Consider the following 53,095-nt stretch of genomic DNA (forward strand, 5'->3'; position numbering starts at 1 on the left):
TTCAATGTTGGAGTTTGAACTCCACCTCCATACCGAAATAAATAATATGTTGAAACAGCCTGGCTGTCTTATGCCCCGGACAGGGATTCCGTGCACCGACACTTTTCCTGCGGACAGACATTTTTCTCTCGGACAGACATTTCTTTCGCGGACAAAGACTTAGTGGCTTATAGTATGATGATGATGATGATATTTTGGGTTGAAATTGAACTCTCCAGTCTCATGCCTTCTCATTGTGATACCTCCAGACGCATCTGACTTCACCCACTTCAGCACCTAATATGCACAGCAACGAGACACGCCCCTTTTTCCCGACATAATGGAAGTGAACGGGGAATCTGACACTTCTCGCTCGTGTGACGACAGAACACAGATGTGTGACAGTTACACTTTTAAAGGTATAATACACCTTTTTGCATCTTTTGTTCAAACAAATGTTATTTGTTATATTTTTACCCTTTCTGCTAGAAAGATGGATACTAGTAATTTAACAACTGCTGATGAGATAGTTAAATTGTTGCCATTTTGTACACTTTAGACTTTAGTTTCTCTGGGCCAGATCTGAGTTTAGTAATGGATTGCAATTAACTGGTACCAAGATGACAACTCCTCTTCTTGGTGTTGTACGTCACAGTGTGTTTAAAACGTTCAAGTGCACTGTGGAAAAATAAAACGGTATGGCAACAGTCCTTCTAACCTGTCTCTTGCTTTAAGGGCACTTTTGAGTTCTGAGCCACAGAACAGATTAAAGTTACAATGGGAGACATCACAGAGTCATGGCCTGTAAATGTTAGCTTTAGCTTCTTTTACATCAACAGTTTACCCATCGCTAATTGGAACATGCCTCCCTTTTTGTGTCAAATGCAAGTGCACGTGCACACACACATACACCCTTGTGTATGTGCAAAAACACACTCAATAGTGCATGTACACACACACCACCCCCCCCCCCCCCCCACACACACACACACACACACACACACACACACACACACACACACACACACACACACACACACACACACACACACACACACACACACTTTCTCTACACTGAGAATGGCATTAACACTTCCAGGTTTTATGACTCTCATACAGTAGAACCTCCACCTGCATTTATGAAAGTACTGTACAATGTCAGCCAGTGCAGTCACTGTCACTGCGCTACACCTACAGTTGTAATGCTTTTACACGGTTTAGTACTTTTCAACTCTTCAGTGTAAACTAACCAATAATTTTTCTCTCTAAATATTTACCGGTAGGTGAAAATATAATTTAAATAAAAATCACACCCAGTGTGAAGTGGGCGGTGTGGTCATCACAGTGGTCATCATAGTGATGGAAGCTCACTTCAAAAAAGAAATACATTTATTGAAAATCATCTTTATTGGTCATCATAGTGATGGAAGCTCACTTCCAAAAAAAAAACGGATTTTTGGAAGTCCATAATCTTATTTATAGGTTATTAATGTCATCATGTGTCTCGCTAGCCAATCACAGTGCTGAATAGAGTCAGCCAATAGAGTCAGCCAATCACAGTACAGCTAGGGGTCTACTAATGAGCCAATCACATTACAGGAAACTAATACTAATGAGGTGTCCCAACCCCACTTATAGGGGTGGCTACACCGCCCAAAAACTGTTTCAGACTGAGCTTGGAATAAAATGTCATCAGAAAAATCACTGGTGTGTGTAATGTATTATTTACTTATTTTTATGACGTCATCACGCAATCATCACAACATCATCATCACAACCATGTAACTGTCCTTTAAAATTACTTGTTCTATGTACAAATGTGATTTACCAAGAAATCTGCTTACTTGCAACTTTCTATTGTAAAATAGTTATCAGCTCTGATTCGTGTTGGTGAAATGTTTCATTGGAAGGTACATCTGAATGGAAGAGAAAATAATTTCTTCCATCTTGCTGTGGTAGTTGGACATGAGGTCTACTGCTTTGAAGGAGAATGGAGGAATGATCGGACTGACGTGCATGTCTTCAACACAGTGTCTCTGTGCTGGATGACGTTACCCCCTGTGACAGCAGCTGGAAGAGACCTTGTTCCCGCCATAACCTGGAAAAAGCCGTCAGCTATGCTGATCGAACATTCCATCTACATTTTGGGGATCGATTTTCTTTATGCATTTGATGTCGACACCCACAGATGGTTCAAGCCCAGGGTTTGTGGGAATGTTCCAGAGAATGAGCACTTCAACTCTGCCTGTGTCCTGGGGAAGGCCATATATGCAATGATGGCTGGATACACTAATGTCTACAAGTTGGACACCACCACAATGGTCTGGTCTTTAATTAACACCAGAGGCACTCCACCAACTGCTTCCCAAGGTTACTCTGCCACCATCATCGGGACAAGGATGTTTGTATTTGGGGGCAGACAACTTAACCCCAACATTAGTGTGTTTGACACAGAGACCAACTGCTGGCTGAGCACTCCTGCACTCTTTCAGAGTTGTCGGCAAGAACGTCCACAAGGACGCAAGGATCATTCAGCCTTTGCCTACAATGGAGAGCTGTACATATTTGGTGGCCAATGCGATAACAAGGACTTGAAGGATCTGTGGAAATTCAATCCAGAGACCTTCTTCTGGAACAAGGTGGAGCCCAAAGGAAAAGGCCCGTTTTCAATGTATAGAATGTCATGTTGCATGGTGGGAGATCGTATCATCATCTTTGGAGGATACAAACGATGCTTCTTCAACTCATCCAGAGCCACCTCAGCGCCTGTTCGCACTGATAAACTGTTCATGTTAGATTTGAGGCCTTGTCTGAAGACATTATGCAAGCTAACAGTTATTCAGTACAATCTGGAGCAGTCAGAACTCCCACACAACATCAGGTGGGAACTGGCAAAACTGAAAAAACTGGAAACACCGAAACTGAAAGAAATGGTTCTTCGATTTGTGCGGCGAAATGAATTTCTTTTGAATGAATATTACGGCTCGAATATTACGACTCGCATTTGGAGGACTCATTCGAAGATGGCGGAGATGAGTAGATAATATAAATTGAAAAATAATGAAAAGAAACAAATAGGAGACACAGATGAAGCCATAGGACTGGCGAGTGGGAGCGGACGAGGCGATGATGGTGGAACATGTGGAGCAATTACAGGCAAAGAAACTGGACGCTGAGATGAGGGGAAGACGCAACAACATACGCGTGTTTGGACTCGTGGAGGGGACCGAAGGGGCTTCAGTAGTGAAATATATGGAGCAACTGTTTCAAACAGAGCTTGATTTGCCTGAAGGGCACTCAGAAACCGAACCACCCATCTGCTCCACCCCGGTCCATTGTGATGAACTTTCTTCAATTCGAGACGAAAGAGATGGTGCTTAAAAAGGAGAGGGGCTACATGGAGGGAGATCCGAGCGGGGAACGAGACGCCGACACACACACACACACACACACACACACACACACACACACACACACACACACACACACACATCCCAACAGAATTATGAGAACATCTGGAGGAGCTCATCCAATGCACAGACAAACGTTTCCTGGAGAGCACCAGAGGAACCATCAGAGAGGCTTCAAACAGCCCGCCACCACTAACACACACGCGCGCGCGCACACACACACACACACACACACACACACACACACACACACACACACACACACACACACACACACACACACACACACACACACACACACACACACACACACACACACACACACACACACACACACACACACACACACACACACACACACACACACACACCTCTCTTGGCTACCGAGGTAAAGGCCAGATCAGATGAGAGGAGGGAACAAAGACTGTCTCTTTGCACTCTGCGGTATTGCAGCACTTAAGGTTAACTCTCCTAACACAAAGACCTGGACCCCCCCCCCTTTCTACACATCCTTTAATATACAGCCCTGCCAGGGATCCTAGCCCACCAGGACACAGAGAGAGCCAAGGGGCACGGTGAGCTCCTTATGAATCAATTTCAGTATGTCAGGGTCAGGCTGTCTGGCCTTTGACAAGCCTCTACAACACTTTTAGAGCTGTGCAAAGGGGAAAGGGGAGACCAAGTCTAGAGCCTAATTTATGCTTCATTGTATATGACCATGTTGCTCGCCGAAAATAGCATATTTTCATTTACGGACAAACTGCATGTTGAGCAATTAGCCTTCCACAGAAGAAAGACAATTAGCCTTAAATCTACAGACTGAATGATTCCACGCATGACAGCGAATCATTCATGACATGAGCGCACAGACAAACAGAGAGAAAAGCCTGGAGACATATTGAGAGACAAGACAAGAGACATAAAGTCCAGTGGACAAGGCAACAGAGAGGATACATTTGTACCGTGAAACTCAGAGACAAGCTGTACGAATGAGGCATCAGTTCAATAAATGACTGTGTGGGAAATTGAATCGAGTTGAACAGAATTTCATCAACGCTGATGCAGAGTACAACTTTGTATAATACTGTAAATAATAAGAATACAAATATTCAGACATCAGAATCATATACCCGAGGAAAGCATCCCTGCTTCCTCCAAATGGCCTCGGTCATGTCACTGACATGACAGCAAATGTTACTGTACATAATACTAGCGGTAATATTGGAATAGGCAGGCAATATACAGCGTGGACATTCTGGCTGGGAAGAAAGCCCTACCACAGAAGAAAGACAAAGCCAAGATTCAGATCACATCTACCCTCTCTTTTTCTCCCTTTCTCCATCCCTGTCTCTCTTCTTTCTCCTTCTGCTGTCAGACATTGCAGAAAAACACAGTTTATCATTATCACCCCCTCTCACCTGAGACCTCACCTCTTGCCTCCCCTCTTGCTCCACTTCCTGACCCCCACCAACACCTCCCTCATGCTGCCCCCCCCCCTGCCATTACCCATCCCTTCACACATTCACTCCTCCCTTACCTCCCCCACTGCACCCCGCTACCACCTAGCGAGCACATTTCCTTGCTCCCTCCCTGCCAACAAAGAAAGAAAAAGCTTTTACTCATTAGTGGACGACCCTTGCCCCTAGGCCACATTTTAAGAGGCTCTACTTGACTCCATGACATGGCCGTCAGCAATCAAAACATGTGCGTTCAGCGCAGACAGACCTGTAAAGTGTGTGTGTGTGTGTGTGTGTGTGTGTGTGTGTGTGTGTGTGTGTGTGTGTGTGTGTGTGGGGGGGGTGGGGGGTAGTTTGATATTGATGCAGGGCTGGATGTGTGTGTGACAGCAGACTGACAGGAGACAGACAGGTTCACTAACTGCTGCTCAACCTCCACGGTCATTCTGGTCCCCAGGCTGGGCCCTGGCGATGGTTACCCAGGTTAGAGGTGCCGGGGGGTGGACAGGGTCTCACTCCTTGTGTGGGGCATTGCAGGAGCTCAGGAGTTCTCCATTAGCTGCCCCACCGCTGTGTGTGTTTACCTACTGGGAGAGGGGAAGGGCTTTTGGGTGTAGTGTGTCAGAGTTGGCGTAATGGTGCTGATGCTTTTCTAATTGTTCACAGAAGTTGGATATGGTAAGCTTGTTTTAGGTTAGATGTGTTTGTGTTGCTGATTTCACAGAGGCAAAACGCGACATACATGCACTGTTTTTATCCGCCCAACCACCACCGCGGGCGCGCACACACACACACACACACACACACACACACACACACACACACACACACACACACACACACACACACACACACACACACACACACACACACACACACACACACACACACACACACACACACACACACACACACGCTATCAAAGTTGTGTGAATGTTAGGAAGCCGGTGGTGGAGTCAACCTGTATGTTTGAACAAACCCCAGGCTCTCTCCTGCTCAGGTCAGTGTTTTTAATGAGGAAGCTGACAGAAGACTCCCTAAGGCAGGGCACTGCTACTGTAGTAATAGTCCTTCATTGCTGACAGATTCATACACACTCTTCGTTTGATGTGGCTCTCTCCCTCCACTTCAACTTTGACTTCTCCGGCTTTGGAACGTTGTCTTCCAAGGAAAGGAAACTTTTCAAAGGAGAGCAACCAGGCAATTAAGGTGCTCTCTAACTGTTTTTTACGGCTTGGCAATATCACACAGCTCCGGGTGCTTCTGTTGACACCATAACAGATATGAATGCCCCTAATGTAATACGCCATTGCTACTGTAGAAGTAAGCAGCAAACTTTCATCGAGGCAAAACACAATGTGAACAACTACCATGTTTCACAAAATCTCGCAAATTTTAGCCACAAGAGCAATTACATATGACATAGTAAAGCTGGAAGCGAGCTACTGTCACATAACCCAGATTGGCTGGAGCTGGAAGTTTGGAGCCAAGGCTGGGGTTCAGGGTCTAGGTTTGGCCCAAGAGCAACTGAGGCTGGAGGTTGTCATTGGGAGTCTGAGAGGGTCTGGTCTGGGGCCTGTCCTCACCACTCCACCACCCAGCCCCTGTGTTTGGACAGGGTTTATTTTCAGCCTCTCCGTGGATGTTTAGCATGAAACCCTACCCTGCAATAACCACGCACTGAGCAACAGAGGGGACATGTGGCCACCAGACTCCCTCAGCAGACCTATTTCTCCTGCCTCCTCCCTCTTGCTCTCCTCTGCTGCTTAGCTCTCTTTCCCCCTGCAAGGCTGCATTGCCCCTGCTGTTCCTCTGAAAACACTGTGTCCCATGGCATGAGCAAACATGTTGGGCCGTCTTTCCTGTGAACCTGTAGAATGGCAGGACCCCCCTCTTTGCAAAGCCCATAAGACACTGCAACCACCTTTCGATGTAATTCAGAACTGGTGAGACAACAAACTTTGCAGTTGTCTTTCTGTGACCTTTTAAAGGTATTTTAATGGCCCTATATCTCAGCTATTCAAATAGTTGGAGAAGCAGAATAATTCACTGTGGAGCAGCTAACACACCTGCTTGAATAGGCCGCCCTCTAGTGGGTGAATATAGACACATTAACTAGGTCTGATCACAGAGATGAATAGGTTAAAATCATTGAGGCCGTTTACAGTGGAAGCCATAACCTGACTCTGTCAAATGGAAGAAGCTTGCGACACACATTTTGTTTCACAGCCTGATTTCCGGAGGGAGGGGGGTTTACCAGGCTATGGAAGCCATGGTAGAGGTACACATTCTGTCAGATATCATATCATATCATATCATATCATATCATATGGAGGAGATTGTCGACTCTGCAGCCACGGTCTGCAGAGGGTCACGCTGGGTCACGCTAGAAGAGGGATGGCCTCTCGATGAGGAAGATCAACCAACTCTATCACCTTCCTCCTCCTCATCATCATCTTTTTCCCTGTCCCCAATACCCCTTCTGGAGTTCACCAGTAGCATGAACGACTTGATTAAAGAGGGGACTAGACTCACCCCCCAAATCAAACGCCAGGCCCCACAACCATCAACCGTGCCCTGCCCCCCACCCATCCCCCCTCGACAGTTGACGCCGGAGCGACGGTTGACGCTGTTGGCACTAGCGATACAGAGGCGCAAGATCAGGAACGAAGAACGTCAAGAACAGCGCAAGAACAAGAACGTCCTGTCGGCTTCCCTACGTCTAGAGAATACATTTGACTGCTGAGATAGGCAGGGTCCATTATGCATAGCCAAAATCATGTCTGGGCCCAAGGCTATTTCAGTTAGCCTTGTAGAAAACAAGGTTTACAATATTCCTCAAATTATCTCAAATAGAGCCTCCGGGACAAGGAGTGACTTTAAACACTCTGCAAATATAGCAAATTTAACACGCATTCCCTGTAGAGGCAACAGCCAGATAGTTGAATGCCTGAAGCTAAACCTGGCCCTATGTAACATCAGGTCACTTAATGACAAGTCTTCCTCTGTAAATGATATCATCTGTAAAGAGAAACTAGATATTATCTTTTTAACAGAAACTTGGCTTGGATCTGATGGAGCGGTGCCCCTAGCTGCAGCATGCCCACCAAAGTACAGTTTCATTCACTCAGGACGTGAGGGAAAAAGAGGAGGTGGTCTGGCGAATATCTTTTCTGACACTTTAAAATTCAAACCTCTGCCAAACCTCGGCAGTTTTAAATCATTTGAATACCAGGCCACCATATTGGAGAGTCAATCCTCTGTGCTTATGATTAGTATGTATCGACCTCCAAAGTGCAGCAAAGCCTTATTTCTAACAGAAATATCAGAACTTTTATCTATCTGTTCCACTAATTATGACAGAACTCTGATTACTGGAGATGCTAATCTACATGTTGACATTGTTTCGGATGTTGTGGCTATGGGTTTCCTACAGTTACTGCACAACTTTGACTTTATTCAACATGTTGTTGGGCCAACACATAAACATGGCCATACCCTGGACTTGGTGATCACTAAAGGTTTGAATATCACTGTTGACAGTATTATTGATAAGCCCGAACTAACAGACCACTATTTATTGTGTTTTAATATGACTGTCTCTGATCTAGGGAAAAACAATACAGAATATACTATAAAAAAACGTTTTTTTAGCTCATCTGCAGCAAACGAGTTTCCTCGTCATCTGGCGTGTGTGCAGGTGCCCCCCCTACTTGATGCTCCCTCAGTGAATGATATGGTTCAACATTTTAATCTCAAATTAGAGTCAGCTCTCGACATAGTGGCTCCTATGAAAACTAAAAAGAAACTTAACTCTAGAGTAACACCCTGGATCGACGCGCACATGCGCTCACTCAAGAAAGAATGTCGTAAAGCTGAGCGAATTTGGAGAAAAAACAAACTCACTGTCCACCTAGAGATCTTTAAGAAGTCAACAGTGGCCTATAACAAAGCACTGCGCTTGGCAAGGCAGGCATATTTTTCACGCATTATCAATGACAACAAGCAAAATGCCAGAGTCTTATTCTCTACCATTGAACATCTCTTAAACCCCCCCCAGGCTTACAAGGAGTCGCTCCCTGCTTCTAAAGCTAAGTGTGATGAGTTCGCATCCTTTTTTGAAAACAAAATTTTTAGCATTCGAGCTGGTATTATGAATGCTGCTGCTAGCACTGCAAATGCGGCAAATGGTGCATGGTGCAAAAATGTAGATCCCTCCAGAGGAAGCCTAATATCATTCTGCGCAATTAATGAAGAGGAACTCCGTAAAACTATATCACAGATGACATCATCATCTTGCTCACTGGATGTAGTACCCACCCCGTTTCTCAAAGAGGTTTTAGACAGTGTTATTGGAGATATCCTAAGAATTGTAAACAGCTCTCTACTTTCAGGCGTCTTTCCAGACTCACTGAAAACGGCTGTAGTCAGGCCGCTACTCAAGAAACACAACCTTGATCCATTGGTGCTGGGTAATTATAGACCAATCTCAAATCTGCCATTTTTGGGCAAGGTCTTAGAAAAAACTATCTTTCATCAACTGGATGTGTTCCTACAGAACAATAAGGTTCATAACAAATTCCAATCTGGCTTCAGGAAAGGTCATAGTACAGAAACAGCACTTGTAAAAGTAATTAATGATCTAAGGGTGTCCGCTGACGACAAAAATGTATCTGTTCTCCTACTTCTTGACTTAACCGCTGCTTTTGATACGATTGATCACACAATTCTACTACAACGTTTGGAGTACTGGATTGGTTTGTCAGGCACAGCCTTGTCTTGGTTTCACTCTTACCTAACAGGCAGAAGCTATTTTGTCAGTCTAGCTAACTTTGACTCAGACAAACACAACATCTGTTCTGGTATTCCACAGGGCTCAATTCTGGGTCCCTTATTGTTCTCCCTGTATATACTACCGCTGGGAGAACTCATCGCCGATCACGGAGTGAACTTCCATTTCTATGCTGATGATACCCAGCTGTATCTTTCAGTAGCTCCAGACGACCCCTGCGCTCTAGACCCATTGTTGACCTGTCTGTCCAGTATAAAATGCTGGATGAGTGAGAACTTTCTTAAGCTAAATGAGGATAAAACAGAAGTTCTCATAATTGGCTCCAGTGAGCAGAGAGAATCAATAACAAGTAGACTTGGTAACCTGGCTGTAGAAAGTAACACCACAGTAAATAACCTGGGGGTGATTATCGATTCTGAATTGAATTTCAATACACACATTAATCATGTCACCAAGATTGCTTTCTTTCATCTTAGAAATATTGCGCGAATTAGAGACTATCTGTCGTTAGACGATGCAAAGACGCTGATCCACGCTTTTGTTTTCTCTCGTCTTGATTACTGCAACGCACTCTACTCTGGCCTGCCAAAGAAAACAACTGACAGATTACAACTTGTTCAAAATGCGGCAGCCAGAATTTTAACTAAAACCAGGATGAGAGAACATATCACTCCAGTTCTTGCTTCACTACACTGGCTCCCGGTTGTTTTTAGGATTGATTTTAAAATTATTTTAATAGTTTATAAAGCTCTAAATGGTCTGGCACCTACCTACCTCTCTGACTGCCTAGAGAGATATGTTCCAAACCGGGCCCTCAGGTCTTCAAGTGCTGACCTGCTCGAGGTGCCTACAATGACATATAAAAAATACGGTGAAGCAGCATTCTGCTTTTACGGACCGACAGTGTGGAATAAACTCCCATTACACCTAAGACAGGCAGCCTCTGTCGATAGCTTTAAAGCACAGCTCAAGACCTATTACTTCACTCTTGCTTTTAGCTGATTCTTTGGTTGATTTTTAATTCCTCACTGTATTCCCTATTTTAATGTTGTTTTATGCCTTTGCTTTTGCCTTTGCTTTTATTTTATTTTATTTTATTTTTGTTTGCTTTATTGTTAAATTGGTTCTAACTGTAATTGTATTCTTGCTCTGTAAAGCACTTTGAGCTGCATTTCATGTCATGAAAGGTGCTATACAAATAAAGTTTATTATTATTATTATTATTATATCATATCATATCATACTATATCATATCATATCATGTCATATCATCATACCAAATCATAACCTATCCTATCCTATCATATTATATTATATCAAGTGGTTCATTCTAATATGGCAAAAAAGAAAATGTTTTTGCTTGCACCTTCTGTTGGTTGGAAACGGACAATTTGGCAAATAATGCATTCAAGGTTGCAAAAACATGCATGTTGCATGCCATGCAGGCAACACAAATCTATGATGTCTACATCTATCTGAGTTAACCATAAGCCGATAGCTGCTATATAATCTACAGTAAGGCTGCAGATTAGTGATCTCCAGGTGAAGCATAAGACGAGAGGAGGAGGCCCTCATAAGACCACTTACACACACCCACATCTTACTTTTATCATAGCTAGGGGACCTAACTACACAGCACCCCACTCACAGGTGCTCTTCATCTCCCTTTCATCTTTTGACTGTATACAACATTGTATGGAAGGTGACTGCTTTCCAAACACAGCTACTCACACAAATCCAAGATGTCTGGGTTTGGGGACTGAGCAGCCATTGTCAAAGCAGTGTGCTTCTATTGAGTGGGCCCCTTTTCCCTGTCCCCCGGAGCTAGTGTAGACCGAGGTATGTATGATGTAGTCATTAATTTGAAGGGGTAAAGGTCAAACAGAGCATCAACATCACATGCACCTTACATTCTGTAAGTTAAGAAACCTTTAGTCCTGTGGGCCTGACCTGAGCAACTGCGAAACAACCAGAGAGCAAGAGAAAATATATTAGTGAACGTGTATGTTCAATATGAAAGGAATCAGCAAAGTATTAGACAGTGCACGGTTTCAGACGGGTCACCTATTCCCTGCAAAGGTTTATCAAAGTTAACAGATATTTTCAAAACAGACTTGTGTGTTGACTTTCAAATCCTTATATTAAAATTGGCTAATGGGAGGAGTGCGTTGTCTAACCTCAAAGTGTCGTCATGGCATCAGGTGCAAACAATTCAGTCAGCTTCATATATGGGCACAAAAGGGGGCATGCCCATATATGGGCATACTGATTAAATCAGGGATCTCCATATATGGGCATAAAAGGGACAAGGACTGACGGATACAGAGATTTCCATGGTGTGAGGGCCACCTATGGTAAAATGTGTTCGTGTGTGAGTGTAATAGTGTGCACAAGTTCATTCTTTAGGTTCAAATGGACTGGCTGAGAATTGCATTTCTATCCTATTCAACACAAATTTCCAGTGAGTGTTAACATGATATGACACTACTCGATATGAGGTCATCAAGGCGGAGAAAGCTTCAGAGAGAGAAGATCCACGTGACTCTGGAGTAATGATGCTTCATGTTTGCTTTGGTCACTCTCCCATGAATGGTGGAAGGTTGTTTCACACCGTGCATAACAGGCCTCAACATTCAGACCAGGAGATGACAACATTACTGTAATTTATTCCCTAAAGGGTTGTAGCCTTGGTGCATTGCATAGTACACAGGCCCTACAACTAGGGTGTGATTATAAAATTGTCCGAGGTTTTTCACACTTGCATTTTTAAGCCCTTAGCTAAGATAAACCCTGGGCTACAGAAAACGTAGGGCTAGCTTAACCTCATTTCTCATATTCTTTAACCGACCGCTAATAGTAAACCCCGGGTTAAGGACTCAACACTTGAAAAAAGCCAAGGGTTCATGTTTTTAGAAGGCAGCACAACTTGTTCAACTTTAATTGGACAACAGACATGACCTTGCTTTTGTTCTAACCTTGTTTCACACCAGTGATACAGGTACATTTTTACACCCTCGGAGTTAAAGACTGTTACTGTGTAAGAACTCTAAAGAACCCATCTTTCATCTGACTATCAAACCAAGGTCTCTGGATTCTGGAATGAGCAGACTCCCATAAATGTGTGAGGTCTTTGTAAAGCTCTTCATTTGTCTCACATGCCATTGATAGTGGAATACAGTAAATATTTGAGAGTTATTGCCTGGATTGGATTAATTACATGCAGTCTTGAATTTCTGCATTGCATCCTTTGTTCCAAAGAAGTCACACAACATTAACAAGCTGTCAAGCTGTGAACTGACATGGTTTGTCTCTGTGACTTGTTGTTGGTTGCTCTAACACTTTGTGTATGTGTGCCGTGCCGTGCCGTGCCGTGTGTGTGTGTGTGTGTGTGTGTGTGTGTGTGTGTGTGTGTGTGTGTGTGTGTGTGTGTGTGTGTGTGTGTGTGTGTGTGTGTGTGTGTGTGTTGGAGCGCTGCAGTTGGAACACTGGAACTGCACACCATGAAGCCCTGTGAATTTTCATCTGTCGGAAGCTTAGTATGCATGTGTATGTGTGAGAGAGAGAGAGAGAGAGAGAGAGAGAGAGAGAGAGAGAGAGAGAGAGAGAGAGAGAGAGAGAGAGAGAGAGAGAGAGAGAGAGAGAGAGAGAGAGAGAGAGAGAGAGAGAAGGGGGCGGGGGCGTAATGGAGCTTGACTAAACCAAGCGCTTGTACATAAATTGACATGTGCAATTAGGGAGATGTACACAGTCCCCCTGGTCTGTTTAAGATCCGGAATAGTTTCCTAACAGCTTCAAGATGCCCTGTTCTGGCTTTGGTTCCAAATCTAAATCGGGTTTGACCTTGTTGAATAATGGTGCTGGTGAAGTTCCCTCTGCTCTCTTTGGCCAAATTCCAACAACACTCCATACGCAATGTGCAATGTCCTCTTACAACAAACACAGAACAAGAACTGTTTCTCACTGGGATGCTTTTTGAATGGTGAATGAAATACGGAAATGAACTTGGATTCCAATTCAACAGATTTTGCAATGGGGTCATAAACATGTTTGGTTTAAGTTTCCTGTTTATGTGGTGTGTATAGAGTCAGGGCATTAAAATTGGAAGAGTTAAGGACGCAGCTAGCACGCTCAGCCTGGAACCTCTCACACAGAAATGCTTTAGGCAGCTCTCCCAGATTTGTCTTTCCCATCATTCTGTCCCTCCTCTGCCTGTTCTTCCTCCATCTCTTGTCCTCTCTTTTCACTACAATCAGATGTCCCAGGTGTTTGCTACACAAATCAACAACTCTCAAATGTTCGCAACAAAGAAATGCTACAGTATGGGATCTAAATGGTTAAAGACAGCTGCCAACATCTGTAGCTGTGGCTGGCTCTTAATTGTGAGGCCCTGCAAGTGAGCGAGCAGCATGGTGGAAAGGGGGCTGGCAGGCCGCATATTTCAGCCAAGTGTTCACAGAGCAGCTTTCCGGCCAGCCATGTGGACTCAATGATGGCGTCCAGGGGCGTGCTGCGTTCCTATGAAATATTAAATCTGCTTGGCCCCCAAGTGCGGACAGACCACCTGCAAGCAAGCGTGGCGTGGCGTGCGGCGAGCAAAAGGATCAGATGTCCTTCAGCAGCACACATGCACAAACACACGTGTAGGCATGAAAAAAAAAAAGGACATTCACCAATGTCCCCACACAGGACAGCCCTGCAGTCCTGTACAGGCGTAACTTAATGGACATACTGTAACACATACAATTTAAGTATTGAAGCAGATCAGTGAGCCACAAATGAATTATTTTGTTTGATATTACTTTGCTGGGTTTCTGTTGCTAATCATGGTTGGCCCATGGTAAGGGCCAGAGCAGCTAAGCATTAATCCATTATTGGAAGGGTTTGTAGTGGTTTGTAGTCACCAATGTACCTCACAGTCACAACAAGAAATGAACCATCCCACTCTCCTCTAAACATTGAGACAGGGAAGCTGCACAAAACAGAAGACAACAGAGAACTACGAAGAAAGAGAAGAACAGGGAAAAGAAAGACCCTGAAGGAAAAGGTGCCATTTGTAACTTTTAATGTGGCCAAGAGGACGACGGCCACTGCTTGACAATGGCCTTCCCATATGTTGGGCCTTGTTGTGTGGTCTGTCCTTGGCCTACCCTCTTTTTCCCTCGAGGTAGCCCTGCCTGCACAGATGTGCAACTGTTAGGTGGAACAGCCGCTGAGGCAAGCAGCCTGCACATGTGCAAAATAAACTCAAGGGGGTGCCATGGTCATATAATATTGGGAAGAGACTGCCCACTGTAATAATCGTCTTCTTGTAACTACTGGTTCAAGATCAATTTAGGCCTTCATTGTTTTCAAAAAATAATTAGTAGTGTCTCATGGTATAATAAATAACTCCCCATGTAATGATAAAGATTGAGAAGTGTTATTTTAAAGCTTAGGTTTTTCCTTCCTTCCAAGAAAAAGCTGTGTGTTCTGCCCTGAAAATATTGTTACATGGTTCCACGTTTTTCATCCATATCACCCATGCATCATCATGCAGAAGTGGATGCAAAAACTAACTCGACAGCGGGACGCCGGGGACGGAAAATATGTAGAACAGCTTGCAAAGCGCAAGGTCGGATCAGCGATTTCAGTGCTAAAAGAACAATGGATAAGCTTACAAAGCAACTGGGATAACAATTGAGTAACATGCATCCATCTAAATAATGGGCAAGCATCTCTGCTTAATTGTCTGCTAAATGCCTAAATTATAAATTGTAAATCACTAAATATTCAACAAGCAGGAAGTGTAGACACAAAGATAACAAGTTTCCCCCTGGGGTTGCATGCCCTGCCTGTGCCAAAATCTCTTGTTCTACCTCTCTCGATTGTGACCTTGACCGTTCCCACCAAGTTTAATGAAAACTTGCCCATCCGTTTTTTATTTTGACCTTGACCTCTGAAACTCTCTTCGGGGCTTAAAGGAATACTTGACAGACACCCTAAATGACTTTTTTCAATCATTTACTCACCATGTTGTGCCTTGAATTCATGGCGAATTTTCATACATCAAAGTTTTCATACATTCCTCCACGGTGAATGAAGAATCTAAAAATGGAGAGTATTTGATGAATTGAAGTAAATAGGGGTCGAAGATCAGTCAGCCAGCCAGCCAGACAATCACAGAGTCACACACTCCCTGGATGCCAGAGCAGAACCTTTGCCCCAAATGTTTTACATGGGCCTATTATAGCGCCAACAGGAGGCCGATTTTTGCAAAACACATTTTTTGATATACAGATTTTGTCAAAATCGGTACACAGTATCTCTATAGTCATTAAACCAAACAGATCTGTCTGATTTTTCATATTCCATCCTGATTGGCTAAGATTGGCTTCCAAAGTTTGCAGGATTGCTCCGTTTGGAACAAAATACCTCAAATCATGAACACAGCGTGGTATTTCCGTGAAATTGTGCACGTACATTTCACTAGGCCGAGGAAGAAATGGCACTTGAACATTTTCAGCCTCATGGTGGCGCTATAACAGGCCGATTCTCGTTTTTACCTATAACTGCACCGATCTGCATAAAACTGTATGCACACTCCCTAGAGGCCAAGGAAAAACCTCTGCCCTGCATTTTATCTGCCTTTTATAGCGCCACCAGGAGGCCTTCAGATTTTATCCAAATATCACCCAAATCGGTACACATGATCTCTATAGTCATGTGATCAAGACGGATCTGTCCGATTTTTCATATTCCATCCTGATTGGCTAAGATTGCCATCTAAAGTTTGCAGGAGTGCCCTGTTTTGAACAAAATGCCTTAAAGTACTACAAGGCAGGTCCACAAATAACGATTTTTAGCAACCTCTGCTGGTCACTACCGTCACTGCATGTATTAGCGTAATCCTGCATTACCCAGAATTCCATTTGTTTTCACCGGAAGGCGGAAGCGTTTCAAAAAGCGTTCTTTTAATTGTTTTATATTATATACGGATCGTTTCTCTTAGCCAGTGGAGCTTTAGTTACCGTGAGCTGTGTTTTCTTTTGCTGTTGTTTTTCCATCTTCAAATCCTATAATGTCTTAAAAACAGTGTGAGATTCCTTTTTGTTATTAGCGCGGTAGTTCCTGGCCAAAGAGGAAACCGGTGCATTTCTGTTTCTGTTTTCCGGCCGGATGACGTCATTTTCGCGGGAAACACGTCCCTGTCCACTTTCAATAGAAAATATGTTTAAAAAAGTATTTCGGGGGTGAAATTCATGGAGTGGGTGTTGTGAAACATTTGCCACTCACAAAAGATATACAATTTAACTTTAGTTTTTTTTTAAAGTTACCTAGTATTACTTTAAATCATGAACGCAGCGTCCGATTGCTGTGAAACTTTGCACGCAAATTCGCACTACGTTGAGGAGCAAATGCCGCCCTTTTCACATTGCCCTATTATAGCGCCACCAGGAGGTCGATTTTTGTTAAACAAATTACTCCCACAGATTTTGTCCAAACATCACGCAAATTGGTACAAATTATCTCTATAGTCATGTGATCAAGACGGATCTGTCCGATTTGTCAAATTCCATCAACATTGCTGGCCCACAATAACCTACCTGACCTGGTGGAGACCTGTGCTCCAAGGAGCACTTTTTCTAGTTTTGTAATTATATTTACAATCTACAAAATGTAATTATTACATAATATAATACATAATAGAATCATGCAATGGAGGCCAGTTGGCTATTTTATACACTACGGTAATATATTATTCTAAAAATAGGCTTTTTGATTCACTTTCCTACTTACCAACAATAGCTTCAATCATCATCATGCTCTTGGAGTGGTCACTGGTCAGTCAAAAATGTAAGTAGGAGTCCTGAGAAGGAAGTACAAATCATGTCATCATTATAATAAACATCGGACGACATAATGTCTCTTGCCCACTTCTTTGATAGAATAAGGTACTTTATCAATAGTTTGCAAATAGTAGCCAACAGTACAGTGGTACGATTATTATACAATGATGCTAAAGGATTACACAAAAAGCCCTGGCTAAGGGCTTGTTTCTATTGTTTGTTTCATGTATTCAATTCATCATGACATTTAAAGGAGTAGTTCACCCAAAAATAATACTTATTGTCTATCAATTACACACCCCTAAAGCCTTGAATTCATGGAGATTTTTTTGTTTTTGTCGCATTCCTGAGCCAATAATTTGATGACCTGCGGAGTGTGTGTGTAATTGATAGACAATAAGTAATTTTTGGGGTGAACTACTCCTTCAAAGACAAGACAACAACAACATACAAGAAATCTGTAGCAATCGTCTGAGACTCTGAACCACAGAGTTAGCTCTGAACTCAACTCACACCAACCCCGGCGTACGACGGAGTATATCCCGAGCAGTGTTGCCATATTTGTGAGAGAAATACGGAACCAGGTCTAGGAAAACAAGCCCAAAAGAAGCAACCACATGAGTACTTTAAACTCAGGCCGATCTTCAAGCTCACAACGCGTCGCGATGTGACGCGTTGTGAGCTTGTAGATCTGCTATTTTCAAAAACTCTTGCAATAAAATGTGGAATATTTGGACATTCTAACAACAACACAAATGCTCCCTGGCACAAAACTGTTATGAAAATATTTGAGAACCACTGGTTTAAATAATAATAATTTAGAAATGGAAGCCTAAATAAGCAAGAAGGTACACTTTAGAAACAAGGCCATATTTACAAGCAACTTTAAAGAAAAAGAAGCCCAAAGTCGCTTATAATAACCCAAAATGGCAACACTGATCCCGAGTCTCCTCCCCTTTCTCTCTCCTGAAACAGGAAGCAGGAAGTTGCCCCAGAATATATTTTTATTATGACATTAGTGGGAATCACCCTGGGCATTGGCAAAGCAACAGGGTTCTTTACAGTTTTCACGGCTGTCCTTGCATCATTTTTGTATTATCTGGAAAATTCCGACCCGGTCTCTTTCACCAGGTAGCGTAACGTTATAAAACAACATGAAGGATAGCCATGCGAACGTTTCTCTGTGTTCCTAATGTGGTACATGCATCAGGAATCAAATGACAAGTGGATATGGCTATCGTACTCGCCTAGCCTTGGATCAAGACTATTGAAGTAACATTAGTAGATTACGCCAGAAAGGCAAAGGGTTCAGAAATCACGTTTCAAACCGGCGTTACACCGAAATCGGTATTTGTGTAGTTTGCAATTTCGGCAGAGTAAAGGATCACATCCCACTAAGATGTTTGTCTGATTTATATCATTTGGTTAACTTAAAATATGTGAGATAAATGTGAATAGCAATAAACAATCTGAAACATCAGCCAATATTATATCACGTGCATCCTCTCACCTCTGGAATAATATAATTCGACAGGTCACCAATTTCGGTTCGCAAATAGTACAGATTATACAATGGTGCTAAACTTTAAGGATAACACTAAAAGCCCTAAGAGCTTGTTTCCATTGTGGTCGTGTATTCAATTAATCGATAACTCCCAATAGTAGTATTTATTTATCGTTCATACAAGTTAAATTATATTGTTTTGGTTCCTCATAGCAGCAGGGAATATTGTATATTATATTGTCACTAATGAACACACACACACACACACACGCACACCAGAACAGACTCAGATGTATGTATTGTTGAATGAATCGTAATGGTTGTGCCTTTTGTTTTTGTTTTGCTACAAGCAGCATCATGGCAGAGGACATGAAGTCTCTGGAGGAAAATTTCCGGCAACAGAATAAAAGCTGTTTCATCCTTGGGGCTTCAGGGGAGACAGGGAAGATGTTGCTCCAGGAGCTTGTGGAACGAAACCTCTTCTCCAAAATAACTCTCATTGGGAGGAGGCAGCTCACCTTTGAGAACAAAGCTTATGCTGACCTGGTCAGTGGGCAAGTCTGTCAGTTTGGTTCAACTTGGGACAAGATGATTACAGAGCCTTTTTAATAAGTTACTACCTGTAAGGCGCTGTATTACGAGTGACAAAGAATGTGTCATTCCATTTATATGACAGTATTATAGACAGTATGAACTTTCAACAACTGTACCTCCAGGAATTAATATTTTTCTTAAGCGTTTAATTGTGTATTTATTGTATCTTGCCTTTTTTATCTGCCACAGTGAAGCCAAAGTTGAATTCGCACTTGTACTCAGTACATTTAATTGGGACATTACATGTCAATGAAAACTGTGGGATGTGTGTTCATACTAAGCATAGCATTCCGTTCTCTCATCTCCCAGGTCCAGGAGGTGGTTGATTTTGAAAAGCTAGATGACTATGCTGCTGCATTCCAGGCTCATGATGTCGGCTACTGTTGCCTGGGAACGACCAAGGCTAAAGCAGGGACGGTGAGTTGAAATCAATTACTGTATATTAGGGTTGAGTTGACACTACAAATAAACACTACTTTATTTCCCCCCTCTCAAATGTAGTCATGGGCGAATCCCCTATATAGTCACCATCACTGCCAACCCCTACTTGTTGGTCTTTGGGAGGTTGTAGACAACCAGCAACTTGCTGTCCCTCCTAGTCCTGCCCCTGACCAAGCTGTAGGAGTCCCCTAGTGCGTTGAAACTTCATCGCGAATTAGTGCTGCACGATTCTTGCTCAAATGTGAATCACGATTTTCCTCCATAAGAATTGAGATCACGATTCTCACACGATTCTCACACAATTCTCTTGTAAATATAAAAATTTATAGCAAAAAAAATAAAAAAAAATCGTCATAATTTAAAATCGAGATCGCATAGGTGTCTGAATCGAGATCACGATCTTTTTTCGATTAATCGTGCAGCACTATCGCGAATACAGCCAGTTGTGTTTTTCGGAGTGCCCGGCCGAGCCGGAGGCATCACAGAGGAAGTCTCCATGGTCATAAGCAGGAACCTTACCCCTGCTGTACCCGAATGCCCACTACAAACCCCTACAACTATTTCATCATTTTGAATAAGCTACATGAGCGATTTCGAACAGGTAATTTATGACTGGTGGATAATCACTCTCTTTTAAAAAACTAATGTCAAAAAGTCAACATGATATTCCATGATCAAAGGTAAATGCTTTTTTTCTGTTTCCCCTGTTTCAGGAGGGATTCATCCGCGTTGATCACGACTATGTTCTTAAGTCAGCAGAGCTCGCCAAGGCAGGAAGTTGTTCGCAGTTTCACCTAGAGTCTTCAAAGGGCGCTGACAAAAACAGTGGCTTCCTCTACCTCAAAGTGAAGGTATTTCTGCTCATGTCTCTTTACACAGCAGCGGTCCCCGACATTTTTGCACCAAGGATCACTTAGTTTCCTGTAATCAATATTTTTGTGTCACCGGTTGTTGGTGGGGTGGGGTCAAAATAACTGATAAAATATGTAGGCTTATTAAGTATTAACACACAATTAATAAAGAATTTTGCTCATTTTATAGCCACTTACATAATAGGAATATTTGATATTGTTGTCCTGTTATCTGACTTTTTCCTTGTTCCTCTATTCGTATGACTATATTTTGGAATTGCAAATCGTTGTAGCTTGTATGGAAGATTATTTCCCTGGTTTATTCCTTATTCAAAGTTTTCAATTCATGGTTCTTTCACTTCATGCTCAAACTCCATTGACAAAGATGGTATGTGATCACGCACCAGCTAGGAAAAAGAAAGTCTCAGTCTCTAACTCTCTCCCAAAACCCCTACAAATGTTTTGAACATGTCAAATATGCCCCTGTTTACTCACAGATGGGAAATATGCTGGGTAGGGAGAATTGCATAACATTTAGCACCCCGGCTCCAGATGGTGGGGGGAGGTTGCAATGTGTTAAATCCTTTTTTATTGCCAGACCCAAGGGGTCGGGCTTACATGAGGCTTTGTACCTGTTTCGTCCATACATGGGCATGGTCACTTTGTCCTAAAAAAAGTCTGTCACTTTGTCCTCCGGCCCAGCCAAAAAAAATTCTGTCCCCCAAAAAAGTCTGTCCATACATGGGCATAGAAGGGACACACGTCGTGCGAAGCCCGGCCATTCAGATTTCAACCACTTTCACATTCAGATTTCAGCCAGACCCAAGGGGTCGGGCTTACATGAGGCTTTGTACCTGTTTCGTCCATACATGGGCATGGTCACTTTGTCCTCCGGGCCCCAGCCAGTGGTCATCACAGTGATGGAAGCTCACTTAAACAGGCGTGTTACATACTAGGACTTCATTCTGGGTCTGGCAGAACCAGGTCTCCTGGTCTTGTTTTATTTAGAGAAGCCAATAATTCCCCCCCCCCCCTTTTTCTCCCCAATTTAGTTGTTATGCCAATTGATTCCTCCCCACTCACATTTCACTGCTGTTGTATCCCACTGACTCACCTGCCAGTGGGTAACCCCCACTGGGAAGACGTAGGGCTTTCGTCCCACTATCAGACATGCAAACTTGTAGCTTTTCAGCTACAATAGCCGTTTTGAATCCAAATAGGGCAATTGTGTGACACCTGACCCGAAAAAAAACAACATGTTGTCACCTTTTTCACCTCGGGGCTGTTTGCATGCCTGCACTATTTCTGCCCAACGCTCCCTGCTGACAGTCCGCAGCCCGGATTCCCTCCCCCTCACACAGGCCAATTGTGTTCGCATAGAAGCCCGACAAAGCCGGATGCACCACGGTGGATTCGAACCCATAACCTCCGTGGTGGTGGGCAGGGACTTTACGACTGCGCCACCCGAACACCCTCATGTGTTGCATGCAGAGATAGGAGTGAGGGAAGCTGTCCTACAGATACATAATGGTCAGGAATATTTAAATGAAATAAAATAAAACTTTCCGTGTAGTGAATTATCCACGGATCACCAACATGTCTGTGGACCCCAGGTTGGGGACCCCTGTTTTACAGGATTACCTTGAAGTCATTATTCAGATTATTTGTGTGACAAAAAGCTGCCCTCAGTCTTGTTTTGTTTTTTTCAGCACCATCTGGTGGCCACACTTCAAGACAGTGATACATAGTACATATGGACAAAGAAACAACCTCATTACAATAGTTTGGCATCACTTCAAGGCTAAACTAATGAACACAATTGGTATTCTTTTCCAGGGACAAGTGGAGGCAGATATTGAGGCGCTGGGTTTTGACAGATATTCCATCTACAGGCCTGCGTGAGTGATCTGTTTTCTTAATCTTATTGATTAATTATTAATGACTATGTTTTGTCACTTTTTTTTACTATGTTTTCTCACTTTCCTTAAACATGTTTCAAAATGCTGCAAAATGAGACTAAAATGAGAGCTTAAAAAAATAACCAAAGGGAAGACAAGCATTGCTGCTGGCTTCATTTTAAGAAGCAGATGAAATTAAAATCATGTTTTTCACCCTTTTTTTTAATCTATGGTCATAATGGTGACACACAGTATATAGATGCCAAATGATTAAACAAATTCAATATTTCATTTTTATTGTCATGATGCCCCTGTTTATTGTCTGAAAAAAAAAAGAGATTTGTAAAAAAAAAAAAAAAAAAAAAAAATATTTGTGTATAGTATAAATAATAATAAAAGTCCCCAAAAAATATATAATGCTTACTAACTAATGTTAACCAAAACATGACATGCACCTGTCAATGATATTACACAGACCTCATTTTGTTTGTTGCCTACCTATAGGGTGCTGTTGGTAGATAGACAGGAGAGTCGGCCTGGTGAGTGGATGGCAAGGAAGTTCTTGGGTGTCTTTTCTGCCCTAAGTCCAACAGCTATGTCTATCCCCATCCAAGCTGTGGCAAAAGCCATAGTGTCCAACACTCTACTCCAGCCTCAGAACAAGACAGAGATCCTGGAGAACAAAGCCATCTACACTTTGGGCCAGGGTGGAGGACAATGAGATGGAAAGGACAGTGGGGAATCTAGAGAAGACAGATGTGTCATTCAGCGCTTATGTCCATCATTTCTCACTATGCCTACAGCTTTAATTTTCACCTTCCACTTTGTAACCTATGACCACTAAAAGGACATTGGCGTTTTCAGTGCATTTGGACTGAACCTGGGAAAAGTAAGCCTTAAAGCCACTTTTTATTCAGTGGGAAAACACATTGACATGCTGGTGTGTTTAAATGCCTGAGTGTCTAAAAATAATGTGGTGGACTACGTTGGTAAGTTAGTATGTTTTTTCACTGGAAATTGGTGAGCCCTGTGTCATGGTGAACACTGAACACAGTCCCTCCATGCTTTCTTTCTGTGTTGATAGAAATTCAATTACTTCTTTAGTAATATAGTGATTTTTTTGGCCACTGTATTTTTTCTCAGAATCATTACAGCAGTGGTTCTCAAAGTGAGGTCTGGGGTCCCCCAGGGGTTCCCCAGCTAAATGTGTTAAATAAAAATCAGTTTAACCACTTTAACCCTATCAACATACTTGAAAATATCCCATCTACAAGCTCACACGGGTCGCATTGCGATGCATTGTTAGCTTGTAGATCTAATATTTTAAAAACATCTTGAAAATATGTTGGAATATTTTTTTTAACATTTTAACAACACAAATCTTGTATGGGGGTCCCTGGCACAAAATGTTTCCAGATGGGGGTCTGTGTTTGGACCAATATTAATTTGGGGGTCCTTGACATGAAAAGGTTTGAGAACCACTGAATTACAGTATGACTCCCCTCAATAACTTATGATTCACCTTTTTCAGGTTCACCTTGAATACTTTTAATGTATCAATTAAAAATATTTTTATGTCATGATTAGCAAGTTGTCTCTCCAGCAGTAGCCTCGATATCCAGGCTTTTATTTTCCTTCTCGTTTTGCTCAAAAAGAAAGCCTGGACCAAGCTGTTGACATTCCTGGCATAGGAAGTGGGAGTCAACCTTTCATTTCCCCAACCAACCAGAGTGCAGTGGGTGTCGCTCCAAATATTGTGATGTCAGGGCTCTCAATGCTGCACATTGGGGAGGAGGAGGGACGCGGTGCGGTGCGGGCGCACAGATCGGTGAACCAATGGGAGCCCCCAGCTGTTTTCTCCTGAGATTTTGAATCCGCCCCTCTATGCCAGATATCAGACACGCTGGGGCAGGCTACTCCAGCAGTAATCTCTCAACAGCAGAATCTGTCAGCACCACTGCCCTAAACATGTAGTAGAGTTGTTACTTATTTTTCTTTTTCTTTACTGAATGGGTTCCCAGATTGCTCCAGCAGTACTGCATTGTGATGGCACTGTCGGATGGACAGGCTTCACCTGATTCTTCTCACTCTGTTTAGTATGAGATGAGAGAAAGGGTTATCCTCGAGCCTTTCAAAATTATTTTTACGATCTGAGAAAGAACTGTGTAGTACTGTGTGAAAGGTGCACTTTCCTGCCTTGTAATCAATGCCAAAAATACATTTTATACTGTTTAATCCAGGGAGTAGAAAATATGAATGGCTGATAATTAAATTATTGAGTTTCTATGCAAGATTTATACTAAGGGAATGTTCTATGTTATGTTAACTTTTTCGCTGATACAAAGGGATTGTTTTCTGGGCTTGCTGTGTCATTGTCATTAAATGTTCTTGACATGTGCTTAATGTTTGTCCTCGGTTTTTCCATTTTTGACAATCAATGCTTGCCAGAAGATCAGTCTGTTACTGTATTTTCTCCATTCATGTGTTAACTTAGCCATCGTTCACATCACATGACAGTCATGTTTCAGGGCTAGTGTTAACTGCTTGTGGCCACCATTAAGATATTTTAACGTTCGCATCCAGAATGTATAAGTTAGTGAAATACTCCCTATTTAACTTATCTGTGAATTAAATTGTACAGTATAATAGTGTATCTTGACAATAATATGCAGCAGTACAGTGATATTGCAGTCAGCAGAAAGGCAGAACAGCCATCAACGATGTATTGTTGCCAGATACATTTAACTGGATAACAATGCTCAAACTGAAATACTGGAAACCGTTAGCAGCTTTCCATTGACGATAGCGACATCGCGTGGCCATTTAGTGTCATTGAATCTCAGTCATCTTTTTGATCCCATTTATTTATCGTTCCATCCATCCTCGGGTTAGTACGCAGTGTTGCCATGTCCGCTTGTTATAAGCGACATTGGACTTATGTTTCTGTGAAGTCGCTTGTAAATATTGGTAGTTGCGGGTTACGTTTTTTTGGGCTTGTTTCTAAAATGTAGTTGCTTATTTGGGCCTGCTTAACATTTTTTTTAATTAATGTAACCCGTGCGAGCTATTTTCAGAGGTTTAAGTGCTCATAATGGCCTAGTGCCCTAGTGACTTCATTTGGGCTTGTTTTCCTAGACCTGGCTTCTTATATCTCTCGCAAAATCTGGCAACACTGGTTAGTACAGAATACGGATTCGTACGGATACGACACGGCAACATGGCTGACTCAAGGGAGAAAGGACTGCAAGATTACAGAAAGAAACTGCTTGAACACAAAGAAGTCGACGGACGTCTTAAAGAATGTATGTCATTTAGACCCTAAAGTTTCCCATTACTATCAGCCGATACCATTTGTTTTACAACATGTTCGCAATTTTGAGCAGGCAGCTGTGTAATAAGTAGGCTAGGCTACATGCTGCGTCAGTTAGCCATGGATCCATGACCGTCATGGATGAACTTCAATATAGTGTTTGCACTTTCTCCCTTTTTGGCCCGTACCTCTACATAAACGTTCAGATTTCAAATATAAAGTGCTGACCCCCATGGCCACGGATGTTACAATTATGTACGGGTCTTCAAAAGTACCCGTATGATCCGTATTGTTCAATAAAAAGCATTTTTATGGGAACATTTTTTCCGGTGGCCTTTTTCTCATAGTCATAATGTATCAGAGTGCAATATAGCTCCCAACCGATAGGTTCGCGTAGTTGAAAGCATATGGAGAAAATACGGAGAAAATGGCCAGCGATCAGATTAAAATGCTTTTTATTGAAGAATACGGAATATACGGGTGCTTCAGAGGGCCCGTACATAATTGTAACATCCGTGGTCATGGGTTAAGCACTTTATATTTGAAATCTGAACGTTTATGTAGATGTACGGGCCAAAAAGGGAGAAAGTGCAAACACGATGTTGACGATCATCCATGACTGTCACATAATATATCACAAGTCATGTATCAGGGCTACGTCAGTTACCAAAACAAAACATTGAATGGATTTAAGAATAAAAGATAAAGCCATTGAAACTTTGTGCTTGAGCATTAAATGTTTAGATATTTATTAAGTGTGAATTGTACCGTCTGTAATCCACAGTACGAGAGCAGCTGAGAGAACAGAACAAACTGTATGAGAAGTCAGAAAATGATCTGAAAGCGCTTCAGAGTGTTGGGCAGGTAAATGGATGCTTAATTCAGACATCATTATTTCCAATACTGTTTTATTAACGCATGATACTTGCTCCCAGCCTCCCTAACAATGTATTTATATTTTTTCAGATAGTTGGCGAGGTCCTCAAACAGCTAACGGATGAGAAATGTAAGTCTAGTACGAATTAATTCATTTTAATTGTAATTTATTCTTGATCTGTCTTTTAGATCTATCTCAGTTCTGGTCAGGACAAAAATGCACTGCCTTCAACCTATGATTCCTTTCACAGTCATTGTCAAGGCAACCAATGGCCCAAGATATGTGGTTGGTTGCAGAAGGCAGGTAGGCAGTGGTCACAATGACAGTTACGATTAATCTGATTATTTAGTGTCATTATTGTGTATATATGTGCTGAATTATTTTTTAAAGCACATTTATCTGTCTAATCATACCATGGAATATTTGTCCATATGCAAACCACAGGCTAACATGAACTGTGTGACCTCATTTTGTGTTGCAGCTGGACAAAGCCATGCTTAAACCAGCTACTAGAGTGGCCTTGGATATGACAACATTGACTATCATGAGGTGAGCAGAACTGCTGAATGTGTCAGCCATCTTGTTAACTGTATGACCAAAAATGCGGCGAGTGTTGTTGATAGTATCATATCAAATACCATTACCTTGAGTGATGGTCTGGTCATTCCTAGAAATGGTTATGATATTTACAAATTACGCTGATGTATTTAGCTGACTTCAGTAAAACATAATATGGGTGCAGATAACTAGAGACCGACTGATAGTTTGTCAAAAATTACAAAAAAAGAATGAACTTATAAGCAAACGAATAAATGAAAATAAACACAGAGAACTACAAGCTATATTCCCAAAAAAATCTAAAATGGAAGATCTATAAAAGATCTGCTATTTTTTAAAGTGTTCACCTATAATGATTGGGACACATAGGCTTTATAATTGCCGATACCAATGTTGTAAAAAAAAAAGCTGATAAGCGTTTACTCAAGATTATTGAAAAAGGGTTGAGGCTTAACGATGCTTTGTTGCGCGGCTGTTGTGAATGTTGTGCGGCAAAGTACAAATTAGGCTTTACGCGCATCACATTCAATAGACAATTTAATATAATTGTTCTTTTCTTCTGCAGATACCTGCCTAGAGAAGTAGATCCACTGGTTTACAACATGTCACATGAAGACCCAGGCAGTGTGTCTTACTCTGAGATTGGAGGCTTGTCTGAACAGATCAGGGAGCTCCGAGAGGTACAGTATACAACATTTCAGTTTGGCACTTGATGCAGTTTGCCTCAATTTTGTACGCCTCCTTTGCAGTTCTAATAACTGATATATGATTAGCTACTGTTACAGTGTTAGAGGGCAGATCGATTTATTTGATAGCAAATTGCAAGATACTTGGAAACTTCACGTTATCAGGTGGTTATCACATCAGTTTGCGTCTCTGTTGTTTCAGGTTATTGAGCTGCCACTCACCAACCCTGAACTGTTCCTGAGAGTAGGCATCATCCCACCCAAAGGATGCCTGCTGTACGGACCTCCAGGTGAGAGGCCTATATACGTCATAACAGCTGCTAAACCGTAAGTTACTTGGAAGTTATGCAAAAAGGAGTAGGCATGCGCTCATCTCACAGGAAGCTTAATGCAGGTGCTGGAGTTTAGCTCTCTCTACGTCGTTCTCAGACGAGCCCTCCATCGGAGTCTCCAGGCATCTCGGTTCTCCATACATCTGGCCAGCTCCTTTGTGCTTTCTGCACCAGCATCTTTCTTTAGTACATCCACGTAGGTAGGTGTGGGACGTCCTCTTGATCGATGCCCGTGTGTTGGTTCCCACAGTGCAAGCTTTTTGACCGGGAATTCTCGGTGCCGGTGGCAGTGGCCGGCTAGTCTCATCCTCCTGACTGCTATCTTTTCTGATACACTTGGTAGTGCCCCGTACAGACGCTTGTTGGTAATGTGCTCGTCCTGGTTGATGTTCAGTACCACACGTAACATTCTGGTGTAGCACCCGTCCAGGGACTTCTGTAGGGCTTGCTTTAGTGTCCAGCATTCACAGCCGTAGAGGAAAACGGACTCCACAGTCGCAGAGAAGAAACTGATCTTGATGCGTCGGGGGAGGTTGGATTTCCACACACTGGTCATGCCAATAAGAGTTCTCCAGGCTAGTGCTTTCCTCACCTTAAGGTCCTTTTCTGTGGACGCCCAGGTATTTAAAGTCACTGACCTCCTTTAGCACAGTGCCTTCTGTTGTTGTTAGGGGCGGATGTTCTTGGGGGATTTTTTCTTTGCATTTAGCATGAGGCCAACCCTAGCACACTCTAACTCCACTCTGGACAAGAGCTCCTGTGCCTACTTTACGTGGTCAGATAGCAGGCAGATGTCGTCAGCGTAGTCCAGGTCTGTCAGGGTTTCTGCAGGAAGGTCTCGTTGACCTTCTGGGCGTGATAGTGAAGCCGAGCTCATGCTCCCTTCCTTTCATAGCTTGTCTCAGAGCATAGTCCAGTACTGTTATAAAAAGGAAGGGGGCTAGGGTGTCACCCTGCAGCACTCCGGTTTGAATGTTGAACTCCTCGCTGTTACCGTCGGGCGTTGTCATTTGGGCTCTCGTTCCCGTGTACATGGTCCCTATGGCTCGGAGTAGGTTGGGAGGAACATCGTAGGCCTTAAGTATTCTAAACAGCGATCAAAATGAGAACCAGCACGTAATTTGTGATAAGCTGCGGCCAGCTCTCTGTTTGCGACTGACGGGGGGGACGGGAGGGGGGGGTAAACTGGGTAACTTCCAAGTTTAAAGTATACTAAGTAGTGTATATGTAATATGTTTTGTATTGACTGATGTTTTTTTTTTTTTTTAGGAACTGGAAAGACTCTTTTGGCTAGAGCAGTAGCCAGCCAGCTTGACTGTAATTTCCTAAAAGTGAGCTGATATTAATTCACATAACATTGTTAGTCATCACAACAGATATTTCTCACTACCTCTGCGTCTCTTTCATGCATTCTCTCACTCTGTGACATGCTCAGGTGGTATCCAGCTCCATTGTGGACAAATACATTGGAGAGAGTGCCAGGTTGATCAGGGAGATGTTTAACTATGCCAGGGACCACCAGCCTTGTATCATCTTCATGGATGAAATTGATGCCATTGGTAAGTTGCCAATAAATATCTAGGCCTTAAAATCTGACAGCGTTAAGTGTTTAAGGATTCAAAAAGAAAAATCAATCTTCACCACGATGTTACTTTGTTACTTTTCTTGCTGATTTGTTTTATTCATAGTTTATACATTTACAGTAAAATACACATACAGACAATACAAAGTAATACATAACTAAAATAAACAAATAACTACCGTAAGTAGGGGTCACTAATTTAGCATAATAATTCCATCACAATTACAACATGGACATGCAGGTCATCCACAATTTTATATAAAACTAATATCATCCAACCATGTAATAAACTGTCAATGTTTTAAGGTTGAGTGTTTTCCAGTTCAAGAGTGTCTTTCTTTTAACTGACTGCAAGCCTAATGCTGCTCTGGTTGCAGTCCTAATCTACAGACCAAAGGGCAGGCAGAGACATAGATATCAAATATCGAGGTGCTTCAATTGGCTCTGTGCATAACTGTTGTCCCAGTTTTCAGAAGGTGGCATACCTGTTTCCTGTTCCAGTTCTTTATCCCATAGCTTCACTTGATTGGCTCGGCAGCAGGTTCGAACCGGAAACGCATATGACACTTCCACATGCGTTTCTAAGCAAATCTGCTGCTTAGCCAATCAAACACAGCTATGGGAGAATTAACTGGAACAGGAAACAGGTATGCCACCTTCTGAAAATTGGGACTACAGTATGCACAGAGCATGTTATACTCCCGAAGTTTTGAATTTTGGGACACCATAAACGATGCAAAAGACAGCAGTGGCTCCTGCAATTATACCATTCGGTGGAGTTGGTGCCCATCTTAGCCAAATATGCTGGTGTAAAGTGTAAACTCTACATAATATTTCATAAAATTATACTTTATGCAGTGTAAATGCAAGTTCTCCAAATTGTTGACTATCCCATTGTGATGCTGTAAGAGCAAATCTTACAACCTATTTTAATTTGTAGGTGGCCGTCGTTTCTCTGAGGGGACATCAGCAGACAGAGAGATTCAGAGAACTCTGATGGAAGTGAGTGTCACAGGCTTATTAATTTACCTAATTACAGCATGCTCTCTGAAAGCCCTTACACAGATTTAAAAATGTCATGAATTAAAATAGAGAAATCCACTGCTCACCCAGTATCAGACCAGGTGCTGGGGGAAAAAACATCAAACAGAATGAAAAGGGCTTCCACACGCTCAAATCTGTGGAAGAATCTTTTTTTAATTTGTGCGCTTTTGGTCAGAGATCTTCGAGCCTTGAAGAGGGTCTCTGAACAAAAGCTAACCAATAGAAAAGATCCTTGCACAGATCTGAGTCTGCAGATGCCCTTTTCATTTGATTGTTTAACAAATGGTCCTACATGTTTTCTACATCAATGCATTGTATCACACACTGTTTACGGTTCCAGTTGGATAATATATGTATTATTCATGAGTGCTATCCCTATGTACTGTGTGTTGTGCACCATGTCTGCAGCTGCTGAATCAAATGGATGGTTTTGACACCCTGCACAGAGTAAAGATGATAATGGCTACCAATCGGCCTGATACACTGGACCCTGCCTTACTGCGACCTGGGAGACTGGATCGTAAAATCCGTACGTTTCCCCTTTCCCACTAAGGAATATTTAGTTCACCTTGTGTTTTTGAGTCTTTGAGTTTTAGTACCGCTTCCACAATGTTCTTTATCGGACACATTGCGAGTAAAATCTGTTCATGTTAATGCTGTGTTAAAGCTACAACCCGGGGCTTATTTGAAGCATATTAATAAAATACAACTAGCACATCTGCAGTGGTTGGAAGTGGTCTCCCGACTCATCAATTGAGAAATTTTGACCAAGGGATCCTTTGGACACCTACTGGTTGACAATGTCATTAAAGTTATTTGGAACACTACAAGACACTAGATGTTTAGCCATCTTTGTTTCAAATACCTCTGTAGGCATGGAACTTTATAGCATTGTAGCCATATTAGATAGTTTGTTCTTCAAATACGTTTCAATTTCAGAATGTTTTTGTTTGTAGATATTGAGCTGCCCAACGAGCAGGCTCGTCTAGACATTCTGAAGATTCACGCTGGACCAATCACCAAGCATGGAGAAATAGGTCAGTCTTTTTGAATGTGGTGGTTATCCTATAACCTGCAGCACAGGTATACAATATGGGGCATCGGGGCTTTAGGTTTAGCTGTCTCCTCCCCAATATCAATATACAGTAGCTGACACCAGTCATGTTATTTAATCTACTTCATATTTGTCTGCAGGATCAGTGTCCTCTCTTATGGTTCTTTTAATGATCTCTTGAATTTTGTCATCGTTAGATTATGAGGCAATTGTGAAGCTCTCCGATGGATTCAATGGTGCTGACCTCAGGAATGTTTGCACTGAAGCAGGTTTGTATCTAAATTTATTTCAATAATAAAATAGATTTGCCGGTTGTAATCATATTAAACATATTGTAATTTATCATTGACTGTTACTCTGCTTCTTCCCCAGGCATGTTTGCCATCCGTACAGATCATGAGTATGTTACCCAGGAAGATTTCATGAAGGCTGTCCGAAAGGTTGCAGATTCCAAAAAGCTGGAGTCTAAGTTGGATTATAAACCTCTGTGATTCCCTGTTGCCACGAGGACCACTGAGGAACATCTGAGGATTTATATTACACCCTGTACTTTGTATCACAACAATATCTATAAAGTTTTAGACACAGATATTCAGCAACCTAAATGACATTCCATAATGAATATTATTGGGTGTAAGGGTTACATTCTTCTTCCAATGATTGATGGGGGAGCTTTTTGGAATTTTGTGGTTGTCTTTGGGTCTTGCAGTAATATGTGAATCATGTTTGGTTCACAATGTAAGGGGTTGGTAACAGGTAACAACTGATATTAAATGTACAGCTTTTCTTTTTTTTGTTTTGAAAATAAATAATTTACATCACCAGAGTATATTTTCCTAGAATTGACTTGAGGTTGTTGAGGTTCAGAATTGGAAAACTGGTTGGCAGAAGAATTGTCATATAAAGTCTATCTTGACTTTAAAAACATTTTTAGATGAACCTGCACTTTTTTAAATAATTCAGCTGTGACATTTAACTTTTTTTGTACAATATTAGTTATAAAAGCATAATTGAAAATTACATGTTTGGGGTCTTAATTTACAATATTAACTGTTAATGTTGCATCAACATTTAAGGGGCAACAAATGCTCCAGATGTTAAAGAATAACCCTTCCACATATTGTGAAAGTATGTCAACTAGGTAAGATAGTTTATTTCTTAATAATCATTGTATTGTCTGTGATTCATTAAACCAAATGCCACGTGTTGTTGGCATTCTCTTTTGTATATCTCATATGCCAACTTGGCATATGAGATACAAAAGAGAATATGATGCAGAATGTTCCATATAAGTACTACTTTTGTTTTCTGTAATTATGTGTCAATAATTAAAAGGCTTAGAAATACCAAATAGGCCTTTAAAGGGTACATTCAAGCACCAGTCTGTGACTTTAACAAATATGTTAATCAATGGTCAGAGAGGCGGACTGCAACGAGGAAGGTTGCTTTGAATTGAATTACCACACAAAACATGTTCCAACTGCGCCACAAGGTGGTGGTAAAGTCCCAAATTGCACACGTACAATGTCAAGCTGTCCTCAGCAGCTGCTTTCTCAATGCCAAATATTAAGGCAAAAAAACAGCTGGGCATTTATAAGGTGCGAAGATGTAGACAACTTGCAAAAGTATTGACAGTCAGATTTATTTGCAAAGCTTGGCTAGAGATTGTGTTAGCCCTCAAATAAAAATGAACCGAGATTGCAAACTGCAGTCAGATTCATTTTAGATTAAGTAAAAAGGCATTGGATAGAATGGTAATGTTATTATGGCTACTGAAACAAAGACACTGCATTGACCTTGGATACGTTTATGAATGACACTCTCTCTCTCGTTCTCTGCCAAATACTCACGGATAAACGTCACGAAAAGCCTAATGGCGTATTTAGCTACGTGTGTGTGTGTGAGAGAGAGAGGGGGGGGGTCTTGATTCTTCATTCAATGGGAGCCAAGAAGACTATAATTGTGTTGCCTTAGCGACTATAAATCAACAGCATCACCCATACCATTCCCAATGAAATGTTTGGGTCCCTGCTGCCGTCATTGGGATACGAGACACCTGTCCTCTGATTGGCTTGCGGTGATAACAGCGATGCCATTGAAGAATTCTGGCCCGTGAGGAGGGGGCGTGTCTCTGGCCACCAGAGGTACACGCCTCTTGTATAAATGCTCGGTACAACCGTCCTGCTGAGGCAAACGGAAGAAATCATTAAACTCTTTCATAGAGCGTTAACAACAAACACACTGCAGTTGTTTCACTGCCTGCCAGTGTTGTTGGAACACACACACACAGTCACTTTCGATTTACAAGTACGCTAGCAGGCTACACGCCGGGAAATAAGGCAGGCTGTGAAGATTCCCTAATCACCAGAATATTTAGCAGGTGTGAATTCATGTCTGTAATATTCCCCAAGGATCTACTGGTGAGTATGACTATACCTTTGCGACTTTTTGCCCTAAAACTAACTGACTGGTGCAAATTTACTTTTGTGTTAACTTTTGTTATTCTTGTCTTTTGGTGTCGTGTTGGAATGAGAATGATTTGTTTCTTCTCATTAATGGGATTGATTTGTCTATTATGATGCACCTGTCAACTATGAGAGTTATCCCATAAATCAAAAATGTCTCTGCTGCTGATAACCTCCCTTAAATGATTCATTTTCTTACTCTACTACACCCACAATTGTTTTCCCTTAAACTATGTTTTCTTCAACTTCTGTAGGGTGCAGCCTCTGAAATTTGTAAAGGTCACACCACAAACAAAAGCCGTGCTATCTATGACAGACTAAGTAACACTTGATTATCAGTAGTCTCCTTGGTTATCTATCTTGTAGTGTGTGATAGGATATAGTGTTACTTTAACTCTATGATTTGATATGTTTAAAGTCGCGATGGACATCAAGTTCTTCCATATAACAGCCAAATGGATTAACCTACCCTACATCATTGGCATGGGTGTTGCGTTTGCTTTATTTGCCGCAAATAGACATGCAGGTGCATGCAGCAAGCAGTTTTATGCAGGGTACAAAAATGCTGTCTATTGGTTGCTGTACTTTTCTTTTTCTTCCATTACCGTCCATACATTAGTTGATGTATTTGAGATAGTAGACTTGTTTTGTCCTGTCCTTATCCTGTCTGCAGACTGAGGATGTTGGAATCAACTTAGCAAGACTCCTGTGTTAAATTCTGCAGGCCTCTCTATCTATACCAGGAAGCTTTCACTCGACCTCTTTACTGTAACCACACAGAGGCTCTGTTGCCTCTGCTTGTTGTAAGCTTTTGCTTCCCTGTTCCGTAGGTGCCTCTATTGAGTGCTATGTGGAAAGCACAACTACTCTATATAGCTGAACTAGATAGTTTTCCTTCACTCTACTGGGGGGGGGGGGGGGGCACACAACTGAGCTTCAAACAATATAATGGATGTCTGAACCCATGGCAGTTATCCCTAGCTTCTCAATGTATAATATACTACAAATATGTAAACAGGAAGTATTCTTAATGCATGATGATGATGGAAGATAGAACTGGTTGTCATCAAGAGAGGAAGAGAGGACATTCCATTATCGTCTTTGATACAAACATTGTGTAAACTGTGAACCTAAAATGAGTTAAGACTATTCATTGTCGACTGGAACTCGACTCCCTTCCCTTGTAGCCTATGTCAGATTTGTGAACAAGGTAGTAAGTAATCTGATCTCCATCTGTATTCAGGCACAGATTTTACTCCTAGCAACCAGCTGACCCCATTCATTCAGCACACTCCTCAGGGTTCTGAGACTGACCCCCCCCCCCCCCCCCCCCCCGGAAAAAAAAATCTTCACCGCCATACGCACCACCTTTTTAGTGTTGTGTAACTCAGCCAGCAGGCAGCTCAGCATTGGCACGGAATGTCGGCAGCCTTGCCTCGTCATCACTCCAGCTGAGATTTATGATGTAGTAAGATTTGGAGGTGGTACAAGGGGAAACAATGTTAATAATGCAAGATGTAATATCCCATCATGTGTAATGGGTCAGATTGCTGCAGAGATCACTTTGGTCCCCTGTCAGCACCACTGGGACAAACCGCGGACAGGCCTGTGATGCTTGCATACATTTTCCGGGCCACTCAGCCCGTAGCCTGATGGACTAGGGTTTTGAATTATGCTTTAAAAATTAAAATGATAAATAAGTAGCAGTTATCTTTAAGAAGTCTGTGATTGAGTAGAGGATTTGTTCATTTAAAATAATCATCCCCACCCTGTTCCAATGTGTGGCCTCTTGATACTGAATGTATATATAGAAATGCTGTGTTATAAAGGAGAAACATGCTGAATGTTACTGTGTTTGGCTATTTATAGTTTTAAAAAAAAATCAAAGGCACAATTACATGGGATTGGAACTGCATATCTACTTCCAAATGTTCACTGGGTCAGTTGTGCGCAAGAGCCAAGTGGCTTTTTCCACAGGGACACAGTTCCAGTGGAACGACAAATCCGGTCAATTGGCTGCCATGTCGGTGGCATTAATCCACTGGGTTATTGAAGTCATCTCATAGTGTATAAAAACTAGCATCAAACACATGTGCCTTAGCAAATGTTGTTCAATACTGAACTACAAAAGATATTACTAGATGAATTGGACTTTGATGTCACAGTGGCTTTTAAAGATACCGCATGTCTGTCAAATCCAGAGATGTTATTGATTTGCTAGTTGTTCTGAAAATGTGGTTCGTGGCTTGTCTTGTGCAGATGTCCATCATGGCTCAGGCACTAGGAAGCTGGCATGATATGGTGTGCATGATCTTCCACTAGAGCAAAGGTTAAGAGGTTTAATGAAAAACTGGCATGTAGACGGGTACACCCAACCTGTCAACACAATGATTTGAGCCTAGAAGAGTTGGATGCATGGCAGAGCATAAGTCCACAATCCATGTTTCTGGCTATGATGCAATGAGTATTGCTGAATGGATGTAGTTCATACTGCAGACTATTAAGGTCCTTACACACTCGCAATATGCGAATATACGCAAAATTCGGACTCCGAATAATTAAAAGACGCTTTTTCGCTTCGCGGAACTGATGTGGACGCTTGCATTGACTTTATAAGGTTTTTAAAAAAAACGTATTTATTCGCATGAAGAATTCGCCCCGGTGTGTAAGGACCTTTAATGTTGTAGGCCATAATGTCCCCATACTGATCCCCTATGTCATCCATTTTAATGTTTACTTGATTACAGAACACTTAACATGTCCTTTCAATATAGAAAGTGTTCCACTTGGACGAAGGAATACAATTGTTCAACCTTGCCTGACACTTTAAACAGTAATGCATCTGACTGATATGTATGTACAATCACTCCCTCCTGAGTTGAGCCGTTACGTGTGCACCCCTACTTCCTTCTCATTGTGCCCCTTTATGTTTTATTAGGCCGCTGTTCTGTTATTCTTAGCCGAGCAGGATGTTTATACGATCCCTGAGCAGAAATATGACTGGCAAGGCCTGAGTGTTTATCTTTATTCCCTCCCTCCCCTCTTTCTTCTGCTCAGGTCCTCACTGTCACCGTTCTGTGTTCATCCCTCTAACCGCTTCTCCCCTGCTCTGTGTCTGCCTCCTCTGCACCCCGTCCCCTCTCAAGGATGAAATTAGCTCAAAAGCAGCTTTGGCTGACTTTGTTTCCATGCTAAACCACGCATATCCTTCAAGCTTACTTTTTTATTTTTAGATGTCCGGCCATTGTTTATGCCAAGCATTTTGACTGTTGCAGCAATGGGTTCAGGTGGTTCAGCCAGCAAAATTTAATTTGTCACATTTAAAGATTTGCACCCTGACCACCTACTCTGCTGTGATGACAATGTTAACGTGACAAGTGACAAAAGGGGCTTTGTGTAAATTTAGGGATGGAAAATGGATCGATGACTATGTAGTGCAGTCGGTGTCGCTCCAGGGTGTAACGATGACCCATTGTGTTATTGATCGATGTCACGCCATGCTCTTCACCTCAGTATAAACTCTTGCTTTTCTGATTCAGATGGATAAGACTGTAATAATAAAAAGAGGATTATTATCCAATCCCAAAAGATATACACCACAGCATGTCGGATAATATTGTTTCAAATGATTCCAGAACGATTTGGGGGGCAGTTGGACAAGACGGCCAGAGGGCTTTATTTGCAATTATTAGATTGAGAGGCATATAAAGATGTAATCACAGAATGACAGAAACATTGCCAAGCATGAGTTGTTTGTATTTTAGAACGAATTTGAATTGCATTGAATAATTTATTAAGGTGCTTCTTTGTCGTAGCCTGGTAACCCCCCCCCCCCCCCCTTTCCGGAAATCTCATTGTCCATCATAGTTTGCTCATTTGAACAGAAAAGAGATGGTGCCATTTTGATTGTTTCAGGCAGAATATATTGATAAAAAATAAATAGAAATTCCATTACATGTGGAGCAGACATGGGCATCTTCATGTAGAAGTTGGTAAATATATGGGTCACAGATGGAGACAGAGACGTGTCTGTATTTTTGCTCAGAGCTTCTAATGGTTAAATGTTGTCCTGACTGTTCACAAACTGAAAGTGTGATGCAGATTTTGCTGTTGAATTGACTTTGAGTGAATGTGTGTTGAGTTTAATGTTTTTTTTACATCTCTGGAATTCTGCGTCATTGTCTCCAAATGATATAAACCTTTTTTTTATTAAACTGTACTGTGTAGATACTACTTTAGCATACATTTAAAAAAAAGGTTTATATCACCCCCAAGAAATGCATTATTCTTAGTTTTATTTAATACATTTCTGTGAATGTGTGACCTAGCAGCTCATGTTTTCTGTTGGTGACCACCATCGCCACAGGCCAGTGGCCACTGACCACCATGGCACCAGGCTTTAAATAGAGAGCGTGAGAAGGCCACTCTCCATTTTGTCTCAAGACAACACCCCTGTCTGGTCTGAGGGCAGCTCCATTTTTTTAAAAACATTTTCTTAACATACCATGTCCTGCTCTACTGTAGCCCTACAGTGAGTACAGTAAACATGGATAAACAACCTGCCGTTGCTTTAATCTAAAATGGAATGTTTAGCCAAGCTTTGATGGAACTGAGAACACTGGTTTCCACCTAGTCAAATAACCACTGCACGCCTACAGCATGCTCACACAATGACTGTCTCCTCATTGTTAGTGCAAGACAAGTGCACACGATCTTGTATGATAGAGATGGCTCATGGAAGCAAACCACATAATTTAGGTGTTGCAGTTCTGCAGTGTGCAATAGATGCTGCTTGGTGTGTTGTGGTCATGACTCATGACTGGTTGCGGTGAATGCAGTGAATAAAAAAAAACTAAGACTTGAAAAGAAGTGATGCTGTTGATATTTGGTGCTTTATTATTATTTCCTTGATGGGAGATAAAGCCACTGAAGAGTATTTTTTTCCCCCCCATTGAGATCTGAATGTTTAATTTAGTCATGACTACAACCACAGAATTCTATTCCATAAGAAAATGGAGTAGACCCATTCATATTAACCAAGGAGGATGCATGTTTAAGCTGTGCTTTAAATGTCAAACTATTCTGTGGACCTGCTCTTAATGTCATGTTCAGACAAGAGAAATATTCTGTTTACTCTAACTGAATTAATTCAGGATGTATTGAGTTTCAGGTCTTTGCATTTCCCACCAAGGACAAACCCAAACATCCAACAATTTCCACTATAACCGGGCATACATTTTTCATTGTAAATTTAACACCTTACGGGTGTTAAAATGGACCCATACACTGATTTTTATGGATCATGAATAGGGACCCCCAGGGTCCTTGAGGGGGTTCTGGGGGGTCCCCAGCTACATGATTGAGTAACCAAATTACCCTCACGGGTCTGTAAGTTGCGTTTAATTGGACCCTTATGAGTCCATTTGTACACTGCTCTGTTAAATTTAACACTAAGGATTTTACAGCGTTAATTGGGGTCCCACAGAGAAACCGTATCAAATCGGGGTCAGTGGCGTAATGCATATCAAACTGGGGGTCCTTGAAATTAAAAAGGTTGAGAATCACTGTCCTGGTTGATGTGTGACCTCCAGTTCCTCTCCTTCTCTGACCCTCTGCAGTCCAGTGTTTATGCCCACCCGAGACATGACTGAGGTGATGATCAACAGCACCCCCATGGAGGACATGAGGCTCACCCCCAGCAAGGACAGGCTCTCCTTCCAGGTAGGGCGCATGCGCATCCATGTGTTTGTCAATGACTCACCACTTCATTCTAATCCCCCACCCCATGTGGTCTTATGTACCAGTATCTTTTTAAAACTATTATTATTATTATTATTATTATTTGTTAAGCTATTAATGTTTTGGATTCGTATCAGTGCGGACTGGCAGAAGCTAAAACTGCTTTTTTTTAAAAAAAAGATTTATTTTGGGTCTTTTATGCCTTTTTATTGATGGGACAGTAGGCTGACAGGAAATGGGGAGAGGGATGGGGAGTGACCTGCAGCAAAGGCTGTCGGGCTCGGGACTCGAACCCACGACGCGCTGTCAGGCTACATTGAGCCTAGGTGCCTGGACCGCCAGCCGTCCTCGCCGAAAACTGGATTTCTGTGATGTAGTTAGATAGTGAATGGTGGCGAGTCAGGAAGACCTAATATTCCACTACTCTGCGTTTAGAATGCTGTTGATAGTAGAGCTGTTTAAAGGGCAAGACCACTTTGGTAGAGGTTTGGGTTATGTAGTTACCTTGCCATGATGTAACTCCAAAGGTGGGCAAGAAATTAAAAATAATTGCTCCATTGATTAGAAATTGATCATTCAAAATATGCTCCTCATTGACTTACATTGTACGGTAAAACTGCTCTCAAAGTCACTCTTTTAGCACAAAAACTAACGCAAACAAAGTTGATTCAGACAATATAGAACATCACCAAACCCAGTACTGGTTTTTTTTTAAATAAAAATGTCAACTTCCTGTTGATTTTGCCATTTTTAATAAGTAGAAAACCCGGACTGGATCGGTGGATCCGGATCCAGATCTTCAAATAGTAAAATCAACAGGAAGTTGACATTTTTATTAAAAAAACAAACAGTACTGGGTTTGGTGATGCTCTATATTGTCTGAATCAGCTATGTTTGGGTTCATTTATGTGCTAAAAGAGTGACTTTGAGAGCTGTTTTACCGTACAATGTAAGTCAATGAGGAGCATATTTTGAATGATCAATTTCTAATCAATGGAGCAATTATTTTTTATTTCTTGCCCACCTTTGGAGTTACATCATGGCAAGGTAACTACACAACCCAAACCTCTACCACAGTGGTCTTACCCTTTAACTCCCGTTTTTGAGCAAATCGTGCACTTTTTGAAAGAAGCGTGAAACTTTCAGCATAGTTAGTATATGCCATAATGTTCATTTTCAGACTGGGAGGGAAGGAAGTCAGATTTGACCTCTGAGGACCGTGAGAGGTAAAATCCAAAATGGCCGCTAGTCCAACTTAAGTTTGGAACCAAACACAGTAGAAAAACATTTATTTAGACATTTAGACCCAGTAGACTGGCGGCCATCTTGGATTTGACCTCTCAGAGGTCAAATCTGACTTCCCTCCCCGTCTGAAAATGTATATTATGGTATTTACTAACTATGCTGAAAGTTTCAGCCTTCTTTCAAAAAGTGCACGATTTTGTGTGCCAACAGCTGTACTATGAGAAACTTGTCTAATTAGAGTGGCAGAGGCTGGGATTAGAATGAGACTGTTTGTTCCAGCACTGCACTTAACCTGGTAACATTAACCCTACAAAGTCCTGGGTCAGGCTGCTTTGTGTTAATAGAACAAGACCTAATCATCTGTTATTTTTAGATTCTTATGTAAGCAAAGACTTATTTTTGTGACACTTATGAGAGTAATTATTGCAGTGATATATTTTTGCATTTTACAAGTGTAATTACTAGATTATCAACTGCTGACGGTATGAATAGCTATTACACAATTCATCAGCTGGAACACCCAGGTGCTTTTAAATATAGCTACATATGCAATTTTTGTTTAATTGCCATACTACAGACTAAAAATAAAGCATGTGACATTTATTCAAAGTACACAAACAGCCAAGGGGCTTGCGAAGTCACAGTTCCTGGGTTTAAACATGCTAAAAGAATCTAGACTCACAGAATTGACTTGGCTTCTAACTGAAATATTGTTAACCTAACCATTGCAGGCAAAGCGAGATGGTAGTTAAAAATCAAGTTACTTTGATTAGCTTTTTCTCCCACAAGATGCAATGGGCCTGTATTATTCAGTCTATTTGTTTGGTAACAAAGCTCAGACCATTTACAAATGTTATCATGGACAAACGCATTAAACGAAATGCATTTAGATGTTATTAATCAAATCTAAGTTATCAATGGTCATTTGTTTGTATTTAAGGTAACTTTTACAGTACAGTTGGAAATGTAACTGCCGTGTCCTGTTCATACTATGATATATTAGGAAACTCTCCTTAAGAGGATGTAGACTGACCGGTAGGAAGAGATGGGCTTCCTTTCCTCACAATCCCCAGTTGTAAGTCTGAGAGGATGGAAAATTAGGATGCTGGGGGTGAAGAGACAGAGTGCCAATGTGCCACTTCGACTTCCCACCTAGCTTCCTATCTTGGCTGTCTGCCCAAGGTCCCCGCCAGTCCTTGGAGAGCTTGCATACTGTATGAAGTGATGATGCTAGCATCAGTCACTTCCTCAGCTCTGGACATTGATGTCTGATTCAGATATTGTATTGTACCCCCCGCACACACACACACACACACGCTCACACCATCCTCACCGCCCACCCTCCCTGTGAGAACTCAAAATAGCAAGAACTGTCTTGCTGACAATGTATTGCTGTTTCCTGCCGTTGGGAGTGAATACAAGCTACGACATGTTGGCGAGGGGTCCACTGGCAAGGTCATTCACTGCCTGACTCCTCTTAGTGCTGATGCATAGTGAGTACGCAGGCAAGGGAATGCAGAGGTTAAATCTGGCCAATACACATGGATACAAGCAGCTGCACACAAAATGGTGTCTCATTCTTGCATTTTTTGTTTGGTATACTCGCAGATCATTGACTTATACTGTACAGTACAATTATGTTCATACACACAGCTGTATTTTGCACATGTAAAAGCTACAAAAGTCTGCTACAAATGCATGCTTTCGCACCCTGACAAATTGTCACATTCACACAGTTACAGAACATTTTGTCTTTCTCCCCATTCCCTCTTCTATGGTGTTCATAAAGGCTTGAACACAGCTGGACCCCCTCTTTCTTCCCCTCCTCTCTCTCCAGCCGCATCTAATGCTTTCTTTCCACTGGGCTCTTTGCCCAGACAGCGACATCGCTTTCCCCATCCAATGTCTCCAAGTGAAATATGCAGGTCTAAAAATATTCTTCCACTTTATCCAAACAACAGCAAAAAATGCTGTTCTTGGATCAGGAGTGGCAGGCTTTTCCCCCTGGGCCATTTCTCCGGTCCCTGAGAACTGAGAGTCTCGAGTTTGATGTCCAATCTCTCTAGGACAGGGAACACATGTAATCTCAGTTTAGATCCACATAGTTATGTCAGCTCTCATAAACAAGTGTCTGTCTGGCTGGGCTTGCAGGCCTCATATTACCTGAGTCTTTGTTTTATTATTTAAATCCACACTGATGTCGGGTGCTGATTTCACATTGAGAGAGAAGCTGATAAACGGCCAAAAGACACGCACAGCCCAGATCTACTGGCTGGGTGCTGGATCAAAAACCGTACACCAGTATTGCTGCTCCCAAATGCAAGTTTGCTTGCGTTTCAGGGTGAAGGCTCATCCTCAGACCTTCACACAATGTGTAGACAGACATTTGTATATACAGTGTGACATCCTGATCACCACACCTCTGCTGATCTACCACACATTTCTTGTGCTGTAACTTACAAATTATATCTGTGTGCTTAATATTCTTCGTACATTATTTTACATGGATGTTTATTTGCCTTTCTGCAGTGAAATCTTAGTCACCTTTTGTCAGCAAATAAACAAATCAAAACAAATGACAAAGAGTCTAAAAAATGACAATTTGGCAGGCATATTAAACAAAAAAATTAAGATTTTAAAGGGACTACACCATGAATTTTAACTTTTTCTTCTTTTTTGTGTGTTTTTGGTCTCCCCTACCTCTCTTCTATCCCTAAAAATACCCCAGTTTGAACACTCAGGCTTTCACAGCAAATCTGGGGTTTTCTGTAAATTGGTCTCAAAACAGGCCAAACTGATTTGCACCCCGACGTGACGTGACGTCACATCAGGGTACAATACCTCCCGTTTTTCAGTTCCAACCAAAAAACAAACAAACAGGACAATGTGGTATTGCAGGTGAAAGTGCTTTATAAGCCAGAGAGAAGTTGGAATGAGTATATCTGAGGCTTGATTTAGGCTCAAACCTTTTGAAAAACATTTGAGGGACATAAACAATATGATATTAAATATTATTATTTTTTAAATTCATGGTGTAGATCCTTTAAAAAATGGTACATGTACTTGAAATCAAAATACACAAGTATAGCACGACATTAGCATGGCACATACATTTACACAAAAACATACACTTTCATATAGGGTAGTTAAGATATTAACCTACTGTTAACCTATTACCGGGGCCCAATCTTTTTTTTAAACGCATCATACTTCATCTGGAGCAGTAATCTCTTCTAGTATACAGTACACTCTCAACAACCTCTCATGCCATTGATTAATTGTAGGTGGTAGTGGTTGCAGCCAGGATAGGGTTATTTAATTTTCTTCATACATTTTCAATTTACTGTTGATTCAGAGTAGTGCAATATACTGTATGCTTTTATATAATCCGTTTGTTGGTGTTGCAGTGTTGAATAATTGCTTTGGTGCAATAACGCCCTTTCAAAGTATTTAGAGTGACTGATGGTGCACTTTTTATTTATTTTTATAGATGAGACTAAATGATTTGCCCTAATCTTGTCCTCTTACAGATATTCCCTGACCCCACAGACTTTGAGCGCTGCTGTAAACTGAAAGACCGGCTGCCATCCATTGTGGTTGAGCCCACAGAGGGAGAAGTGGAGAGCGGTGAGCTTCGCTGGCCTCCGGAGGAGTTCCTGGTCAGTGAAGAAGAGGAGGAAGATGAGGAGGAGAATAATGGCAATATCCAAAATGGACAGCCAGTACAGAATTCTCAGCATTAGAAGCTGAGGTATCCCTTCTCTGGCCATCCCTCTGTTCATCCCCCACCCTATGCACACTGGCTGTACTGCACCTCAGATTTCCTGGCAAGGCACACATTGCCCAGTGATGCCCTTCATTATCCTTAACACAAATCACCCCCAGAAGATGAGACACACACACACACACACACACACACACACACACACACACACACACACACACACACACACACACACACACACAGATATCCTGCAACGCATCTTTCTGGATCTCACACACCCAGTCAAACTTGAAGAGCAAATATGCACACTTGATAATTAACTTTCTACCATGCCTACCACCCTGTGTGTCTCAACCCAGAATGGTTCTCATTGGACAGTGGCAGGTCAGTGCTCCATGGACAGCTCTTGCACTGCAGGAGGCTACTACTGCACCTGTTCTTTACTCCAAAATGGCTGGCGTTATGACCCCAGAGACTTGATACTCAATATACATAACTGCTGTGGTACCCGTGAGGATATTTCATCTTTGTCTATGTTTCTGGACATTGTTAATGATCGTGTCTACGGAGCTGAGCCCATAATGAAAGTGTGTGTTGTGTGTAAAGATTCAGTGGATTGTTCATTTGTGGTGCATTTTGTGACTAAATGATGCACATTTATTGTAGGAATGCATCAAACGTTCATATAACTAGGAGAGCCTGGAAGCTCTTTCACTGAAATTGAGAAGGTGAAGGAAAATGTTAAGTAATATGTGCCCCACATGAAGAATATGTTGCATAAAGGCTGATTATGCACTGAGGCACATGCATGCTTTAAGTTGAGTCCTCACCTTTGCCCCCCAGACTAAATATGATGCAAGTTCGTTATAGCATTCAAATGAGGAGCTGGGAGATTTTTAAAAGATGGCAGATGAAGACTGATGGTGAGTCATAAATTGATATACAAACCCAATGAAGGATATGTAAATATTTGTACCATAGTCAACCCCTGAGGCCTTGTAGTGCTTTGCTTCTGTGTGTATCATAGCGTTGGTCTATTAATTGTGTTCACACCAGAAGTGAAAGTTGACTCCTGCCTAGTCTTCCTGTTCTTCTGAACTCAGCCATAGTGTTTGACACCATATGACATAAGGTAATGCACAATACAGGAGCAAGTTCACCAATGTTATAGGCAATATCTTGATTGTATTAAATCTGGACATTGCATTGTAAACTGGTCTCAGACCTTCCCAGAAGGACTGTACACAACACAACAATGATGAGGGTAACTGGATGACCTGTCTGTTAATTCTCAAAACATTGCCAGGTGATTAGTTATTTTGGTACAGGTCATTGATCTACGTAGCATCCTACCATTATATTAGTCATTTGCTTGAATGCAAATGCTGTGGATATTTCTCTTTCTTTACATCCACCACTTATTCCCCATGGAACACTTTGGAGTGATGTCCTAACTTGTGTACACAATAATTCGTACTCTGAGATACTGTTGTATGAGCATGTTCAAACTTAGTCTCTGGTCGTATTGTAATGTCCATTTGAATGGCATTAGGGCTGTGTACAGAACATCTCTTTCAGCTATCTACCACCTACAGGTCCCACATCATTTATGTAAAGCTCAGGGAGATTAGCCGCCATCTTTACTTTTGTTTTGTTTTCTAGACCACTCTCTGTGACAAATAACAGAGGCTGTAAATAAACATTTGACTTTACTATTCAACTTCTGTGTGGAAGGCTGAAATATTTGCTAATGAGTCTATTGACACACAAGAAAGTAATGAAGGTTTTAGGGGCAACCCTCTTGTACAATATCTTTGCAAAAGCAATATCAAGATGTGCATTTTCTGTTTTTCCATTTTGAAAACCCCCTTTGGCCCCCTCACGTCACCTGCAGCGGTTAGAGATGAGTGTTACTTCCTGCAAAGAACATGCTGAATCTCTATGCGAAACAAGTAGCATGTGTGTACATGCTTACAAAATATATATAGAAGTGAGACACCACATACTACTTCCTTTCTTCCTGTCTAACCTCCCCCAAACAAACCTTATTACCCGACTCCTAGACACAAAATCTCATAAATATAGCATGCTGTTTTGCTGTGCTTTGGTTTCCAAATCGTTATCTTGCAAGGGTGGTGACGTAGATAGTTTTCACCCGGGTGTGTGTGTGTTGCCAGTCTCTGCCTAGTGTAAAAGTCAAGAAAAGCAGAATATTTCTCTCTCTGCAAAGACTACAAACTGTAACTAGAATGATAGATCGGTCTGGCTGATATATCAGACTTTTGATGGTATCGGCAATTATGCAGCCTAAACAATTGCTTTATAAGTTAAACATTTTCAAATAGAAACTTGTCAAATCTATGTTTTTCACATTTATTAGAACATTTTGCAGGTATTGACCAAATGTTGGTCAAAACAATGATCTAGGACTCCCAAGATCTGGATCGGCGTCGGACCGAAAAATGTAGCATCGGTCAGGCTCTACTACAAACACACACTGTTGACATAGCTGTCCTGCCTCACTCACTGTGCTGCACTGTGAACTCTCCTCACTCATCTTGTCTCGTTTGCTCCACTTGAAAATTGCTGCCACTGTAGTTTGTGAGTGCTAGTTTGCTAAAGATGACAAGTGTGCAGATCTAGGAACAGTTTTGAGTGACAAAATAAGTATAAGTACTGTATATGCTTCGGACAAAAGCCAAATGATTGTGCTTCCTCTTTCCATCTCTCACTAGCCTGATTTGTCTGACTTTTTATTCAGAGCAGCCAAAAAACAGCACAAGTGCTGTCTGGAAATACGTCACATTTGAGGCAAATTACCAAGGAAAGATTGCTAAGATAAATGTGGCACTTTGGACCAGGAACATAATGATGATGATGGTTTCCCTTTGGGGAATTAATAACGTTGGCTATACCATTATACATCAACACGACTATTTTTTCAGTCATGATATAGACTATATCAGACATGACTATGTTGTCCCCCCCACCCGGTTGCAATTTTGTATTAAGTTTCCAATGCTTCAAAGTAGTTTTTTATACGTACATTGCACAAGGCAGAGAACCTGCAAATGTTAAATTACAAACAGCCAATAAAGTAATGATGTTCACGTGAACAGTGGCTGAACTGTCTCTGAAGGAATGATTCATGTATCATTCAGATCAATAAATTTGTCCCTTCAGTGTGGGATTTATAAAGCAAGCATTAACTGCAGCAGAAGTCAAGTGACTTTTCAACAGATTTGCAATCACTACTGGCCATATAGTACTTTCCTTTTTTACAGGGTGCTGTTCCTTTATGGCACGATCCACCTAAGAAGTTTACCCACTTTTCCAGACACTGATGATCTCTGCCAGGCCGAAGGCCAGGGAGAGAGGTTATGTTTTCACCCGTGTGTCTTCTGTGTGTGCATGATTCCACAGCTAATCTCACAAACCACTTAACCGATCAGCGCCAAACCTTTTGTACATCCTGACAGTAGGCCATGGAAGAGCACAGAACCCACTTGTTCATATTGGCCATTTATGCAGCCCTGGGTATAGCCCACCTAACCTGGTGGAGATATGAGCTCTACGGAGCACCCCTTTCTAGTTTAGAATTTGACACCTGTAATATTTTCAACAATAATACGATTTTCAACTAGAGTTCGGGCGCTATGTGGGCCTCACACCTATGTTGCACCGCAGATCCGACCAATTGCATTTGACATATATGTGCATCAACAAATATGTGGATTTGACGGGCCCCTGGGGCCCCTTCTGTTGTGTCTGACATCAATGCATGTTGAAAATATGGTGCATTTGACACCATATACAGGTATGTGCAGTGGTCCACCGACATACTGACCGCACCATCCCATTAGGCAATTTTAATTTAGGATAATATGGCCCCTAGCGTACCCAGTACAGGATAGACTGTTGCGCCTTGCTTTGTCCTTAGTATAAGGTTGATTGTGGGATGGTCTCAAAAATTAAGAGGAACTGGCCCAGAATGCTGGTGTAGTGGTCCGGGCACCTAGGCTCCAGAGTTGCCTGACAGCACATTGCGGGTTTGAGTCCCATACCCGACGATCTTTGCTGCATGTCTCTCCCCAGCCCTCTCTCCTTGTTCCTGTTCCTTCCTGTCTGTCTCTACTGTAAAACTATAAATAAAGGCCAAAAAGCCCCAAAACATATCTTAAAAAAATAATAATTAAGAGGAACTGAAGAGGTGAAAGTTTCGCATACCACAAAAATATATGGATGACTCCTTAGACAGAGACTTTTTCTCAAGTGCCAAGTGATAAGAGGACAAACATTTCGGTCACAGGACCATTGTCAGTGCCTGAGTATACCCAAGAACATTTGTGGAAGCTTTGTCCATACCGTAACCTGAAAACAAAGTAAGTAGGATACATAGGAAATGCAGGTAGATAGCCTTAAGCTTCATTTATATTTTGTCATACGATGGTGTTGCTTATTAATTAAATTGAAATTCGTTGTATGACATTGTTGTACAACAAATCGTAAAACCGTCACCACAATGATACACTACATGGGCATGCCCATAAAGAAACGGTACATTTGTATAAAGCACTAATGAGGGACACAGGAATTTCCAGGAATCACTGTGGAAATTTCTCCAGTGATTTGCTGAAATGTTTTTAGTGACCCATTCAGGTCACGTTTGATTGCTGTGTACCTGGAACTGTCCATCAAAGTTGAGGTAGGAGGGCTTTTAGAGGGCCAAGGGCCTCATAGATTGGCCAGGGGGTACTCTCAAGGTCTTAAGGTCACTTCCTGGAAAAAGAACAATGAGCTGACATTCTATCTCGCTTCCTTCTTCCTGGAAAAAACTGAGCATAAAGAGTTATTAATACACGCTGGCCGATAATGGTGGAGGGCTGTGGGGCTGCAGAGATCGCTGGGTGCAGCGAGTCGGTAACCTAACCACCACTTGCATTGCCTTGTCACCCCTGGCTCTTTGTCAGAGCTCTAAATCTAAAGAATTAGCTAGGCCTCAGAAGACGATGCAGGTCAAAATGTTGCTGATTTTGAGCAGTTAAGTTGTCTGCAAGAATTAAGATTTATATTCTACCATCTATCAAGACAGTTCAAAGGTTAATCACCTTGGTTTTCAGCTGTTTATAGCACAATAGTCCAACATCTTGCTCCCCTCTTTGCCTGTCATGTATAAGTACCGTAAGTAAGTAAGTAGGTCGGAGAGGCTTATTGTCGGTATCAGACGAGAATGTACGAGTGTCCTTATACTGTAAATCTGCTTATTAACCTCCATGCCAGGGAGCAGAGGTGACAGCCTTCATTTGGCAAGTGACACGGCGAGAGAACCTCTGTGACATCGAGGGACGGATTATGTCTCACACACCATTGTTGGCGTGCAACGCTGCATACCTGTGAACGCGTACAGTGTGTGTGTGTGTGTGTGTGTGTGCGTGCGTGCCTGGTTCTGTATTAAAACTGTTGTCAGAGTCCTCTGAGTGAAGCCACTGATAGCTCTTCTAGCTCATTCTCGGAATTCTTTCCAATGGAAACAATCCCGTCACTGATCCCAGTGTGTCAGCAGAGTCAGACCTCTCCAGCCTCTGACTCCTCTTTGACTCCCAACTAGTCCACACCAACACCTTACAAAAACACACTCAAACCCAGACCAGCACCTTCACCCACATCACTATCTGTCTGTCTCACTCAAATCTGGGATCTCGGTGGGGGAACAAAAGGCTTATCCTATGAAGTCCTGTTTCCAACCTCTTTCCATATTTTGTTTCCATTCTCCATTTTCAGTCTATGTTTTCTTGCTCTTTTATTCTCTATTTCTCCCTCTCCCAGGCTTTCATCCTACTCTGTTGTTTCAGCAAGGTTCCCATACTTAGATGGCAACAGAAACATACCCTGCATTCCCACAGCAGAGGTTATGTAATGGAAGTTAACATGTCATTATAAACAGTGCCTCTGTTGTAACAGCACTATATGTTACGGAGTAGGACTATTCTCTTTGTGTGTGTGTGTGTGTGTGTGTGTGTGTGTGTTTGTGTGGCTTGCCAGTGGGTGCATATGCCTGGAGATTTTGTATATAACCGTGTGTTATTATGAGTACCATGTGCGTAAGGGAAAGATTATTTTCCCATGGTTCCTCAAGTGTGAGAAGAAAGTAGAGCTCTCAGGACATGAGGCAAAACCTCTGCTAGATATTTATAACCTGTCTGGAGACTGGACACCAAGCATAGACACATATCTGGCACTGCCAACAAGGGATGATATGCAGGGGGGCATATGTACAACAAGAGCGGAAGGATGAAAAGGTGAAGGAAAAAAAGCATCAGGGCCATATTGAAGACTTGGTTGGCCAAGTAATATAAGACTTGTGAGAAAAGACAATCTTGGAATTCATCATCGTATGTCCATAGAATTGAACGAGTGTGATTTAAGGAAAGAAAAAGAGCTTATTCTTTTCTGCCATCATGAGTCTTTCCCCTGAAAACATTTGACATCTAAAAATCCCACAGCCTCAAATGATACATCCATCGAGGATAAGGGAGAATGACGCAGTGATTGCTATTCAAAACAAAGCCTCAGCGACTTCATAATTAATCAAAGTCAAGCACGGTCAATACTCTGCCAAACAGCTCTGCGCTCACGTTCTTCAAGAGGCAAATCTTGGGAAGACATAATGCAAGTGCTGGACAGTGGACCCACAATCACAACACACACTATTTGGACCGATGACTCTCAGCGCCATGGGATTCATACACTGTTTAATAGGGTGATGTAAGAGTATATTGCCTTCTTGTCCCCAAGCTTTCAAAGCTTTGATCAATGCAAGTCTATTGGGGTCCACTTACGTATGTACTTTTGTGTGTTAATGTGCTAAGCCACAGACTGCTGCCCTTCCATAGGCCAGCACTGATATAAATAGAACACTTTTGCCCCACCACTCTAACCCTTACTGACTAGAGACCAGGGTGGAAAAAGGACAAAAAAGGGAGTGTGCAAGACAAGAGACAGACAGAAGCAGAGACAGAAAGAAGGAGATGAAAACTGAAACAGAGAGAGATGGGGAGTACATGGGGGATACAGAATTAAGTGCTGTAGATTTAGTTGGAATTCCAAAACAGAATAATATGTAGAGATGCATTGCAAGGAGGAAGGGAAGGGTGAAAGGGAAGAAGACTTAAAGACTTAAATCATCCATGTCCCTTTTTTGAACCCCTACAAACTCCTTTCTCCTCCTCCCTCCCTGCTATACGGAAAAGCACAAGAGGTCATAAGAGGCAAGAATGTTTAAAAACAACAAACCAGATGAGGTTTTATTTTTTAACAAAAACTTGTTTAAATGCTATCAATACACTGATTTAAAAATAAACCCCAAACATGGTATTCAGTGCCTGAAAAAAGTCATTCTTCTTCCCCCCACAGACTAGCATAAATGGAATGGCATGTCTAATGTAAGAATTTTGTTTGACCTCTACCTTTATTAATTCCCTTCTAACCTTCTCTTGTGAAAATAAGATTTAGTCTCCATTCTCCTATGCACCACAACTGTAAATTATGAGAGCACTACTCACATGGTTTAAGAATGACCATAACACATGACAGCGGACTTGGTCAAAAGCTTGGATGTATTAAAGTGAGTGGATGATCACATTGTTCCTGGTAAATTGTCTTAGACCAGGGCCATTAACTGTTGATGCAATGATGAAGGAGAATTGTATAGACGTGCTCCTCTGTTG

General features: G+C 41.8%; 3 protein-coding genes across 4 annotated transcripts; all 3 read left to right on the forward strand.

Annotated features, from left to right (window-relative positions):
• Positions 1-18,470: 18,470 nt before the first annotated feature.
• Positions 18,471-25,150, forward strand: htatip2 (HIV-1 Tat interactive protein 2). Of its 2 annotated transcripts, none has more exons than XM_080413646.1 (6): positions 18,471-18,595; positions 19,322-19,514; positions 19,872-19,979; positions 20,717-20,854; positions 22,691-22,752; positions 23,257-25,150. In XM_080413646.1, the coding sequence occupies exons 1-6, from the start codon at positions 18,474-18,476 to the stop codon at positions 23,471-23,473; spliced, it is 840 nt and encodes a 279-aa protein (XP_080269772.1). In that variant the 5' UTR covers positions 18,471-18,473; the 3' UTR covers positions 23,474-25,150. The 2 variants fall into 2 exon arrangements, with proteins under 2 accessions (XP_080269772.1, XP_080269773.1); XM_080413647.1 differs by having other exon boundaries at positions 18,493-18,595; positions 19,319-19,514.
• Positions 25,151-25,922: 772 nt separating this feature from the next.
• On the forward strand, positions 25,923-33,019 carry LOC308074296 (26S proteasome regulatory subunit 10B). The gene is made up of 14 exons (XM_080413689.1): positions 25,923-26,054; positions 26,847-26,926; positions 27,029-27,068; positions 27,190-27,242; positions 27,421-27,488; positions 28,063-28,177; positions 28,386-28,473; positions 29,785-29,846; positions 29,951-30,074; positions 31,038-31,099; positions 31,550-31,670; positions 32,098-32,178; positions 32,393-32,464; positions 32,568-33,019. The coding sequence occupies exons 1-14, from the start codon at positions 25,970-25,972 to the stop codon at positions 32,684-32,686; spliced, it is 1,170 nt and encodes a 389-aa protein (XP_080269815.1). The 5' UTR covers positions 25,923-25,969; the 3' UTR covers positions 32,687-33,019.
• A 1,381-nt stretch (positions 33,020-34,400) lies between these two features.
• lbh (LBH regulator of WNT signaling pathway) lies at positions 34,401-47,088 on the forward strand. The gene is made up of 3 exons (XM_080414037.1): positions 34,401-34,615; positions 40,279-40,381; positions 45,175-47,088. The coding sequence occupies exons 2-3, from the start codon at positions 40,289-40,291 to the stop codon at positions 45,385-45,387; spliced, it is 306 nt and encodes a 101-aa protein (XP_080270163.1). The 5' UTR covers positions 34,401-34,615; positions 40,279-40,288; the 3' UTR covers positions 45,388-47,088.
• The last annotated feature ends 6,007 nt before the right edge of the window (positions 47,089-53,095 follow it).

Source organism: Gymnoscopelus braueri (genome assembly GCF_963280865.1).
Source record: "Gymnoscopelus braueri genome assembly, chromosome: 19".
NCBI lineage: Eukaryota > Metazoa > Chordata > Actinopteri > Myctophiformes > Myctophidae > Gymnoscopelus > Gymnoscopelus braueri.

Excerpts from the sequence above, each read along its gene's own strand:
- htatip2 (XM_080413646.1), top strand. The coding sequence starts at position 18,474 with ATGACATTAGTGGGAATCACCCTGGGCATTGGCAAAGCAACAGGGTTC. Across the intron at positions 18,596-19,321 it reads GACCCGGTCTCTTTCACCAG|CATCATGGCAGAGGACATGA; the intron begins GTAGCGTAACGT and ends TGCTACAAGCAG. Across the intron at positions 19,980-20,716 it reads CCAAGGCTAAAGCAGGGACG|GAGGGATTCATCCGCGTTGA; the intron begins GTGAGTTGAAAT and ends CCCCTGTTTCAG.
- lbh (XM_080414037.1), top strand. The coding sequence starts at position 40,289 with ATGCCCACCCGAGACATGACTGAGGTGATGATCAACAGCACCCCCATG. Across the intron at positions 40,382-45,174 it reads AGGACAGGCTCTCCTTCCAG|ATATTCCCTGACCCCACAGA; the intron begins GTAGGGCGCATG and ends GTCCTCTTACAG.
- LOC308074296 (XM_080413689.1), top strand. The coding sequence starts at position 25,970 with ATGGCTGACTCAAGGGAGAAAGGACTGCAAGATTACAGAAAGAAACTG. Across the intron at positions 27,243-27,420 it reads TGGTTGGTTGCAGAAGGCAG|CTGGACAAAGCCATGCTTAA; the intron begins GTAGGCAGTGGT and ends TTTGTGTTGCAG. Across the intron at positions 29,847-29,950 it reads TTGACTGTAATTTCCTAAAA|GTGGTATCCAGCTCCATTGT; the intron begins GTGAGCTGATAT and ends TGACATGCTCAG.